Source organism: Hippopotamus amphibius, chromosome 8, assembly GCF_030028045.1.
Source record: "Hippopotamus amphibius kiboko isolate mHipAmp2 chromosome 8, mHipAmp2.hap2, whole genome shotgun sequence".
Classification (NCBI taxonomy): domain Eukaryota; kingdom Metazoa; phylum Chordata; class Mammalia; order Artiodactyla; family Hippopotamidae; genus Hippopotamus; species Hippopotamus amphibius.
The window spans coordinates 145,819,089-145,891,177 of record NC_080193.1 but is presented as its reverse complement, the minus strand read 5'-3'; the positions used below and the strand labels follow the sequence as shown (position 1 = coordinate 145,891,177).

Sequence of the window (72,089 nt, the reverse complement as noted above, 5' to 3'; positions counted from 1 at the left end):
TTCTCCCTGTGGCTCCTTTCAATAAATGCTTTCCACCCCCATGGGGATGCTCCTCAGCTGTGCCATTTCCACTCCTCACTCGAGTATCTAATCCTGTACTTTCTTGCCTTTTTAATTCATTCACTAATTTTGGAAATGATTATTGAGCCCCTCATGCCCGTCTGGTGTTTGGATGGTGCTGATTTTCTCTCCAGACAAGGCTGTAAGCAGAGCAGGTACCAGCTCCCACCAGACAAACTTCTGACAGTTTGTCCTGCAGACCCTGAGCCCCATCTCAGCATCGCTGTCTGGAGCCTGGACAACAGTGTCGTTCTGGAGCAGAGCACTGTGCATCCTTGAGTATCTCAGGGGGGGTCTCAGCCAATGTGCTGATATTGGAAAATACGGTGAAGGACAGACAAGCTCTGTGGTCTGAGAAGCAGCAGGACAAGGGACAAGGGACACATTCAGGATGTGGGCATATCCTCCCTCTGTCCTTACTTCCATGCCCCTGTGGGGTGATTGCTTTGAGCAAAGGGAGCCACCAGCACTGTCACCTCTGCCTCAATGTCTGGATCCTCCTGATGGATGCTGCTTCCTGTCCCTGTCACAGCCCAGACCACCCTTGTCTACCCTAAGCAGGGCTGACCACCACACTCACATGCAACATGGGACCAACTGTGTGATGGCCAAAGGAATGGTCAGGGAGATTTAGCCCAAAAAGTAAGGAGTGGGGGAAGAAGAGCACATAGCCAAAGTGCCACCCCAGAAGGTGAGGGAAATTAGTAAGAAGGTGTAAGCTTATTTCAGAGCAAATTCCACATTTTCTAGAGGTAAGATCTGAAGCATCATGGAGCTGGCTGCCATTTGAGGGACAGAGCTCCCTTGGAGTGGGGATGTGCAGGCAGAGCCTTGGTGGTCAGTGGTGCCTGTGGAGGAGTGATGACCCCACTTTCCCTCTCAGCCTGAAGTTCTCTTAGAAGGTGGTCTGTGAGGACCAGACTTTCCAACAATAGAGGGTGTAGGTGAAAGTGTTGGTTGTCCAGATTTCCTCTCCTGGGAAACTTGACTCCAGCCCTCTCATGACATCAGAGGGGGACAATCTGACCTGGGATGCCCAGGAATTGTCACCTCAAATTTAGAATTGGAGCTTGGCACTGAGGGTGGATGCAGGTGCTGCCCTACACACTTTGGCCACCAAACCCTGTGCACATAGCCCTGTCCTGCACAGACACATACCCTGTCTCTGTCCACCTAGGTCCTCACCTAAAAAATTGTGTCAAAGTGATCAGAGTGACCACCTTCACCCTATATCCCTAGGTTGGTTGTCCCTGCTCTTATATCCATTGGGGTTCCCAGGTTTATTTATTTGGCTGTTTCCCAGGAAATTTGTCCATCTCAGGGTCCTTATGTCATCACAACAGTGACCCATATGATGCCTGGGGGAGCACCTGAGGAGTGATTGTCATTTTCATCTGGGAAGCTAAGCTCCCAAATTTGTTTCGAAAAAACAAAGAAGCACATTTCTCCGGCTTGTTTAACCAAGTGGGTCTACTACAGCGGCTTCAGTAAACATGCCTCTGAGTTGAGCCTGAGAAATGCTTTCCCAGGTGAAGCAGAGAAATCCAGTGTTGTTTGTGAGTACCTGTTGAATATTTGTAGTGGCACTTTCCTGAGTCCCTTTGTTATAAACTCTCATTACTCAAGTGTGGTCTGAGTTCCTGCGGCACAAAATTTGCCTAGAGCTTATCAAGTTCAGGATCTCAGGACACTGAATCAAAACCCACATACATACACGACCCCCTTATTATTTCTACAATCATTAAAGTGCAGACCCGTTGCCCTCACTGATCCTGGCCCAATGCAGTTGGAACTGGGAGGGCGGGGAGTGGGAAGGACAGTGTTGGTCAGGCTCCAGACTCCCAGGACTCACCTGTCAGTGATGCTGATCCACCTCCTGCTGAGTGATGGCTGCACTGCTCCTGTGATGTCAGGAGGGGAATGACTCACCCAGAACCCTGTGCTCCCAGGTAGACAGGGCTCCTGTCCTAGGTCTGTGCTGATGGTAATCAGTCAACACCAAGGTCACCTGCCTTCTCTTCATGCACTTCTGGCTTCCTGTGCAGGGACACGACAGAGGGGAGGGGCAGAGGAGGGCACCAGGTTCTGACTGCAGGAACTCCTGGGTCTTGATGGAAGCAGAGGAGGGAATCGACTCAGTCACCTGATTCTCCACATTATCTATCATCTGGGCAGCATGTCAGGTGTCTGCACCTTAGGGTCAGGCTGGGAAGATGCTCTCTGTTTGCAGGTCTGAGACTTGAGGTCTCGAATGGCCAATTAGGTGAGACTTGGGCTCTGAGTGCAGTTGGTCTCTCAACTCCCTGGGTCCCAGGAAGATGCATCGTGTAGCCAAACTTACTTTGATACATCTCAGCCCAGTACAGGGGAGGCAGGAAGCCTGAAATCCATGAGGGAGCCTCAGGTGTGGTTTGGGCAACATAAGAGAAACAAAACAACTTATAGGGGCCCTCTGGCCATCCTTGGAAAGGTCTCCCTGGGCAGCAGGTGGGAACTCCAGGCCCACAGCCCTTTCTCTTCCTCTGCTCCATCCTCACCTGCTGGTGTGAGGAAGAGTGACATGTGGGGAATCTGTGCCCAGGGCACAGCCCAGCCCTTTCTATGACACCTATTATCATTATGATCCTTATTCATGCTGAAAATGTCCTGTCTTTTGGTTATTTGGACTCTCTTCATGGCATCCCTACACTCAATGAAGATATCTTAGCTTAAATATATTCATTAAAACAAAATATTTTAATCCTGATTGGAAAACCAAAACCAAAGTATAAATGTGATATGTTTAATATTAAAATATAGAAAATATGAAATGAAAATGCTGAAGAAATTTTTATCATAAACATTCAAAGAAAAAGAAGGCTGGTGTGGCTTAATAATTAATAGACAAAGTAGATTTCTGGGAAAAAAAGTTTATTTATAAAGGGGCATTTTATTATGAAATTGTTTTATCCAACTGGATGATATGAAAATTTAAATTTGTGTACAACTAATACAGATTTAAAATATATGAAATAAAAACTGACAGAATTAAAAAGAAATGCATACATCCAAATTATAGTTGATATTTTACCATACCTTTCTCAATAACTATAAGAGAAAAATTGTAGTCATATTAGAATTGATTCAAAATATCCTCCAAATGGACTCTACTTGACATAGATAGAGCAATACATTCAGCCACTGCAGAATACAATCCCTAGAAGCACATGGTACATGATTCTAATAAGCTACATAGTGTGCACCCCCTTCCCAACTGTATACCTGGAAATGCAGAATGTGACCTTACTTTGAAATAAGATCTTTCCAAATGAATAGTTAGGATGAGGTCATGCTGGATTAGTTGAGTTTCAATAAAATGACTGGTGTACTTCTAAGAAGAAGAAAGGACACAGAGACACAGAGAAAATAAGACACAAGGACAACAAGCATGTAAAGACTAGGCAGAGGTTGGAGTGATACAGGAACAGGGGAGGGAATGACAAGAATGCCAGCGGCCTCCAGGAAGAGGCAAGGAAATGTGTTTGTCTAGAGCTCTCAAGGGCAGCAGGCTCCATTGACAACTTGTTTTTGCACATCTATCCACCAGACCTGTGAGACAGTAAATTCCTGTGGCTGTAAGTCACCAGCTTTGTGTTAATTAGTGATGGTTGCCCTGGTAACTGACGCAGAGGGCGGTGAGGCAGTTTGCTTTCACCTGGCAAGGTCAGCAATATGCCTTCACTCTCCTATCTCAGGGATGTGTCACCTCTCCTGGTCTATCTCAAAATGCACTGTGCAAGGATCTTGATCATCTTTCCCAATGCTTCTGTAATCTAGTTTACTTATTTCAATTGTTTTAAACATGAAAACATACCCTAATTACTTGTAGACTCTTCTTTAGAGAGACATTTAGGTTACTTACTTTTTATTTGGTTTTTCAAATAATGAATATTATGTAATGGATATTTTTCTCTGTAAAGTGTATATCTAGAGGTGGATTCCTGAGTAGAAAGGCATATGTTTTCTCAACCTCATTAATTTTCATATTAATCTTACATTATGGACGCTCCTTTTCTTCCATCCTTGTTAATTTTTGCCTTCCAGGTATTTACTCAACTGTGAAACTAAAAGCCTTCCCTTTTCAGAGGTCCTGGTTATATGGGACTGAAGCAGCCTATAAGGTCCTTTAGCGACCACAGTATTGGCTAAAGGTGAGCACAGAGGATTATCCATGTCAGTCCCTCTCTTCTGTTGCAGTTTCTTCACCAAGTCTCTGTGGGTCTGGACTGTCTATATTCATAACTTCCGTGAGAAAAGAAGGGTGAATTGTTCTTGCTGTAAATTTTTCTGTCCTTTCGCTGTTCTCGGTGAACAACTGCATCACATAAAATTCTTCCTAATTTATCCACTTATCTGGCTAATTATCTCTCAAAATATTTTTACCAGTGAAACACACCCAGCATTGTAGGAGTCTTTGTTTTCACCATCCTTCCCTATGTTGATATGGTGTTAAATCTATGCCCTTTATTTTCATTTGTATTTCCCACCACTTCTAGTAAGTTTTAAAAGTATTTTCAGGCATCTGAGTTTTCTTATTTTTATTAGAAATTTAACAACACTATGATTTCAATTGCGATGGCACTAAAAGGAATTTAGATTTTTTTCAGGACATTTTCCTCCTGCTTTTTCTTCTTTTACTTGTGCCTTTTGTATATTCTTTAACACGGTGCATTTTATTTTTAATCCATTTGTCCATTGCATAGAAACTTTATCAAAAATGAATAGCATTCTTGAGGAAAACATAGGAAGAACACTCTTTGACATAAATAACAGCAAGATCTTTTTTGATCCACCCCCTAGAGTAATGGAAATAAAAACAAAAATAAATAAGTGGGACCTAATGAAACTTCAAAGCTTCTGCACAGCAAAGGAAACTATAAGCAAGACGAAAAGACAACCCTTAGAATGGGAGAAAATATTTGCAAATGTATCAGCAGACAAAGGACTAATCTCCAAAATACATAGACAGTTCATCCAGCTCAATATCAAAAAACAAACAAACAAACAAACAAACAAAAACAAGCAACCCAATCAAAAAATGGACAGAAGACCTAAACAGGCATTTCTCGAAAGGAGACATACAGATGGCCAAGAGGCACATGAAAAGCTGCTCAACACCACTAACTATTAGAGAAATGCAAATCAAAACTACAATGAGGTATCACCTCACACTGGTTAGAATGGGAATCATCAGAAAGTCTGCAAACAGTAAATGCTAGAGAGGATGTGGAGAAAAGGGAATGCTCTTGCACTGTTGGTGGGAATGTAAATTGATACAGCCACTATGGAGAACAGTATGAAGGTTCCTTTCAAAACTAAAAGTAGAGTTACCATATGACCCAGCAATCCCACTGCTGGGCATATACCCAGAGAACAGCATCATTCAAAAAGACACATGCACCCCAATGTTCATTGCAGCACTATTTACAATAACCAGGACATGGAAGCAACCTAAATGTCCATCAACGGATGAATGGATAAAAAAGTTGTGGTACATATATACAATGGAATATTACTCAGCTGTAGAGTAATTTGTAGAGACATGGATGGACCTAGAGACTGTCATACAGAGTGAAGTGAGTCAGAAAGAGAAAAACAAATACCGTATATTAACACATATATGTGGACTATACAGAAATGGTACAAATCAACCGGTTTGCAAGGCAAAAATAGACACAGATGTAGAGAACAAACATATGGACATCAAGTGGGGAAAGTGGGGAGGGTTGGGGGGGAATGAACTGGGAGATTGGGATACCAAATTGTATGCTCTGAATATATGTAGTTTATTGTATGTTAACTGTATCCCAAAAAGGTTCCAAAAAATAAAAAATAAAAAAAGAATGAATAGCATTGATTTATAGAGTTATGATAATGGTTAAATTTGGAGGACAAGACTTGGGAGTGGGAAAATATTACAGCAGCATTTAGGTAAATATCTTTCTCTAACCCGGATGTGGTGAATTCCATGAGTAGATATGATGTGATGATTTTTTTCTGTGCATACATAAATGTATAATATAAATATAAATACTTAATTTCTCCTCTCCTAGACCAGAGGGTTAATGCTGTGTGTGAAGTTCTCAGTCATCATCTCAAGGGGCAATGTCACTCATGCTTTTATAGTGATGGAGCAGGATACCAAGAAAGCTTCTGCTCCAAATGGAACCAAGATTTTGCCTCAGACTCCTGACCTCTCTCTTTTCCAAGAGGCATTGTTTGTCAGATCTGAGTCATTCAAGCTAAATGTATTCTTATTCACATCAAACTCACTATGGGGAACACCTTAGGCATGTATTGAAATTATTATTATAATATTTGTTGTTGTTGTTTAACAGTGAGTCATGAATATTTGGTTGGGTGAAGTAGAGAAGAAAAAGTTTCAAGATTTAATTTCCCTTTGGAATGATCACTCATCAGGGCACAAAGAGTATTTGTCTATCAATCACCTATTATGCACCAGCCATTACCTAAGGTATCTGATTTATGTACGTTTTCTCAGGTGAGCCTGACTATGTGAATATATTTTTTAATTGCAGTATAGTTGGTTTATAATACATTAGATTCTGCTATACTATATAGTAATTTGACATTTACATACATTATGAAGTGATCATCTCAATAAGTCTAGTAACCATCTGCCCCCTTACAAAGTTTTTACAACACTATTGACAACATTTCTTATGCTGTATATGACATCCCCTTGATTTATTTATTCTATAATGGAAAGATTATACCTTTATATTCCCTTTACCTATTTATCCCCTTCAACACCCTCCCTTCTGGCAAGCACCCATTTGTTCTTTTATCTATGAGTCTGTTTTGTTATGTGTTTTTTTTTTTATTTTGTTTTTAAAATTCCACTTATAAGTGAGGTCATATGGCATTTGCTTCCCCTAACAGACCTGTTTCACATAGGCTAAAACCCTCTAGATCCACCCATGTGTCACAGATAGTGGGATTTCATTATTTCATCATTGAGTAATATTCCACTGTGTGTCTATACAATTATATGTCACATCTTTATCCATTAATCTTTTGATGGCCACATGTTGCTTCCTTATCTTGATTACTGGAAACAATGTTGCAAAAAACATTCGTATGCATATATCATTTCACAATAGTGTTTTTGTTTTCCTCAGGTAAATAACAAGAAGTAAAATTGCTGGATCACATAGCAGTTCCATTTTCAATTTTTGGGGGTTGGGAAACTCCATACCATTCCTCATAGTGACCACAGCAAACTTCAATTGCAACAACAGTGTCTGAGGATTCCTTTTTCTTCACGTTCTTACCAATATTTGTTATTTCCTTTCTTTTTGATGATAATTATTGAACAGGTGTGCAGTCATGAATCAAAGTGGGGTAATTTGCATTTTCCTGGTGGTGAGTGATGTTGAGCACCTTTTCAAGTGCCTGTTGGCCTTCTGTATGTCTCCTCTGGAAAATGTCTGTTTAGGTACTCTGCCAACTTTTTAATTGGGTTTTTCACTTTTTTGTTTATGTTTGTTTGTCTTAAATTTTGTGGAAGTATAGTTGACTTATAATGTTGTACTAGTTTCTGAAGTACAACAATGTGATTTAGTTATATATATATATTCTTTTCAGATAGTTTTCTCACATAGATTAGTGCAGAATATTGAGTAGAGGTCCCTGTGCTATACAGAAGGTCCTTGTTGGTTATCTATCTTATATATGGTAGTGTGTGCATGCTAATTCCAAGCTCCTGATTTACCCCTTCCTCACCCTTCACACTTCCTATTTCAAAACCATGTTTGTTTTTTATATCTGTAAGTATATTTCTGTTTTGCAAGTATGTTCAATGGAATAACACTCAGCCATGAAAGAAAATGACAAAAGGCCATTTTAAGCAACATAGATGGATCTATAGATTATCATACTCAGTTAAGTAAGTCAGAGAGAGAAAGAAAAATATGATATTACACATAGGTGGAATCTAAGAAAATGGTAGTAGGAAGAAACATGTCAATAATTACTTAAATGTAAATGGATTAAATGCTCCAATCAAAGGCACAGACTGGCTAAATGTATACAAAACAAGACCCTTATATATGTGTCTACAAGAAACCCACTTCAGACCTAGGGACACATACAGACTGAAAGTAAGGGGATGGAAAAAGATATTCCAAGCAAATGGAAGTCAAAAGAAAGCTGGAGTAGCAATAGTCATATCAGACAAATTAGACCTTGAAGTAAGGCCTATTACAAGAGACAAGGAAGAACACTACATAATGATCAAGGGATCAATCCAAGAAGAAGCTATAACAATTGTAAATATCTATGTTCCCAACATAGGAGCACCTCAATACATGAGGCAAATGCTAACAGCCATAAAAGGGGAAATAGACAGTAACATAATAATAGTAGGAGACTTTAACACCCGACTTACACCAATGAACAGATCATCCAGACAGAAAATAAATAAGGAAATACAAACTTAAATGACACATTAGACCTTCTTGACTTAATTGATATTTATAGGACATTCCATCCAAAAACTACAGAATACACTTTCTTCTCAAGAGCACATGGAACATTTTCCAGGATAGATCACATCTTGGAGCATAAATCAAACCTCAATAAATTCAAGAAAATTGAAATCGTATCAAGCATCTTCTCTGACCACAACACCATGAGACTAGATATCAATTAGAGGAAAAAAACTGCAAAAAATAAAACAAACAAACAAACAAAAAACAAACACATGGAGGTGAAACAATATGCTATTAAACAACCAAGAAGTCATTGCAGAAATCAAGGAGGAACTCAAAAAACACCTAGAAACAAATGGTGATGAAAACACTACAACCCAAAACTTATGGGACCCAGCAAAAGCAGTTCTAAGAGGGACGTTTATAGCAATACAATCCTACCTCAAGAAACAAGAAAAATATCGAATAAACAACCTAACCTTACACCTAAAACAATTAGAGAAAAAAGAACAAAAAAATCCCAAAGTGAGCAAAAGCAAAGAAATCATAAAGATCAGATCAGAAATAAATGAAAAAGAAATGAAAGAAACAATAGCAAAGATCAATAAACCTAAAAGCTGATTCTTTGAGAAGATAAACAAAATTAATAAACCATTAGCCAGACTTATGAGGAAAAAAAAGGGAGAATATGCAAATCAACAGAATTAGAAATGAAAAAGAATTAACAACAAACACCGCAGAAATACAAAAGATCATGAGAGACACTACAAACAACTATATGTCAATAAATTGGATAACTGGGAAGAAATGGATAAATTCTTCAAAAAGTTCAATCTTCCAAGACTGAATCAGGAAGAAATAGAAAATATGAACAGACAAATCACAAGCACTGAAATTGAAATGATGATTAAAAATCTCCCAACAGGGACTTCCTAGGTGATGCTGTGGTTAAGAATCCACCTGCCAATTCAGGGGACATTGGTTCAATCCCTTCCCCAGGAAGATACCACATGTTGCAGAGCAACTAAGCCCATGCACCACAACTATTGAGCCTATTCTCTAGAGCCCATGTTCCACAACTACTGAAGTCCATGTGCCTAGAGCCCATACTCCATAACAAGAGGCCACCACAAGGAGCCCACGCACCACAATGAAGAGTAGCCCCTGCTTGCTGCAACTAGAGAAAGCCCACGTGCAGCAATAAAGACCCAACACAGCCAATAAAAGAAAAACAAAAGCAAAAACTCGCAACAAACAAAAGCCCAGGGCTGGATTTCTTCCCAGGAAAATTGTATCAAACATTAGAGTAGAAGTAACACCTATCTTTCTCAAACTCTTCCTAAATATAGCAGAAGGAGGAACACTCCCAAACTCATTCTATGAGGCCACCATCACCCTGATACCAAAACCAGTCAAAAATGTCACACAAAAACAGAAAATTAAAGGCCAATATCACTGATGAATATAGATGCAAAAATCCTCAGCAAAATACTAGCAAACAGAATCCAATAGCACATTAAAAAGATCATACACCATGATCAAGTGGGGTTTATCCCTGGAATGCAAGAATTCTTCAATATACACAAATCAATTAATGTGATACATCATATTAACAAATTGAAGGATAAAACCCATATGATCATCTCAATAGATGCAGAAAAAACTTTTGAAAAATTCAACATCCATTTATGATAAAAACTCTCCAGAAAGTGGGCATAGACGGAAGTTACCTCAATATAATAAAAGCCATATATGACAAACCCACAGCCAATATAATTCTAAATGGTGAAAAACTGAAAGAATTTCCTTTAAGAACAGAAACAAGGCAAGGGTGCCCACTCTCACCACTATTATTAAACATAGTTTTGGAAGTTTTAGCCACAGCAATCAGAGAAGGAAACAAAATAAAAGAATCCAAATTGGAAAAGAATTAAAATTGTCACTCTTTACAGATGACATGATATTATACATAGGAAACCCTAAGGAAGCTACCAGAAAACTGCTAGCACTAATCAATGAATTTAGTAAAGTAGCAGGGTACAAAATTAATGCACAGAAATCTCTTGCATTCCTATACACTAACAACAAAAGATCAGAAAGAAAAATTAAGGAAACACTCCCAATTGCCATCGCAGTAAAATATCTAGGGATAAATCTGCCTAAGGAGGCAAAAGACCTGCAGAAAACTATAAGACACTGATGAAAGACAATACAAAAAGATAGAGGGACATACCATGTTCTTTGATTGGGAGCATCAACATTGCGAAAATGACTAGACTACCGAAAGCAATTTACAGATTCAGTGCAATCCCGATCAAATTACCAATGGCATTTTTCACAGAACTAGAACAAGAAATTTTACGATTTGTATAGAAATGCAAAATACCCCGAATAGCCAAAGCAATCTTGAGAGGAATAGATGGAGCTGGAGGAGTCAGGCTCCCTGACTCCAGATTATACTACAAGGCTACAGTGGTCAAGACAGTATGATACTGGCACAAAAACAGAAATATAGATCAATGGAACAGAATAGAGAGCACAAAGGTAAAACCATGCATATATGGGCACCTGATCTTTAACAAAGGAGGCAATAATATACAATGGAGAAAAGATAGCCTCTTCAATAAGTGGAGCTGGGAAAAATTGGACAGCTACATATAAAAGAATGAAATTAGAACACTTCCTAACATCATACACAAAAATAAACTCAAAATGGATTAAAGAGCTAAATGTAAGGCCAGACACTATAAAATTCTTTTAGGAAAACATAGAACACTCTATGACATAAATCAAAGCAAGATCCTTTGACCCACCTCCTGGAATAATGGAAATAGAAACAAAAATAAACAAATGGGACTTAATGTAACAAAAGCTTTTACATGGCAAAAGAAACCATAAACTAGACAAGAAGACAACACTCAGAATAGGAGAAAATATTTGCTAATGAAGCAAACTGAAAAAGGATTAATCTCCAAAATATAGAAGCAACATATGCAGCTCAATATCAAAAAAGCAAATAATCCAATCCAAAAATGGGCGGAAGACCTAAATAGACATTTCTCCAAAGAAGACATGCAGATACCCAACAAACTCATGAAGAGGTGCTCAACATCATTAATCATTAGAGAAATGCAGATTAAAACCACAATGAAGTATCACCTCATACCTGTCAGAATGGCCATCATCAAAAAAAAAGTAAAAACAATAAATGCTGGAGAGGGTGTGAAGTAAAGGGAATCCTCCTGCACTGTTAGTGGGAATGTAAATTGGTACAGCCACTATGAAGAACAGTATGATGGTTCCCTAAAAAACTAAAAATAGAGCTACCATATGAGCCAGCTATCCCACTCTTGGGTATATAACCTGAGAAAAGCGTAATCCAAAAAGAAATATGTACCACAATGTTCATTGCAGCACTATTTACATTGGCCAGGACATGGAAGCAACCTAAATGCCCATCAGCAGATGAATGGATAAAGAAGATGTGGCACATATATACAATGGAATATTCCTCAGCCATAAAACGGAATGAAATTCAGTTATTTGTAGTGAGGTGGATAGACCTAGAGGCTGTCATACAGAGTGAAGTAAGCCAGAAAGAGAAAAACATATACTATATGCTAACTCATGTATATATATATATATATATGGAATCTAAAAAAATGGTACTGATGAACCCAGTGACAGGGCAAGAATAAAGATGCAGATGTAGAGAACGGACTTAAGGACATGGGGTGGAGGGTGAAGGGGAAGCTGGGAAGAAGTGAGAGAGTAGCACTGATGTATATACACTACCAAATATAAAATAAATAGCTAGTGGGAAGCTGCTGCATAACACAGGGAGATCAACTCGATGTTGGGTAATGACTTAGAGGTCTGGGATTGGAAGCATGGGAAGGCTTCGTGTGAGGGAGAGGATATGGGTATATATGTATAATTAGAGCTGATTCACTTTGGTGTACAGCAAAAACTGGCACCATAGTGTAAAACAATTAAATTCCAATGAAGAGTTTAAAAAATGATACAACTGGTTTGCTGTTTTGATTTTTAGTTGTACATTTTTTGTATGTTTTAAATATTAAACTCATAGCACATACTATTTGCAAATGTATTCTTCCATTCAGTAGGCTGCCTTTTAATTTTGTTGATGGTTTCATTTTTTGTGTAAAAGTTTATTAGTTGGATGTAACATCATTTGTTTATTTTGCTTTTGTTTCCCTTGCATGAAGAGACATCCAAAAAATATTGCTACTCTAATGTTGAAGAGTGTTCTGCCTAGGTTTTGTTTTAGGAGTTTAATGGTTTCAGGTCTTTCATTTACATATTTAATCCATTTTTGGTTTATTTTTTGTATGATGAATGAAAGTGGTCGAGGATTATTCCTTTAAATACACCTGTCCAATTTTTTGAACATCATTTATTGAGGCATTTATCTTTTTCCCCATCATATATTCTTGCAATTTATGTCATAGATTATTTGACCAATTAAGCATGAGTTTATTTCTGGGCTCTCTATTTTGTTCCATTGATAGGTGTCTGTTTTTGTGTCAGTAGCATACTGTTTTGATTACCTAGACTTTGTAGTATAGTTTGCAATCAGGAAGTTTTGATACCTACACCTTTGTTTTTCTTTCTCAAGATTTCTTTGGCAAAACAGATTCCTTTGGGGTTCCATACAAATTTTATCATTATTCCTTCTAGTTCTGTGGCAAATGCCATTGATATTTCATTGGTTTTATATGGTATAACTTTTTTTTTTTTCTGTGTTGCTTTCAATTTTTTTCATCAGTGTCTAACAGTTTTCAGAGCAAAAGTCTTTTACATCTTTGGTTAGATTTATTCCTAAGTATTTTATTTTATTTTATTTTATTTTTGATGTAATTGTAAATGATTTTGTTAATTTCCTTTTCTGAAAGATTGCTATTAGTGTATAAGTATGCAACAGACTTCTGTATATTGATTTTGTATCCAGCAACTTTCCTGAACTTATTTATTAGTCCTAAGAGTTTTTTGGTAACGTGTTTAGTATATTCTTTGTATAATAGCATGTCATCTGAAAACAGTGACAGTTTTACTTCTTTCCAATTAGGATCCCTTTTGTGTCTTTTTCTTGTTTGATTGCTGTAGCCAGGACTTCCAATACTATGTGGAATAAAAGTGGAAAGAGTTGAGACCCTTGTCTTGTTGAAAATCTTGGAGCATTTTTCCACTGAGTGTGACTTTGGCTGTGCATTTCTCTCATAAGTATGGTCTTTATTATGTTTAGGTATGCTCCCTCTATACCCACTTTGTTGAGAGTTTTATCTTAATCATAAATCAATATTGAGTTTTGGCAAACCTTTTTTTGTGCATCTATTGAGAGGATCACATGACTTTTATGCTTCAATTTTTTAATGTGCTGTATCTTTTTGATTGACTTGTGTACATTGAAACATTCTTGCATCCCAGGGATGAATCCCATTTGATGACAGTGTATAATTAATCATTTTAATTGCTGATGAATTCAGTTTTCAGTACTGTGTTGAGAAATTTTGCATCTATATTCATCAGAGATATGGGTCTCTAGTTTTCTTTTACTGTAGTGGCTTTGTTTTTCCTATCAGACTAATGCTGGCCTTGTAAAATGAGTTTCAGAGTGTTCCCTAGTTCAATATGTTAAAATAATTTGAGAACAATTGGCATTAATTATTTTTGGTTTTGTAGAATTCATTCTGAAGCCATCTGGTCCTAGGCTTTTCTTTATTGGGATACTTCGTTACTAATTCATTCTCATTACTTATTTTTGGACTTTCAGATTTTCTATATTTTCCTAATTTAGTTTTGGAGGGGTTGTACAATTTCTTCTAGGTTGTATGGTTTATTGGTGTATAAGAGTTTGTAGTAATCTTTTATAATCTTTTGTATATCTTTGGTATGGGTTGTGACTTCTCTTTCATATCTGAGTTTATTCATTTGGGCACTCTTTTTTCTTAATGAGTTTGGTTAAATCTTTGTCAATTGTGTTTATCTTTTCATTGATCTTTTCTATTGTTTCATTGACCTTTTATATTGTTTTTCAGGCTCTTTTATTCATTTCTGGCCTGATATTTATTATTTGATTTATTCTGGTAAATTTAATAACAAAAAAATAGTAGGCTATTGGAAAAAAAGAGAGAAAAGAAAAATACATATTTTGACTAAGAAGTGGAGAAACTGATGCATTCTTGCACTGTTGATGGGGATGTAAAATGGTTCTTCCACAAATCAAAATTTTTTTGGAAGTTCTCCCCAAATGTTGGTTTATATATTCCCCCAAATTTGAAAGCAGAATCTATGAGATATTTCCACACCCATAGCAGCATTCTTCACAACAGTCAAAAGGTGTAAGCAACCCTAGTGTTCATTGGTGGATAAAATGGTGGATAAAATGTTAAACAAAATGTAGCATATACATATGATGAAATATTATTCAACATTTCATTTCAAAAATGAAAATAATGTCATTTCCCCCAACATGGATGAACCTTGAGGACATTAAGCTAAGTGAAATGACCGGACACAAAAAGACAAATACCGTATACTTTATTATGTATCTGGAGCATCCAAAGTAGTCACATTCATAGAGACAGAAAGCAGAATGGTGGATGCAGGTGGTGGAGATAAGGGAAAATAGGGAGTTATTGCTTAGGGGTATAGAGTTCCAGGTTTGGAAGATGAAAAATTGTGGAGATCTGTTACACAACAATGTGAATATCTTAACACTGCTTACCTGTACACTCAAAATTAGCTACAACAAAAGATGTTATTCTATAAACACAATTAGAAATTGTTAGACTTTTTAAAAAGTAGCATAGAAACAGAATTAAACCTACAATATGTTTTTGAAATTTAAACTATTTATTCTACACTTACCACATTAACATGACTAGAACTACGTCAGTTGAATTTTCAAGTTCAAAGACTACACAACAGTAAACTCAAATTATAATCACCAGTAGGTATATACTGAGAACCTACTATGTGGTTGCAGCTTGCAAAGCCTTGTATGGGATGCACAAACCAAATAAGCCACTACTAACATTGCACAGTGTTCTTCACTAAAATCGGAAGTGTAGGTAACATAGACAAAAAGGTAATCTATAGGGATTTAAAAGATCATTTTCCTCCAGACTATTAAAGAATTTCTATTTTATCAAATATCTTAGCAGTTTTCCTGATTTATTCCAAAGTCAAAATTAATGCTCTTCTACTAAGAATCACTGATTCCTTATTGTTTGTATAATTAAACATTTTATATAATGGTGATAATTGTACCCGTGCTTAAAAAAAAGATTGTGCTGTTTTCTCCATTCCAAAGTTGGATTAAGATGGTAGAAGCGCAAGGATATATTGTGAAAAACTATAGAATGACAGAACATTAATGAGACACACACACATGCACGTGTACGTGCACACACACACAGAAGAATAAGAAGGAGGAGGAGGAGAAAGAGGAGGAAGACTGGGGGAGCACAAGGAAGAGAGCAATGGGAAATGAGGATGGGAGATAGAACAATATTACAGCATGATAAGATGAGAAGGCATGTCACTTGTGGAACAGAAAATTGGGGGAGCTCCTCAAAAATGCATTAAATCAGATAAATACACTAATATATGTCAGAAAGCTCAGAGATGAGACAAATGGGTACAAGAATACAGCAGGGACCTTGGAGTAGGTTTCAGTTGAGTAATTATGAGCGGCAGTCTGAAAACTTAGCTGTCAGCCCCTCCCAAAGTTCTCCTGAACAGGAAGAGCAGGGAGATGGAGAGCTGTGATCAGAGAGACAAGGAACATCCCTACTGACCATACAGGGTACAGACCACCCCTGTGACCAGAGGACAACGTCCCTCCTGGTAGTGGCCATGGGAATGGATGACCCTTCCATAGGGAGACATAATAAGAAGGTCATTGGACTCTGAGTCCAGGCTGTGTGTTGGGTCCATGGAGCATGAGGGTGGAGCTCTGAACTGGCAGATCAAGACTGAGGGTCCAGGCTTCCAGGGAGTGTGGGATAGAGGGCCAGGGAGCTATGCTCTCTGCCAAGAAAGTGCACCTCTCTCTCCATCCCCTTCTTCCTGCTGAGGCTACTAGGACCTTCATTCTTCTTCAGAGATGTCTTTTCTAACAAAGGATCATTTGTTAGGGTCATAAGTAGTGAGGTCAGTGCCACCGGTCAGGCTGGGTGTTGAAGTGCCAGTGAAACTCTGCATGACAGTCATCCCTGTGGACTACCTGGGGCTCCCAGCTGCTGTCTAAGGAGAGAAACCCAGGACAGGGTGCACTAGTAGCATCTGAAGCAGGAGCACAGGTGCACTCTGCTGCCTTGTTGGGAGTGGTAGCATCAGTGAAGAGAAGGGGGAGGTGGAGGAAGAGTCATGCTGCAGAATTGAGGGAAGGAACTGTATTCCTAAACCCCCACCCAATTAGCTGTGGTGACCCCAGGCTATGGCCAAGAATACAGCAAGGATGAAATTACTAATGCCCCCCTTCTAGGTGGTCCAGGGGCGATTGCTGAGTACACATGGACATGGATTTAGTGAAGAAGTGAAGGGAGTGGCCACAGATTTTGTTTAGCTCTGTACCTTAACTGGTATATGTTGAGCTAGTACATGTACCCTGCTTCAAAGCCTCTCTATTCATCACTCTGCCTACTGTTACTCAAATTTCAAAATAAGGTCTTGTCCCATCATGGACCATTAATTTTTTGATGAAAATGAACATTCCTATTCATCTTTGGATCTCATACTTGTAGCCTGTGGTCCATGATGTGCTTCCAGGAAGGACTGAATGAAATGCTGGATGAAAGAATGAATTAGATGAGTGAACAATGAATTTCTCAAACAAAACCCAGTGCCTCCCCCAAAGCCCTCCTCTCCAGCCCTGAGGAGACTCTGTCTCTCGGGTCTCCCTCCTTCACGTGGCTGTGAGCTTCTGCCCCTGTCTCCACAGGGCATCCTGAACATCCTTGTTTCTCAGACTGTAGATGAGGGAGTTGAGCATCAGGATGACCAGGGTGTAGAAGACAGAGACCACCTTGCCCTGCTCCATGGACTCCACAGCTCCTGCCTGGGTATACATGACAAAAAGGGTCCCATAAAAGAGGGACACGGCTGTCATGTGGGAGCTGCAGGTGGAGAAGAGCTTGTGTCTCTCTGCTCCTGAGCACATCCTCAGGATGGTCACTGCGATGTAGCCATACGAGATGAGGACTACGAGTGTGGTGCCCATGATGAAGAGGCCACAAAGGCCAGAAAAGACCATTTCATTGATTGCAGTGTCACCAGAGGCCAGCTTGAGCAGGGGAGGCACATCACAGAAGAAGTGGTCGATGTGGTTGGATCTGCAGAACAGGAGGCTGAATGTGAAGCTGGTCTGCATGATGGAGTTGAAGCAGCCTCCACAATAGGAGCCCAGCACCAGGCGTGCACATGCAGAGGGGCACATGGTGATGGGGTAGTGCAGGGACCTGCAGATGGCCAGGAAGCAGTCATAGGCCATCATGGCCAAGAGGAATCCTTCAGTTGTGACCAGTAGGAAGAAGAACTAGGAGTCACATCTTGCAAAGGTGATGACCTTGTAGGAGGAGAGGAAGTCTTCCAGGGCCTTGGGGTAGACAGTGGATGAGGAACACAAGTCCAGGAAGGAGAGGTTCTTGAGGAAGAAATACATTGAGGAGTACAGACGGGCATCCAGGGTGATGACCACAGTCATGGTTAATTTGCCCAGGATGGCCATCACATACAGGACAGGGAACAGAGCAAAGAGTAGGGCCTGGGTCTGTGGGCCACCCTTAAAGCCCTCCAGCACAAACTCTTGCAAAGGCATCACTGAGAGGTTTCTATTTCCATGTGGTGACATGACCCTGGGCTGGGCGACACCAGGCAGAGAGTAGGTCAGAGGCAGCGAGAGGGAGCAGGTCAAGTTTGCAAGGTCATCCTCTCTTGGAGCACGGGACCCTGCAGTGCCTTGCTGCCCACTGATGAAGAGACAAGCAGCTGCCCAGTTCTCCTTCCAGTTGAGCTCTTACTGACCTGCAAAGGGAACATTTCCTCTGATTTATTAATTCACAAATAGGCAATTTCACTCCCTTTGTGGGAAACTCTGAGCTGCTGTTATTGTGAGGGTGGGGGAAGGGGTACTAGGAGCATTGCAGACTGAGAACCTGCAGTGTAAGGAGTGTTGCAGCCCCTGTGCCTCCTCTCAATAAACACTTTCCACCCCATGGGGTTGCTCCTGAGCTGTGCCATTTCCACTCCTCACTCGAGTATCTAATCCTGCACTTTCAGTGCCTTTATTAACTTATTCACTAACTTTTGAAATGCCCCCTGTTGTTGGGATGGCAATGATTTTATCTCCAGAGTAGGAATCGACCAGGAAAAGTGAATGTTTTCTGTATGTGTGTCCTGCAGACCCTGAGTCCCATCTCAGCATCACTGTCTGGAGCCTGGACCACAGTGTCATTCTTTCATCAGAGCACTGTGCATCCTTGAGCATCTCAGCACTGCCTCAGCCAATATCCTGATCTTGGAAAATATGGGGAGGGACAGCCCAACCCCATGGTATGAGAAGCAGCAGGACAGGGGCTGTTACACATTCAGGACATGGACATGTCCTCCCCCATCCTTACTTCCATGCCCTTGGCTCCTCAGCACACCCTGTGGGGTGATTGCTTTGAGCAAAGGGAGCCACCAGCTCTGTCACCTCTGCCTCAATGTCTGGATCCTCCTGTTGGATGCTGCTTCCTGTCCCTGTCACAGCCCAGACCTCCGTTGTCTGCCCTGAGCAGGGCTGACAACCACACTCACATGCGACATGGAACCAACTGTGTGACAGCCAGAGGAATGGTCAGAGTAGATGCAGCCTAAAGAGTAAGGAGTGGGAAAGGAAGTTGGGAACAGAACGACAGTGCCTCCCTGGAAGGGGAGGAGGAATAGTGAGAAGGTGGAATTCAATTTCAGAGCAGATTCCACATTTTCTAGAGGTCAGATCTGCAGCATCTTTGAGCTTGCTGACTTTGGAGGGAGTGAGCTCCCTAGGAGTGGGGGTGTGCAGGCAGAGGCTGGGTGGTCAGTGGTGCCTGTGGAGGAATGATTACCTCCACTTTCCCTCTCAGCCTGAAGTTCTCTTAGAAGGTGGTCTATGACAGACAAGACTTTCCAACAATAGAGGGTGTGGGTGAAATGGTAGGTTGTCCAGCTTTCCTCTCCTGGGAAACTTGACTCAAACCCTCTCGTAACAGCAGAGGGGACAGTCTGATCTGGTTGCCCAAGCATGGTCCACTCAAATTCAGAGATGGACCTGGGCACTGAGGGTGGGGGAGATGCTGCCCTACATACCTCGACCACCAAACTCTGCACACACAGCCTTATCCTGTGCCCATGTCCACCCTGTCTCTGTCCACCCAGGTCCTCACGCACATAATAGTGTCAAAGTGACAAGAGTGCCACCTTCACTCACTAACCCCATGTTGGGTGACCCTTCTCTTGAGGTTCCCAGCTTTATTTATTTGGCTGTTTCCCAGAACAATTTGTCCATCTCAGGGGCCAAAGGTCATCACAACAGTGACCCTTAGGATGCCTGGGGGAGCACCTGAGGATTGATTGGCATTTTCATCTAGAAAGCCAACCTCCCAGTCTGGGTTTGAAAAACCAAACAAGCACATTCCTCTGGTTTGTTGAGGTGACGCAGTGGGGCTATTGCACTGGGTTCAGTAAACCTGCCTATGAGTTGAGCCTGAGAAGTACTCTTCTGGGTGAAACAAAAATTCCAGTATTGTTTGCGGGTATCAGTTTGTAGTGACTGTGTCCTGATTCCTTTTGTTGTAAACTCTCATTACTCAACTGTGGTCTGAGTTCCTGCAGCATCAGCCTTGAATGGAACTTGTCAGGTTCAGGATCTCAGACCACTGCATCAAAATCCACTTATATGAGGCCCCCTGATTATTTTTACTCTCATTAAACTTCAGACCCGTTGACCTCACTGACCCTGGCCCAGTGCAGTTGGAGTTGGAGGGGTGGGGGGGGAATTAGAAGGACAGTGTTGGTCAGGCTCCAGACTCCCAGGACTCACCTGTCAGTGATGCTGACCCACCTCCTGCTGAGTGATGGCTGCACTGCTCCTGTGATGTCAGGAGGGGCACGACTCACCCGGGGCCCTGTGCCCCTAGGTGAACAGGGCTCCTGACCCAGGTCTGTGCTGATGGTAATGAGTCAACACCAAAGACACCTACCTCTCCCCATTCACAACTGGCTTCCTGTGCAGGGATGTGACAGAGGGGAGGGGAAGAGGAGGGCATCAGGTTCTGACTGCAGGAACTCCTGGGTCTTGATGGAAGCAGAGGAGGAAATGGACTCAGTCACCTGACTCTCTACATTATCTGTCATCTGAGCAGCATGTGAGGTGCCTGGGCCTTAGGGTCACTCTGCTGTGAAGATGCTCTCTAATTACAGCTCTGGGACTTGAGGCCTGAGATGCCCATTTAGTTGGGACTTGGACTCTGAGTGCAGTGGTCTCTCAACTCCCTGGGTCCCAGGAAGATGCAGTCCTGTGGCCAAACTTCCTTTGATACATCTCAGCCCAGTACAGGGCATGCAGGAAGCCTGAAACCCATGAGGCAGCACTGGGTATGGGTGGGGGGAACAGGAGAGAAACACAGACAACTTAGAGGGACCCTATGGCCGTCCTGGAAAAGGTCTCCCTGGGCAGCAGGTGGGACCTCCTGGCCCACAGCCCTTTCTCTTCCTCTGCTCCATCCTTACCTGTTGGTGTGAGGAAGAGTGACATGTGGGGGACTGGTGCCCAGGGCACAGCCCAGCCCTTTCTATGACACCTATTATGATCTTCATTCATGCTGAAATTGTCCTGCCTTTGGTTATTTGGACTCTCTTCATGGCAGCCCTGCACTTAATGAAATTAGCTTAAATATATCCACTAAAGCAAAATCCTGGTTGGAAAATGAAACCAAAGTATAAACGTGACATATGTTTAATAGTAAAATATAGAAAATATGAAATGAAAATGCTGGAGAATGTTGTATCATAAGCATTCTAAGTAATGCAAGACTGACATGGCTCCATAATTATTAGACAGAGTAGATTTCAGGAAACATAATTTATTTATAAAGGGACATTTTATTGTGAAAATCCTTTATCCAACTGGATTGTAGGAAAATTTAAATTTGTATACAACTAATAAAGAAAAAAATATATAAATTGAAAACTGACACAATTAAAAAGAAATGCATACATCCAAATTATAGTTGATATTTTACCATACCTCTCTCAATAACTAATGACAAGGGAAAATTATAGTAATGTTAGTGTTGATTCTAAATATCCACCAAATGGAATCTACTTGACATATACAGAGCAATACATTCAGCAACTGCACAGTATAATCCCCAGAAGCACATGGTACATGACCTAATAGGCTGCATAGTGTGCCCCCCCTCCCCAAATGTATACCTGGAAATGCAGAAAGTGACCTTAGTTGGAAATAAGATCTTCCCAAATTCATCAGTTAGGATGAGGTCATGCTGGATTAGGATGGTCCTCAATCCAATGACTGGTGTCCTTCTCAGAAGAGGAAATGATGCAGAGACACAAGACACAAGGACAAAGGGCAGGTAAGTACTGAGCAGAGGTTGGGTTAATGCAGGAACAGGGCAGGGAGTGCCAAGGCTGCCTGAGGCTTCCAGAACCCAGGAATAAGCAAGAGATAATGTTGTCTGAAGCTCTCAAGGGCAGCAGGCCCTGCTGACAACTTGGTTTTGGAGTCTATCCTCTAGACCTTGGAGAGAGAAAATTCTGAGGCTGTAAGTCACCAGCTTTGTGTTAATTAGTGATGGTGGCCCTGGTGACTGACACAGGAGGGCGGTGAGGGTGTTTGCTTTTACCTGGCAAGGTCAGCAATACACCTTCACTCTCCTACCTCAGGGGTGTGTCACCTCTCCAGCTCTATCTCAAAATGTACTCTGCAGGGATCTTGATCACCTTTCCCAATCCTTCCATGTTCTAGTTCACTTATTTCAATTGTTTTAAACATGAAAACATACCCCAATCACTTGTGGAATCTTCTTTAGAGAGACATTTAGATTATTTTTTATATTCTTTATTCAATAGTTAATATTATGCAATGGACATTTTTTTTCTAAAGTGTATATCTAGAGGTGGATTCCTGAGTAAAAAGACACATTTTTTCTCAGCCTCATTAATTTTCACATTAATCTTACATTATGGAGTCTCCTTCTCTTCCATCCTTGCTAAATTTTGCCATCCAGTTACTCTGCTCAACTGTAAAGCTAAAAGCCTTCCCTTTTCAGAGGTCTTGGTTATATGGGACTGAAGCCGTCTGTAAGATGCTCCAGTGACTGCAGTATTGGCTAAAGGTCAGCACAGAGAGGTTATCCGTGCCAGTCCCTCATTTATTTATTTATTTATTTATTTATTTATTTATTTATTTATTTATATTTTTTGCGGGGGTACACCAAGTTCAATCATCTTTTTTTATACACATATCCCCGTATTCCCTCCCTCCCTTGACTCCCCCCCCCGAGTCCCCCCACCCTCCCCGTCCCAGTCCTCTAAGGCATCTTCCATCCTCGAGTTGAACTCCCTTTGTTATACAACAACTTCCCACTGGCTATATACTTTACAGTTGGTAGTATATATATGTCTGTGCTACTTTCTCGCTTCATCTCAGCTTCCCCTTCATCCCCCGCCCCCTCCCAAAACTCGAGTTCTTCAGTCCATTCCCTGCACCTGCGTCCTTGTTCTTGTCACTGAGTTCATCAGTACCATTTTTAGATTCCGTATATGTGACTTAGCTTACAATATTTGTCTCTCTCTTTCTGCCTTACTTCACTCTATATGACAGACTCTAGGTTTATCCACCTCATTACATATAGCTCCATCTCATCCCTTTTTATAGCTGAGTAATATCCCATTGTATATATATGCCACATCTTCTTTATCCATTAATTTGTTGATGGGCATTTCAGTTACTTCCATGTCCTGGCTATTGTAAATAGTGCTGCAATAAACATTATGGTTCATGTTTCTTTTATCACTATGATTTTCTTTGGGTGTATGCCCAGAAGTGAGATTACTGGATCATATGGTAGTTCTATTTTTAGTTTTTCAAGGAACCTCCAAACTATTTTCCATAGTGGCTGTACCAGCTTACATTCCCACCAACAGTGCAGGAGAGTTCCCTTTTCTCCACACCCTCTCCAACATTTGTTGTTTCCAGATTTTGGGATGATGGCCATTCTGATTGGTGTGAGGTGATACCTCATTGTGGCTTTGACTTGCATTTCTCTGATGATGAGTGATGTTGAGCATCTTTTCATGTGTTTGTTGGCTATCTGTATGTCTTCTTTGGAGAAATGTCTATTTAGGTCTTCCACCCATTTGTGGATTGGGTTATTTGCTTTTTTGGTATTAAGCTGCATGAGCTGCTTGTATATTTTGGAGGTTAATCCTTTGTCCGTTGTTTCATAGGCAACTCTTTTTTCCCATTCTGAGGGTTGCCTTCTAGTCTTGTTTATGGTTTCTTTTGCTGTGCAAGAGCTTTTAAGTTTCATGAGGTCCCATTTGCTTATTCTTGATTTTATTTCCATGATTCTAGGAGGTGGGTCCAAAAGGATCTTGCTTTGATGGATGTCATAGAGTGTTCTGCCTATGTTTTCCTCTAGGAGTTTGATAGTGTCTGGCCTTACATGTAGGTCTTTAATCCACTTGGAGTTTATGTTTGTGTGTGGTGTTAGGAAGTGTTCTAATTTCATTCTTTGACATGTAGCTGTCCAATTTTCCCAGCACCACTTATTGAAGAGGCTGCTTGTTTTCCATTGTATATTCGTGCCTCCTTTGTCAAAGATAAGGTGCCCATATGTGTTTGGGCTTACTTCTGAGTTCTCTATTCTACTCCATTGATCTTCCTTTCTATTTTTGTGCCAGTACCATAGTGTCTTGATCACTATGGCCTTGTAGTATAGTTTGAAGTCAGGAAGCTTGATTCCACCAACTCCATTTTTCCTTCTCAAGATCAGTCCCTCCTTTCTGTTGCAGTTTCTTCACCACGTCTCTGTGGGTCTGGACTGTCTACATTCATAAGTTCCATGAGAGCAGGAAGGTGAATTGTCCTTGCTGTAAATCATTCTGTCCTTTTGCTGTTCTTAGTGGGCAACAGTGGGCACATAAAATTCTTCCTAATTTATCCACTTATCTGGCTAATTTTCTCTGAAAATGATTGTACCAATGAAACACATCCAGCAGTGTAGTAGCCTTCATTTTCCCATCCTCCCTTATTTTGAAAGGAAGTTAAATCTATGCCCTGTATTTTCATTTGTATTTCCTACTGCCAATGAGTTCTAGTAAGTTTTCAAAGTATTTGCAGGTGTTTGAGTTTCCTTATTTTTATATTATGTATTTAACAATACTACAGTTTCAACTGTGATAGCACTAAAAGGAAAATATTTTTGGGGGGGTCATTTTCCTCCTGCGTCGTCTTCTTTTTCTCAAGTCCTTTGGATATTCTTTGACATGGTGCATTCTATTTTTTAATCAATTTGTTCATTGTGTATAAACTCTATCAAAAATGAATAGCATTATACTCTGGTTTCTCTTCAGATCGAATAAATCTTTCGCCTTTTACTAAAAAAAAAAAAGAATGAATAGCATTGATTTATAAGGTGATATTAACGGTTAATATTGGAGGACAAAACTTGGGAGTGGGCAGAAATTACAGTGGCATTTAGGTAAATATCTTTCTCTAACCTGACTGGTAGCGAACCCATGAGTGAATATGCTGTGGTGATTTTTTTTCTGTAAATATATAAATATGGGGGTGGGGTGGGAGCAAAGGTGAAGCTGGGACAAAGTAAGAGAGTAGCATTGACATATATACACTACCAAATGTAAAATAGATAGCTAGTGGGAAGTTGCTGTATAACAAAGGGAGATCAACTCGATGATGGGTGATGCCTTAGAGGGCCAGGACAGGGAGGGTGGCAGGGAGTCTTGGGAGGGAGGGCATTTGGGGATATGTGTATAAATACAGCTGATTCACTTTGGTGTACCTCAAAAATTGGCACAACAGTGTAAAACAATTATATTCCAACAAAGAGATTTAAAAATGTATAGTATAAATATAAATATTAATATAACTTCTTTTATGCTGTCCAGACCAGAAAGGTGAATGCTGTGTGTGAAATTCTTGGTCATCATTTCAGGTGCAAGGTCATCCATGCCCTTGGGGTGATGGAGCAGGAGCCCAAGAGAGCTTCTGTCCCAAATGGAACCAAGATTTTGCTTCAGACCCCTGACCTCTCTCCTCTATGAGAGGCACTGTTTGTCAGAGCTGAGTTACTCAAGCCAAAATCATTCCTACTGACATGAAACTCACGATGGGGCACACTTTGGCCATATATTTACACTATTATTATAGTTGTTTTTGCTGTTATTTATCATGGGGTCATGAATATTTGGTTGGGTGAAGTATGAAAGAAAAAGTTTCAAGATTTAATTTCCCTTTGGAATGATCACTCATCAGGGCAAAATGAATATCTATCCAACAATCATCAATTATGTACCAGCCATTGCCTAAAGTATTTTAATTATGTACATTATCTCAGGTGAGCCTGGCCATGTGAATACTGTTTAAAATGGCACTATAGTTGATTATAATACTGTATTAGTTTCTAGTGCAGTGCATAATGATTTAACACATGTTGTCACACATTGTATTTCACATATACATTGTGAAATGATCACATCAATAAGTCTAGTAACCATCCTGCCCCCTACAAAGTTTTTATTTATTTATTTATTTATTTTATTTTTTGGGGGGGGTACACCAGGTTCAATCATCCGTTTTTATACACATATCCCCATCTTCCCTCCCTTCCTTGACGCCCCCCCCAAGCCCCCCCCCCACCCTCCCCGCCCCAGTCCTCAAAGGCATCTTCCATCCTCGAGTTGGACTCCCTTTGTTATCCTACAAAGTTTTTATAACACTGTCGACCATATGCTGTATATGACATCCCCATGATTTATTTTATAACAGGAAGTTTACACCTGTATAATCCCTTCACCTATTTAGCCCCTCAACACCCTCCCTTCTGGCAACCAGCACTTGTTCTCTGAATCTATGAGTATTTCCTGTTTTGTTATGTTTTTTGGCTTGGTTTTTTAAATTTCACATGTAGTGAGATCATATAGTATTTGCTTTCCCTAACAGACTTACTTCACATAGGACAAAACCCTCTAGATCCATCCATGTGTCACAGATAGCAGGATTTCATTTTTTTATCATTGAGTAATATTCCACTCTGTGTGTGTCTATACAATTATATGTCACATCTTTATCCTCTCATCTTTGATGGACACATGTTGCTTCCTTATCTTGATGACTGTAGAGAATGCCATAAAAAAATCAGTATGCATATATCATTTCAAATTAGTGTTTTTGTTTTCTTCAGGTGAATACCCAGGAGTGAAATTTCTGGATCACATAACAGTTCCATTTTCAGTTTTGGGGGGTTGGGGAACTCCGTACTGTTCTCCATAGTGGCCACAGCAAATTTCAATTCTAACAACAGTGCCTGAGGGTTCCTTTCTCCCACATTCTTACTAATACTTGTTATTTCTTCTCTTTTTGATGATAATCATTTGAATAGGTGGGAGTGATAACTCAACTTGGTTTTAATTTGTATTTTCCTGATGGCGAGTGATGTTGAGCATTTTTTCAAGTGTCTGTTGCCCATCTATATGTCTCCTTTGGAAAACATCTGTTTAGGTACTCTGTCAGTTTTTTAATTGGGTGTTTTGCTTTTTTCCCTTAATTTTGTTCAAATATAGTTGATTTATAGCATTGTGTTTCAGGAGTACAACAAAGTGATTCATTTGTACATACACATATATTCATTCTTTTTTGGATTGTTTTCTCATATACGTTATCAGAATATTGAGTAGAGTTCCCTGTGCTATACAGAAGGTCCTTGTTGGTTTTCTATTTTATATAAGGTAGTGTGTGTATGTTAATCTCAAGCTACAGATTTATTTCTTTCCCACCCCTCATGTTTCCTGTTTGGTAACCATAATTTGGTTTTTGATACCTGCGAGTCTATTTCTGTTTTGCAAATAAGTTCAATGGAATATTACTCAGTTGTGAAAGAGAACAAAATAATGCCATTTGCAGCAACATGGTTGGACCTAGAGATTATCATGCTAAGTGAAGTATGTTAAACAGAGAAAGAGAAATATGATATCACTCACATGTGGAATCTAATTTAAAAACTGATACAGTTGGTTTGCTCTTTTGATTTTGTTGTTAATTTTTTTGTATGTTTTAGATAATAACGTCTTATAAGAGATATCATTTGCAAATGTATTCTCCCATTCAGTAGGCTGCCTTTGCATTTTGTTGATGGTTTCCTTTGCTGTGCAAGAGAATTTTGGTTTGATGTAACACCACGTATTTATTTTGCTTTTGTTTCCCTTGCCTGAGGAGACATAGCCAAAAAATATTGCTACTCTGATGTCAAAGAGTGTGTTGCCTATGTTTTCTTCTAGGAGTTTAATGTTTTCAGGTCTTTCATTACATACATAATCCATCTTGTGTTTATTTTTTATATGATGAATTAAAGTTGTCCAGAATTATTTTTTACATGTATCTGTCCAGTTTTCTCAACATCATTTATTGAAGCAGCTGTCTTTTCCCCCATTGTATATTCTTGCGTCCTTTGTCAGAGATTATTTGACCATTTAGGTGTGAATTTATATCTGGGATTTCTATTTTGTTCCATTTATATGTGTTCTTTTTTTGTGCCTACACTATACTATTTTCATTACTGTGGCTTTGTAGTATAGTTTGAAATTAGGGAGTATGATAACTCCACCTGTTTTTCTTCTCAAGTTTGCTTTGGCTATACAGGTTCCTTTGGAGTTCCATACAAATTTTATCATTACTTCTTCTAGTTCTGTGGTAAATGCCATTGGTATTTCATAGGGTTTGCACACTATAACTTTTCATGTTTGTGTGTGTTGCTTTCAATTTCTTTCATCAATATCTTACAGTTTTCAGAGTACAAGTCTTTTACCTCTTTGTTTAGATGTATTCCTAGGTATTTTATTCTTTTTGATGTAATTGTAAATGGGACTTTCTTATTAAATTATCTTTCTGATAGACTGCTATTAGTGTATAGGTATACAACAGATTTCTGTATATCAATATTTTATCCAGCAAACTGAATACAAAACTCATTTACTGAACTCATTTCTTTATCCTAAGGGTTTTTTGGGAGTGTGTTTAATATATTCTTTATATAGTATCATGTCATCTGAAAAGAGTGACAGTTTTACTTCTTTCTTTCCAGTTACAATTCCTCCCCTGTCTTTTTCCTGTTTCATTGCTATAGTTACATCTTCAATACTATGTCGAATAAAAGTGGCAAGAGTTGTGACCCTTGTCTTGTTGAAAAGCTTGGAGCTTTTCATCACTGAGTGGGATGTTTGCTGTGGGTTTCTTACATACGTGTGATCTTTACTATCTTGAGGTATACTCCTTCTATATCCACTTTTTTGAGAGTTTTTTTAATTATAAATCAATATAGAGTTTTGGCAAAAGTGTTTTCCACATCTATTGAGATGATCATATGATTTTTCTTCTTCAATTTGTTAGTGTGTTGTATCTTTTTGATTGACTTGAGTGTGTTGAAATATTCTTGCATCCCTGGGATAAATCACACTTGATGATGGTGTATAATTAAACATTTTAATTGCTATTGAATCATTTTCTAGTGCTGTGTTGAAAAATTTTGCATCTATATGCCTCAGAGATATTGGTCTCTAGTTTTCTTTTACTATAGTGGCCTAATCTGGTTTTAGTATCAGACTAATGCTGGCCTTGTAAAGTGAGTTTTGGAGTGTTCCCTCTTATTTAATATGTTGAAATAATTTGAGAACTATTGGCATTAATTACTTTTGGTTTGGTAGAATTTATCCTGAAGTCATCCGTCCTGGGCTTTTCTTTATTGGGTGAGTTTTCATTACTGATTCAATCTCAGTATTTACTTTTGTACTTCAGATTTTCTATAATTTCCTAATTTAGTCTTGGGGGGTTGCACATTTTTAGATATTTATCCTTTTCTTCTAGGATACATACTTTATTGGTGTATAATAGTTTGTAGTAATCTCTTACAATCTTTTGTATTTCTCTGTTGTGGGTTATGACTTCTCCTATTTCATATCTGAGTTTATTTGTGCTCTCACTCTCTCGTTTTTCTTCATGAGTTTGGCCAAATGTTTATCAATTCTGTTTATCTTTTTTAAGAAGAAACTCTTAGGTTCATTGGTTTTTTCTATTGTTTTTAGTCTCTTTTATTTATTTCTAGTATGATCTCAATTATTTCATTCCTTCTGGTAAATTTATAAAACAATAATAGTAGTCTATTCTAAAAAGAAAAGAAAAATATGTATTTTGACTAGGAAGTGGAGAAATTGATTCATTCTTACACTGTTGATGGGAATGTAAAATGGTATATCCACTATGAAAAATTTTTTGGAAGTTCCCCCCAAATGTTTGTGTATATATCCCTCCAATTTTGAAAGCAATAACTGTAAGAGATATTTACACACCCTTAACAACATTCTTTACAACAGTCAAAAGTGGAAGCAACCCAAGTGTTCACTGGTGAAAAAATGGTGAACAAAATGTGGCATATACATATGAGGGAATATTATGCAACATTTAAAAAGATGAGAATACTGTCATTTACTACAACATGGATGAACCTTGAGGACATTATGCAAAGTGAAATAACCAGACACAAAAAGACAAACATTATATATTTTACTTATTGGAGATATCTAAAGTAGTCACATTTATAGAGACAGGAGTAAAATGTTGGGTACCAGTGGTGGAGGTAAGGGGGAAATAGGAAATTATTGTTTAGGGGTATAGTGTTCCAGGTTTGCAAGATGAAAAAGTTCTGGAGATATTTTACACAACAATGTGAATATGCTAAACTCTATTGAACCATACACTCAAAATTAGCTACAAGAGAAAATGTTATTCTTTAAACACAATTAAAATTTTTAGACTTTAAAATAGTAGCATAGAATCAGAATTAAACCTACAATATGGCTTTGAAATGTAAAGTGTTTATTCTACACTTATCACAATAACATGATTAGAGCTATGTCAGCTGAATTTTTGAGGTCAATGACTACGTAACAGTAAACCCAAATTGTAATCACCAGTAGGTATGTACTGAGAACCTACTATGTAGTGGCAGCTTGCAAAGCATTGTATGGGATGAACAAACCAAATAAGACACTGTTAACTTTGTACAGTGTTCTTCACTAAAGTCTGAAGTGTAGGTAACATAGAAATAAAGGTAATCTGTAGGGTTTTAAAACATCATTTTCTTCCATACCATTGAAGACTTTCTAGTCTATCAAATATCTGAGCAGTTCTCCTGATTTATTCCAAAGTCAGAATTAAAGCTTTTCTACTAAAAACCATTGATTCCTTACTTTTTGTATAACTAAAAATTTTACAAAATGGTGATAATTTTACACTTGTGTATAAAACAGACCATTCCAAATTTGGATTAACATGGTAGAAGTCCAAGCATATATTGTGAAAATCCATAGAATGACAGAAGATTAAATAGAGAGAGAAGAAGAAGAAGAAGAAGAAGAAGAAGAAGAAGAAGAAGAAGAAGAAGAAGAAGAAGAAGAAGAAGAAGAAGAAGAAGGAGGAGGAGGAGGAGGAGGAGGAGGAGGAGGAGGAGGAGGAGGAGGAGGAGGAGGAGGAGGAGGAGGGTGAACATGAGGGCTAGGAAGAGGGCAAGGGGAAATGAGGGTGGGAGATAGAACAATATTATAGCATGATAAGATGAGAAGGCAAGCCACTCGTGGAGAATGAAATTGGGGGGAACTCCTCCAAGAAAAGAGGCATTATATCAGGGGAATACAATAAACTATGGCAGAGGTAGAAATAATTTTAGAGCCCAAAGATGAGAAGGAATGGGTACAAACACAGAGAAGACCTTAGATTGTATCCTAATTGAGTACTGTGAGCAACAGTCTGATGATTTGGCTATTAGCCCTTCCCCACAGTCCCTTGAGCAAAGAATGGAAAAAATTGAGAGCTGTGATCAGAGAGACAGAGCTCGTCCCTACTGGTCCTATAAAGAACAGACCATTCCCATGTCCAGAGGACAACCTCCTGATAGTGACCACTGGTGTAATGACTCTAAAGGGAGACAAGTTAAGGAGACCTACAGATTCTGAGTCCAGGCTGTGTGTTGGGTCCACTGACCATGAAGATAGTGCTCTGAGTGGGCAGGTCAAGACTGAGGGACCAGGCTCCCAGGGAGTGTGGAACAGAGGGCCAGGGAGCTGTGCTCTCTGCCAAGAAAGTGCACATTCTCTCTCCATCTACTCTCTGCTGAAGCCACCTGGAACTTCATCCTTATTCAGAGATGTCTGTGCTGAAAAAGCACCTTTCACTAGGGTCACAAGTAGTCAGGACAGTGTCACCTGCCAGGCTGGGTGGTGAAGGGTCAGTGGAACTTTGGGTGTTGGGCATCTATGTTGACTATCTGGGGCTCCCACCTGCTGTCTAAGGGGAGAAACCCAGGACAGGGTGCACTAGGAGCATCTGAAACAGGAGCACAGGTGCACTCTGCTGTCTTGTTGGGGGTGGTAGCATCAGTGACCAGAAGGGGGAGGTGGAGGAACAACCATGCTGCAGAAATGAGGTGAAGCATGGTCTTCCTAACTTCCCCCAATTGGCCATGGTGACCCCAGGCTCTCACCAAGGAAGGGGAAAGGCTATGTCCTAAGGCTTCACTGCTAGGTGCTTCAGGGGAGATTGCTAAGTACATATTTACATTACATATGTACATTCAGAGGTGAAGTGACAGGGGAGGCCTCAAAATATGTCTAGTCTACATACTTTCATTGGTAGATGTTGAACTTGGAGCATACATGTTGTTCAAAGATTCTCTTCTCATGACTCAGCCTGCTGTGTTACCCAAATTTTCAACATTAGATTTTTGCTCCCTCTTTGTACCATTAGTTTTCTGCTGGCAAAAACATGCCTTATTCACCTTTGCATTTCACACTTGCCATGTGTGGTCCATGATGTGCTCTGAAGAAGGCTGAATGAGGTTTTTGATGAAAAAATGAATTGGATAAAAGAATTCCTCAAACAAAACCGAGTACCGCCCCTGAAGCTCTCTTGTCCTGCCCTCAGGACAGTCTGTCTCTCTGGCCACCCTCCTTCACGTGGCTGTGTGCTTCTGGCCCAGTCTCCACAGGGCATCCTTCACATCCTTGTTTCTCAGACTGTAGATGAGGGGGTTGAGCATCGGGATGACCAGGGTGTAGAAGACAGAGACCACCCTGCCCTGCTCCATGGACTCCACAGCTCCTGGCTGGGCATACATGACAAAAAGTGTCCCATAAAAGAGGGACACGGCTGTCATGTGGGAGCCACAGTTGGAGAAGAGCTTGTGTCTCCCTGCTCCAGAGCGCATCCTCAGGATGGTTACTGTGATGTAGCCATAGAATATGAGGACCATGATTGTGGTGGCCACAATCATGAGGCCAGAGATGGAAAACATGAACAGCCTATTGATGGATGTGTCTGCACAGGCAAGCTTGAGCAGGGGGGGCATACCACAGTAGAAGTGGTCGGCATGGTTGGACCTGCAGAACGGGAGGCTGAATGTGAGAATCGGCTGCATAGTGGTGTTGAAGCAGCCTCCAGAGTAGCAGCCCAGCACGAAGCCAGCACATGCAGAGGGACACAGGGTGATGGGGTAGTGCAGGGGCCTGCAGACAGCTATGAAGCGGTCATAGGTCACGACTCCCAAGAGGAATCCCTCAGTGGTGACCAGCAGGGAGAAGGAAAAAAACTGGGTGGCACATCCTGCAAAGGTGATGACCTTGGAGGAGGACAGTAAGTCTGCCAGGGCCTTGGGGTAGATGTCAGACAAGTAGCACAAGTCCAGGAAGGGGAGGTTCTTGAGGAAGAAGTACATTGAGGTGTGCAGACAGGCATCCAGGGTGATGACCACAGTCATGGTGATGTTCCCCAGGACGGCCACCACGTACAGGGCCAGGAACAGCGCAAAGAGCAAGGCCTGGGTCTGCAGGCCACAATCAAATCCATCCAAGGCAAACTCCTTGAAAGGCATCACTGAGAGTTTTCCATTTCTGTGGGGTGATGAGGCCCTGAGCTGGGGAACATGGGCTAGAGAGCAGGTGGGAGGTGGCGAGAGGGAGCAGGTCTAGGTCAGAAGGTAATATTTTCTTGGAGAACAGGGACCTTGAAGTGCCTCACTGCCCACTAACCAAGAGGCCACCACTGCCCAGTTCTGCTTCCAGATGAGCTCAGACTGACCTGGAAAAGGAACCTTCCCTCTGATTCATTAACTCATAAATATGCAAGTTCAATCTCTTGTGGGAGACTCTGAGCTGCAGTTATTGTGGGGGTGGGGGTGGGTGCCAGCAGCATTGCAGACTGAGAACCTACAATGTGAGGAGTGTTGCAGCCCCTGTGCCTCTTCTCAACAAATGCTTTCCACCCCCATGGGGATGCTCCTGAGCTATGCCATTTCCACTCCTCTCCTAAGTATCTACTCCTGCACTTTCTTGCCTTATTAATTTTGGAAATGTTTTTTAATCACTTCCTTCCCACCAGGTGTTGGGCTGGAGATGATTTTAACTCCAAGCTAGGAGCAGAGCAGGAACCAGCCCCCACCAGGCAAATTTGGCTGTTTTCTGCTGTTTCTCCTACAGACCCTGAGCCCCATCTCAGCATCACTGTTTGCAGCATGGACCACAGTGTCATTCTGTGAGCAGAACACTGCACCCATGAGCATCTCAGGAGGCCACCAACAATGTCCCAATGTTGGATAAATATGTGGAGGGCACATCCCAGCTCCATGGTCTAAGAACCTGCAGGACAGGGGAACAGAGTCCACATTTTCTAGAAGTCAGGTCTGCAGCCTCAGGGAGATGGCTGACTTTGGAGGAAGAGAGCGCCCTGGGAGTGGGGTTGTGCCAGCAGAGGCTGTGTGGTCAGTGGTGCTTGTGGAGGAGTGATGACTCCACATTCCCTTTCAGCCTGATGTTCTCTTAGAAGGTCGTCTAGGAGAGTCCATACTTCCCAACAAAAGAGTAGGTGGATGACACTGTAGGTTGCCCAGCTTTCCTCTCCTGGTCTATCTGCCTCCACCCTCTCATGACAGCAGAGGAGGACAGTCTGACCTGAATGCCCACACTAGTTCCCCTCAGATTCGGGGTTGGTGATATGCTAAGGGTGGAATTGAGGATCTGCCCTACATACGTTGGCTGCCCTCTCTGAGCACCCAGCCAAGTCCTGTGCCTACACACTCACACCTGAGGTGACCAACCCATTGCTGTCTGTATCTGCCAACCCACATCCTTACCTACATAATGGTATCAAATGTGACCAGAGTGACCATCTCCCACCCACCATTCTCAGGTTGGCTGACCTTGCTCCTATGTCCCCTGGGGTTCCCAAATTCATGTTTGTGACTGTTTTCCAGGACAATCTGTCCACCTTAGGGGCCTTAGGTCATCACAACAGTGACGCCTAGGATGCCTGGGGGAGCACCTGAGAAGTGACTGGCATTTTCATCTGGGAAGCCAAGCTCCTGATTTGATTTTTGAAAGAGAAATGGGCACATTCCTCTGGCTTTTGGGGATGACCAGTGGGGCTGAGGTGGTGGCTTCAGTAAACCTGCCTTTCATTTGAGTTTGAGAAATACCTTCCTGGGTGAAGCAGAAGAATCCAGTGTTGTCTGTGAGCCTCTATGTGTAATGACTGCATTCTGGGTCCTTTGATTGTAAATCAAGTTACTCAAGTGGGATCTGAGGTCCTGCAGCACCAGCAGAGCCTGGAGCTTTTCAGAAAAGCAGAGCCTCAGGCACTGAGTGTAAACCCACATTTATACAAGACCCCCTGATTATTTCTACTTTCATTAAAGTTCAGACCCGCTGCCTGAACCGACACTGCCCTGTGCAGTGGGGAGGTGGGGACAGTGTTTCTCAGGCTCCAGGCTCCCAGGATTTACCTGTCAGTGATGCTGACCCCCGCCCTGCTGAGTGATGTCTGCACTGCTCCTGTGATGTCAGAAAGGGCATGACTCACACAGGAGTCTGTGCTCCCAGGATGGACAAGGCTCCTGATTCTGATCGATACTGATGATAATGAGGTGACACTGAGGACCCCATCCCTGGTCATCTCTGGCTTCCTGTGCAGTGAAGTGAGAGTGGGGAGGCAGCAGAGGAGGGCACCTGAGGTTCCAGTAAGAGTCTGTCCAGGTGTCCACGTTCTTGCTACAGGAAGCTCCTGGGTCTTGGAACAAGTAGGAGATGGGATGCACTCAGCTCAGTCCCTCTATGTCCTGTCCTGTCAGCTGGGTAGTATTTCAACGCACCTGCATATTAATATCTTTTGCTGGGGGAAATCTCTCCACCTGGCACAGTTGGGACTTGAGGCCTCAAATGACCAATTAGTTGAGACTTGGGATCTGAGTGCACTGGGACTCCCAACTCCCTGTGTCCCATGAAGCTGCCCTCCAGTGGCTAGTCTTGCTCTGATTCTCCTCAACCCAAGAAAGGATGGTCAGGAAGAGCGAAATCCCACAGGAAGCACTGGGGGCCAACAAGAGAGGAGGAAGACAACTTAGAGGGGAGGGACCCAGTGGCACACCTTGGAAAGGCCTCCCCAATGTAGGAGGTGTGGCCTCCTGGACCACAGCACTTCGTCTTCCTCTTTTCTAGCCTTGCCTGTCCTTGTGAGGAAGAGAGATGTGCAAGAAATCTGTGCCCAGGTTCACAGCAAGCCCTTTCTATGCATCTATTACCATTATGATCCTTATTCATGCCAAAATAGACCCATCTTCAATGTGGCCCTAAACTCAATGAAGTAGCCTAAATATATCTGTTAAAGCAAACTATTTTAACCCAGGATGGAAACACAAAATCGAAGTACAAAGGAGAAATATGATTATTACAAAAATACAGAAAGTATGAAAGTAAAAATCTGGAATAAATTGTCATGAACAGCCTAAGAAAAACAAGGCAGGTGTTAATAATTATCAAAATAACTAAAAACTATTAAAGTAGATTTCAGGAGAAAAAAATTATTTATAAAGGGTCCTTTCATAATGGAAATGTTTTATCCAATGGGATGATGTGAAAATTTTAAATGTGTATACAACACAAAAAAGATTTAAAATATAAGAAGTAAAAGCAGACAATTAAAATGAAATGCATACATCCAAATCATAGTTGACGTTTTACAGCACCTCTCTCAGTATTTGATAAGACGAAGGGAAAATTGTAGTCATATGTTAAATTGATTTAAAATATTAGCTAAATGGGCCTACTTGGCATAGATAGAACACTACACTCAGCAACTGCAGAATATAAATTCCTTTGAAGCACACAGAACATAACTGTACTAAGGTGAATAATGTCTCCCTCCAAAAATTGTCTTCCCAGAAACTCAAAATGTGAACTTATTTGGAAATAGGTTCTTTCCAAATGAATGTGTTAGGATGAGGTCATGCTGGACTAGGTGGGCCTTAAATCCAATGACCAGTGTCCTTATAAGAAGAGGAAATGATACAGAGACACAAAGACACAAGGATGAAGGGCACGTAAAGACTGGGCACAGTTGGAGCAATGCAGCAACAGGAGAGGGAGTGCCAAGGATGCCAGGAGCCTCCATAAGCCAGGAAGAGTCAAGGAAGGATGTCTTCCTAGAGCTTTCAAGGGCATCAGGTCCTGCTGACAACTTGATTTCGGACGTCTATCCTCTAGACCTCAGAGACAGTAAATTCCTGTTGGTATAAGTCATCAACATTATGTTAGTTATGATGACCCTGGTGACTGACACAGGAGAGAGGTGAGGGAGATTGCTTTCATCTGGTAAGGTCAGCAATACACCTTCACTCTCCTATCTCAGGGGTGTGTCACCTCTCCAGCTCTATGTCCAAATGTACTCTGCAGGGATCTTGGTCACCTTTCCCAATCCTTCCATATTCTAGTTCACTTATTTCAATTGTTTTAAACATGAAAATATACTCCAATTTAATTGTGGAATCTTCTTCATGGAGACCTTTAGGTTTTTCTTTTCTTTTTTTTCAATAATGAATATTATGTAATGAACATTTTTCCTCTCTATAAATGGATTCCTGACTAGAAAGACACTTTTTCCCCCTCACATCATTATTTTTCATATTGATCCTATATCATGGAAGCTCCTTTTCTGCTATCTTTCTTCATTTTTTACATCCAACTAGTCTACTCAATTCTAAAGCTAAAAGTCTTCAGAAGAAGTCTATAAGCTGCTCCAGTGACCACGGTGTTGGATAACTGTGGGCACAGAGGATTATCCATGCTAGTCCCTCTCTTCTGTTGCAGTTTCTTCACCAGGTCTCTGTGGGTCTGGACTGTCTACATTCATAACTTCCATGAGAACAGGAGGGTGAATTGTTCTTTCTGTAAATCATTCTGTTTTTTTTTTTTTTTTTTTATAGTTTTTGGTGAGCAACTGCATCACATAAAATTCTTTCTTATTTATCCACTTATCTGACTAATTTTCTCTCAAAATGATTGTACCAATGAAACAAAACCAGCAGTAGGAGTCTTTGTGTTCCCCACCCTTCCCTATCTTGATAGGGTGTTAAATCCATGCCTTTTAGTTTCCACTTGTATTTCCAGCTGGCAATGAGTTCTAGTAAGTTTTCAAAATATTTTCATGCATTCGAGTATCCTTATTTTTCTATTAAATATTAGCAATACTACAGTTTCATTTGGGATAGCGCTTAAATGAAACGATTTTTTTCATGACATTTTCCTCATGGGTTTTCTTTTTCTCAAGTTCTTTGCATATTCTGTGACATGGTGCATTCTATTTTTAATCAATTTGTTCATTGTGTGTAAACTATCAAGAATGAAAGCATTGATTTATAGAGTCATGGCAATGATTAACTTTGGAGGACAAGATTTGGGAATGTGCAGAAATTACAGCAGCACTTAAGTAAATAGCTTTCTCTAACACGGATTGAGGTGAATTCTATGAGTAGATATGATGTGATGATTTTTTCTGTAAATGTATAAGCATATAATATAAATATAAATACTTCATTTCTCCTATCCAGACCAGAAAGGTGAATGCTGTTTCTGGAGTTCTGAGTCATTATCTCTATTGTCAATGTCATCCAAGTCTGTGGGGTGGTGGAGCAGGAAGCCCAAGAGAGCTTCTGCCCCAAATGGAACCAAGATTTTGCCTCAGACCCCTGACCTCTCTCCTCTCTGAGAGGCACTGTTTGTCAGATCTGAGTCACTAAAGCCAAAATCATCCCTACGGACATCAAGCTCACTATGGGGAACAACTTGGCCATGTATTATTATTATTATTATTGTTTAAAACTAGGCCTTGAATATTGACAATATTGGTTAGGGTGAGGTATGAAAGAGAAAAGGTTAAAGATTTAATTTCTCTTTGGAGTGATCACCCCAAGGGTACAATTAAGAGTTGTCCATCGATTATCTCTTCCGTACCAGTCATTGCCTAAGGTATTTTGTTTATATACATTATCTCAGGTGAGCCTGGCCATGTGAATATTTTTTTTAATTGAAGTTCATTTGATGTATAATATTATGTTAGTTTTTGGTGTACTACATAGTAATTTGACATTTACATACATTACGAAATGATCACCTCAGTAAGTCTAGTAACCATCTGTTCCCTTAGAAAAAATTTTACAGCACTATTGACCACATTCGTTATGCTGTATATGACATCCCCATGATTTATTTATTTTATAATGAGAAGTTTATACCTCCATATTCCTTTCATCTATTTATCCTCTTCAATGCCCTCCCTCTGGCAACCACCCATTTGTTCTCTGTATCTGTGAGTGTGTTTCTCTTTTGTTATGTTTGTTTTGCTTTTTTAAAATCCACATATAGGTGAAGTCACATGACATTTACTTTCCCTGTCTGACTTGTTTTACTTAGGTTAATATACTCTAGTTCCATCCATGTTGTCACAAATAGCAGGATTTCATTATTTTAGGGTTGAGTAATATTCCACTGTGTGTGTGTGTGTGTGTGTGTGTGTGTGTGTGTGTGTGTGTGTGTGTATCCATGTATATGTCACACCTTTATTCATTCATTTATTCATGGAGGTTGCTTCCTTATCCTGACTATTGTAAAAGAATGCTGCAAAAGTCATTGATATGCATATATCTTTTCAAATTAATATTTTTGTTTTCTTCAGGTAAATACCAAGAAGTGAAATTGCTGGATCACATAGTAGTTCTATTTTCAATTTTTGAGGAAAGTCCATAGTGTTCTCCATAGTGGCCTCAACAAATTTCAATCCAACCAACAGTGCCTAAGGGTTCCTTTTTCTCCACATTCTTACCAATACTTGTTGTTTGTTTGTTTGTTTTTTTTATGATAATCATTTGAACAGGTATGAAGTGATACCTCAGTTTGGTTTTGATTTGCATTTCCCTAATGATGAGTGATGTTGAGCATCTTTTCAAGTGCCTGTTGGCCATCTGTAGGTCTTCTTTGGAAAATGTCTATTCAGTTCCTCTGCCCATTTTAATTGGGCTGTTCAGGCTTTTTAATTTTTAGTTGCTGTAGATTTCTTTGTGTGTTATGGATATTGACCCCTTATCAGATATACCATTTGCAAATATCTTCTCCTATTCAATAGACTGCCTTTTCATTTTTGTTGATAGTCTCCTTTTCTATTCAACATTTTTTGGTTTGCTGTAATACCATTAGTTATTTTTTGTTTTTGTTTCCTTTGCCTGAGGAGAAATATCAAAAAAATATTGCTAACTCTGATGTCAAATAGTGTACTGCTATAGTTTCTTCTAGGAGTTTAATGGTTTCAGGTCTTTAATTTACATATTTAATCCATTTTGTATTTAGTTTTTACATGATATATGAAAGTGGTCCAGAATTATTCTTTTACACGTACCTGTCCAGTTTTCTCAACATCATTTATTGAAGCAGCTGTCTCTTCTCCCATTGTATATTCTTGTGTCCTTAGTCATAGATTACTTTACCATTTAAGCATGAATTTACATCTGGGCTTTCTATTTTGTTCCATTAATATATATCTGTTTTTGTACAAGTTCCATACTGTTTTCATTACTGTGGCTACGTAGTATAGTTTGAAACCAGGGAGTGTGATATTTTCAGCTTTGTTTTACTTTCTCAAGATTGCTTAGGCTATCTAAGGTCTTTTGAGGTTCCATGTAATTTTTATCATTATTTTTTCTAGTTCTCTGGAAAATGTCATTGCTATTTTGTTATGGATGGCACAGTATATCTTTCCATTTGTGTTCTTTTCAATTTCTTTCATCAGTATCTTATAATATCTTATAGTTTTCAGAGTACAAGTCTTTTACCTCTTTGTTTGGATGTATTCTTAGGTATTTTATTCTTTTTAAAGTAATTTCTCTTTCTGATAGATTGCTATTACTGTATAGGCATACAACACATTTCTATATATTAATTTTTTATCCAACAGCTTTACTGAACTCCTTTATTAGTCCTAAGAGTTTTTGGTAGTGTGTTTAGTATATTCTTTATCCAGTATCATGTCATCTGCAAACAGTGACAGTTTTTTACTTCTTCCTTTCCAATTAGGATTCCTTATGTGTCTTTTACTTGTTTGATTGCTGTAGCCAGGACTTCCAGTGCTATGTGGAATAAAAGTGACAAGAGTTGGCACCTTTGTCTTGTTGAAAAGCTTGGAGATTTTCAGCTTTGAGTGTGATGCTGGTTCTGGGTTTCTTACATATGTATTGTCTTTATTATTTTGAGGTATGCTCCCTTTCTACTCAATTTTTGAGGGTTTTTTATCATAAACTGATACTGAGTTTTGGCAAAAGTGTTTTCTGCTTCTAATGAGACAATCACATGATTTTTATTCTTCAATTTCTTAATGTGTTGTATTACTTTGATCAATTTGTGTATGTTGAAACATTCTTGGATCCCAGGGATAAATCCCACTTGATGATAGAGTATGATTGATCATTTTAATAGCTATCGAACTCAATATTTTAGTACTCTGTTGAGGACTTTTGCATCAATATTCATCAAAGATATTGGTCTCTAGTTTACTTTTACTGTAGTAGCCTTATCTGGTTTTTTAAATCAGGCTGAAGCTAGACTTTTGAATTAATTTGGAAGTGTTCCACCCTGTTCAATATGCTGAAATAATTTGAGAACTATTGGCATTAATTATTTTTAATGTATGGTAGAATTCATCCTGAAGTCATCTTGTCCTGGGATTTTCTTTACTTGGAGATTTTTCTTTTTTAAAATTTTTATTATAGTTGATTTACAATATTGTGTTAGTTTTAGGTGTACAGCAAAGTGAATCAGTTATACATATACATATATCTAATTTTTTTAAAGATTGCTTTTCCCATTTAGACCATTAGAGAATATGGAGTAGAGTCCCCTGTGCTATACAGCAGGTTATTGTTAGCATCTATTTTATATATAGTAGTGTGTATATGTCACTCCCAATCTCCCAATTTATCCTTCCCCTCCACTTTATCCCCTGTTAACCATGTTTGTTTTCTACATCCATGACTCTACTTCTGTTTTGTAAATAAGTTCATATACCCCCACTAAGAGAATGAAGGATAAACCCCCCACATGATCATCTCAACTGATACAGGGAAAACATCTGACAAAATTCAATACCCTACATTAAAAACAAAACAAAACAAAACAAAACCACTCAACCAAATAGGAATAGAAGGAAAATACCTCAACATAATAAAGGCCATGTATGAAAAGTCCACAGCTAACTTCATATCCAATTATGAAAAGAAGAAATATTTCCCTCTAAGATCAGAAACAAGACAGGATGCCTGCTCTCACTACTTCTATTCAACATAGTACTGGAAATCCTAGCCAGTGCAATTAGGCAAGAATAAGAAATAAAAGATATCCAAATAGGAAAAGGAGAGTAAAGTAATATGTACTGGTTAGCAGATGACATGAGTGTGTGTGTGTGTGTGTGTGTGTGTGACACTAAAGATTCCACAAAAAATCTTTTAGAACTAACAAACACATTTAGCTAAGTTTCAGGATACAAAACCAACACACAAAAATCAGTGACATTTGTAACTCTATTTCTGCTACAAATGAACTTATCTACAAAGCAGATATAGAGTTACAGATATAGAAAATAAACTTATGGTTATGGGGGAGGGTAAAGGAGGGGAGGGATAAATTGGAAGATTGGGACTGACACATATGCACTACTATATACAAAATACATAACTAATAAGGACCTACTGTATAGCATAGGGAACTCTACTAAACACTCTGTAATGACCTATATGGGAAAAGAATCTAAAAAAGAGTGGATATATGTATCAGGTGGGCCAAAAAGCGCCTTCAGGCTTTAAATAAAAATAAAAGATATATCTTTCATTTTCACCAAGAACTTTATGGAACAAGGTATTCACTTTTTTGTTCTGCTAACTTCTGCCATTTTTCAGGCAACTTCATAATTCCATCTTCCCCAAATTTTTATCTTTTTGAGCAAAGAACTGTTCCAGGTACCTTTGACAGTCTTCCAGGGAATCAAGATTTTTTTCCATTAAGAAAATTTTGAAAGGCCAAAATAAATGGAAATCAGAAGGTGCAATGTCTGGTGAGTACAGTGGATGAATTAGAAATTTCCAGCCAAGCTGTAACAGTTTTTGCCTGGTCATTAAAGAAACATGCAGTCTTGAGTTATCCTGATGGAAGATTATGGTGTTTTCTGTTGACCAAATCTGGACCTTTTTTGTTGACTGCCACTTTCAGTCAGTCTAATTTGGAGCAGTACTTGTTGGAATCAATCATCTGGTATTCCAGAAGGAGCTCATAATAGAGGACTCCCTTCCAATCCCACTGTATACACAACATCACCTTCTTTGGATGAAGACCAGCCTTGGGTATGGTTGGTTGGTCGTTAATTTTGCTTGCCCTATGATCTCTTCTGTTCCACATTGTAGTACAGTATCCACTTTTCATCACCCATCACAATTTGTTTTAAAAATAGAACATTTTCATTATGTTTCATAGAGAATCACATGAGGAAATATGGTAAAGAAGGTTTTATTCACTTAACTTATGTGGAACCCAAACATCAAAGAGATTCATAAACCCAAGCAGCTAAAAGTGATTTTCAACTCTTGACTTGGATATTTTGAATATGTTGGCTGTCTCCTACAGGTATAAATTTGATTGTTCTCAATTACTGTTTAAATTTGATTGCTATCAACTTCAACTGGTCTACCCGACCATGGAGCATCATCCAGTGAGAAATCTCCAGCACAAAACTTCACAAACCATTTTTGACACTTTTGATCAGCCACAGCACCTTCTCCATATATGCACAAATCTTTTTTCTTTCTTTCTTTCTTTCTTTCTTTCTTTCTTTCTTTCTTTCTTTCTTTCTTTCTTTCTTTCTTTCTTCCTTCCTTCCTTCCTTCCTTCCTTCCTTCCTTCCTTTCTTTCTTTCTTTCTTTCTTTCTTTCTTTCTTTCTTTCTTTCTTTTTTGCATTTCAGTTGTGTTTTTACCTCGCTTGAGATAATAAAGCATAATATGCTGAAAATGTAACTTTTTTTTTCCATCTTCAATACTAAAATGGCTACACAAAAATTCACCAGTTTCGATAATTCTTTTTTTAAATGCATGCTGATATGACAGCTGTCACATACAATCTAACAAAACTGTTTCAAATGAAGTTAAAGACAACTAAGTGCTACTAGAGCCATCTTAGGGGTAAAAAAATGAATGAACCTTTTGGCCAACTCAGTATATGTATAACAGATTCACTTTGCTATACAGCTGAAACTAACACAACATTGTAAATCAACTACACCCCAATAAAAATTTTACAAAAAGTCAATGGCAATACAAAATAATTAAGAAATCTATTCCATTTACATTTATGTCAAAAGATGAAAAATTTTGGAATAAACATAACCAAGGAGATAAAAACTTGTACACTGAAAACATTGCTGAAAGAAATTAAACATAATCTACCTAAATAGGAAGATCTCCTTCCATTGAATCTTCCTGTGTTCAAGAACTAGAAGACTTAATAGTCTTAAGACTTAAGATGTCAATACTACCCAAAGCAATCTATAGACTCAGTGCAATCCTGATCAAAATCCTAAAGTTATATTTTTTAAAAAATAGAAAAGTGCATCTTAAAATTTATATGGAATCTCATGAGACCCCAATTAGCCAAAACAACCTTGAGAAAAAGATCAAATATGGAGATCTCACACTTCCTGATTCCATCAGAAAGCACATTGCAAAGCTACTGTAATCAAAACAGTTTGGGACTTCCCTCATGGTGCAGTGGTTAAGAATCTGCCTGCCAATGCAGGGAACATTGGTTTGATCCCTGGTCCAGGAAGACCCCACATGCTGTGGAGCAAATAAGTGTGTGTGCCACAACTAGTGAGCCTGCAATCTAGAGCTCATGAGCCACAACTGTTGAGCCTGCATGCCACAACTACTGAAGCCCACGTGCCTAGAACCCATGTTCCACAACAAGAGAAGCCACTGCAATGAGAAGGCCTCACACCATAACTAGAGAAAGCCCACATACAGCAACAAAGACCCAATGCAGACAATAAATAAATAAATAAATTTTAAAAAGTGTGGAATTGGCTTAAAAACAGACATATAGACAAATGTTATAGAATCGAGAGCCCCAAAATAAACCCTCATGAACGGTACCAAGAACACTCAGTGGGGAAAAGACAATGCCTTCAGAAGATCATATTGGGAAAACTGAATATCCACATGAAAAGTATTAAAGTTGGATACTTATCTAGCATCATGTGCAAAAAGTAACTCAGAATGATTTCAAACCTAAATGTAGTATCTAAATCTCTTAAATTCCTAGAAGAAAACATATAAAAAAAGCTTCATGACCTTGTATTTGGCAATGATTTCTTGATAATGGCACCCAAAGCACAGGAAACAAAAGTGAAAATAGATGCATGGGACTACATGAAAATTAAAAACCTGTGCATTGAAGACTTAACAGTGTAAAAAGGCAACATGTGGAATGGGAGAAAATGTTTGCAACTGTTATCTCTGATATGGGGTAAAGGAATATATAAAGAATTCCTACAACTAAAAACAAAAACAAAACAAATAACCATTAAAAATGAGCAAATGATTTGAATATTTAAATGTACAAATGGGCAACAAACATATGAGAAGATACTCAACATCACTAAATCCTGGGGAAACACATATTGAAACAACAAGGAGATACCACTTACATCCAATAGGATGGCTAGTATTAAAAATAAAAATCAAAAACACAGCAAGAAAACCCAGAAAATAACATGTTGGAAGGGATGTGGCTAATTGAAACCCTTATGCACTGTTTGTAGAGAGTACAATGATGCAACCATTTTGGGAAACAGGATGGAGTTTCCTCAAAAATTGAAAAAGAATTGCAATATGATCCACTTTTGAGTATGTATCTAAATAATTAAAGAGATATTTGTCGAGATAAGATTGAGATGGCAGAGTAGGAGGATGTGCGCTCACTCCCTCTTGCAAGAGCACCAGAATTACAACTGAATGCTGAACAATGGAAAGACGCTGGAACTCACCAAAAAAGACACCCCACATTCAGAGACAAAGGGGAAGCCGAAATGAGATGGTAGGAGGGGCACAATCACATTAAAATCAAATCCCATAAATGCTGGGTGGGTGACTCACAAACTGCAGAACAGTTATACTGCAGAAGTCCACCCACTCAAGTGAGGGTTCTGAGTCCCACTTTAGGCTTCCCAACCTGGGAGTCCAGCAATGGGAGGAGGAATCCCCAGAGAATCAGACTTTGAAATCCAGCAAGATTTGATTGCAGGACCTCCACAGGACTGGGGGAAACAGAGACTCCATTCTTGGAGGGCACACAAAAAAGTGTGCTCACCAGGACCCAGGGGGAAAGGAGCAGTGATCCCATAGGAGACTGAACCAGACCTACCTGTTGGTGTTGAAGGGTTGCCTGCAGAGGTGGGGGGCAGCTGTGGCTTACTGAGGAGACACGGGCACTGGCAGCAGAGGTTCTGGGAAGTACTCATTGGCGTGAACCCTCCCAGAGTCCACCATAAGCCCCACCAAAGAGCCTGTAAGCTCCAGTGATAAGCAGTCTCAGGCCAAACAATCAACGTGGTGTGAACACAGCCCCACCCATTAGCACAAAAGCAGATTAAAGTTTTACTGAGCTCTGCCCACCAAATCGGATTAAAGTCTTACTGAGTTCCACCCACCCAGCCCTACCCACCATCAGTCCCTCCCATCAGGAAGCATGCAGGAGCCTCCTAGATAGCTTCCTCCACAAAAGGGCAGACAGCAGTATCAAGCAGTATCAGCAGTATTTCATCTTGTAGAACTGAAAACCACAGCCACAGAAAGACAGAGAAAATGAAAAGGCAGAGGACTTTGTACCAGATGAAGGGACAGGATAAAAACCCAGAAAAACAACTAAATGAAGAGGAGATAGGCACCCTTACAGAAAAAGAATTCAGAATATTGATGGTGAAGATGATCCAGGACTTTGAAAAAAGACTGGATGCAAAGATCGAAAAGTTTACCAAAGACCTGGAAGAAATAAAGAGCAAACAAACAGAGATCTGCAACACAATAACTGAAATGAAAAATACACTAGAAGGAACCAACAGCAGATTAACTGAGGCAGAAGGGAGACCTGGAAGTGACCTGGAAGACAGAATGGTGAAAATCACTGATGTGGAAAAGAATAAGGTAAAAAGAATGAAAAGAACTGAAGACAGCCTAAGAGACCTCTGGGACAATGTTAAATGTACCAACATTCACATTATAGGGGTCCCAGAAGGAGAAGAGAGAGAGAAAGGACCTGAGAAAATATTGGAAGAGATTATAGTTGAAAACTTCCCTAACATGGGAAAGGAAATAGCTACCCAAGTACAGGAAGCACAGAGAGTCTCAGGCAGGATAAACCCAAGGAGAAACATGCCAAGACATATAGTAGTCAAACTGACAAAAATTAAAGACGAAGAAAAGTTATTAAAAGCAACAAGGGAAAAACGACAAATAACATACAAGGGACCTCCCATCAGGGTAACAGCTGATTTCTCAGCAGAATCTCTGTAAGCCAGAAGGGAGTGGCACGATATATTTAAAGTGATGACAGGGAAGAACGTACAACCAAGAATACTCTACCCAACAAGGATCTTATTCAGATTCAATGGAGAAATCAAAAGCTTTACAGACAAGCAACAGCTAAGAGAATTCAGCAGCACTAAACCAGCCCTACAACAAATGCTAAAGGAACTTCTCTAAGCGGGAAACATAAGAGAAGAAAAGGACCTATGAAAACAAAAACAAAACAATTAAGAAAATGGTAATAGGAACATACATATTGAGAATTACCTTGAATGTAAATGGACTAAATGCACCAATCAAAAGACACAGACTGGCTGAATGGATACAAAAACAGGATCCATATATATGCTGTCTCCAAGATACCCACTTCAGACCTAGGCACACATACAGACTGAAAGTGAGGGGATGGAAAAAGATATTCCATGCAAACGGAAATCAAAAGAAAGCTGGAGTAGCAATAGTCATATCAGATAAAATAGACTTTAAAATAAAAAAAAATGTTACAAGAGATAAGAAAGGACATTACATAAAGATCAAAGGCTCCATCCAAGAAGAGGAGATAACAATTATAAGTATATATGCACCCAATATAGGAGCACCTCAATACATAAGGCAAAGGCTAACAACTATGAAAGAGGAAATGCAAGGCAGAAATAGAGGCACAGAATTAGAGAACAAACACATGGACACCAAGTGGGGAAAGAGGGGAGGGTTGGAGGGGGGATGAATTGGGAGATTGGGATACTAAATTGTATACTCTAAATATGTGCTGTTTATTGTCTGTTAACTGTATCTCAATAAAAGTTCTTAAAAATGTATAAACATGTAAAGCCATCAAAAAATAAATAAATAAATAGATGTTTGCACACCCAAGTATGTAACTGCATTCTTGATGATGCTCCAAAAGTGGAAGCAACCTCAAGTGTTCACTGTGGATGAAATAAAATGATGACATACACAGTATGGGTTAGCATTCAGCCTTAAAAGGAATGGAAATCCTGCCACAGCTGAAACACAGGTGACATTTAGGACATTATGCCAGTGACATAAGCCAGACACCAAAAGACAAATACTGTGTGATTCTACTAATATGACATATCTAAAGTAGTCACATTCATAGAGACAGAAAGTGGAATGGTGGTTGGGAGGAGTGGAGATAAAGGGGAAATAGTGAGTTGTTTTTTAAGGGGTATGGAGTTTCAGATTTGCAAGATGAAAAGTTCTGGAGATCTGTTACACAACAATGTGGATATACTAAATACTACTAAACTTTAAATTACATATAATATTTAATTTTACATCGTGTATTTTTAAATCATGATTATTTTTTATTATTAATTTAATTTTTTCTATTCCAAATTTGGATTAAGATGGTAGAAGTCCAAGAATATGCTTTGGAAAACCCAGGGAATGACAGAAGAACAAATGAGAGATGGAGAGAGAAAGAAGGAGGAGGAGGAAGAGAAAGGGGGGGGGAGGAGGAGGAGCAGGAAGAGGATGGAATAAAGAGGCTGAGGGATAGAACAATATTATAGCATGATAAGAAAAGAAGGCATACCACTTGTGAAACACAAAAATTGGGGAGCTCTTTAAAAATTCCATTCTCAGATAAATACAGTAAAATATGACAGAGATAGAATTAATTTTGGATCCCAAAGTTGAGACCAATGGGCGCAAGGATCCAACTGAGAACTTGGAGTATGTTTCATAATGAGTGGTGGTGAGCAGCAGTCTCATGGCTGCTTGATACAGTCCCATCCACAGTTCTCCTGAGCAGGGAGAGCAGGGGGGTGGAGAGCTGTGATCAGAGAGACAGGGCACATCCCTACTGATCCTACAGGGTACATATCACCCTCTTGTCCAGAGGACAACCTTCTGGTAGTGACCATGGGAGTGGATGACTCTACCAAAGGGAGACATGATAAGGAGACCACTGAGCTCTGAGTTCAGACTGTGTGTTGGGTCCATGGAGGATGAGGATGGAGATATGAACAGGCGGGTTAAGACTGAGGGTCCAGGCTCCCAGGGATCGTGGGACAGAGGGCCTGGGAGCTGTGCTCTCTGCAAGGAAAATGCACATTCTCTCTCCATCACCTGCTCTCTGCTGCAGCCACTGAGAACTTCATCCTTACTCAGAGATGTTTGTGTTGACAAAGCACCATTTACTGTGTTTACAAGTAATCAAGACAGTGTCACCTGCCAGGCTGGGAGGTGAAAAGTCTGTAGAATTTTGGGTATCAGGCATCCATGTTGACTACCTGGGCTCCCAGCTGCTGTCTAAGGTGAGAAACTCAGGACAGGGTGCACTAGGAACATCTGAAGTAGAAGCACATGTGCACTCTGATGCCTTGTTGGGGGTGGCAGCATCAGTGACCAGAAGGGGGAGGTGGAGGAACAGCCATGCTGCAGAATTGAGAGGAAGCATAATTTTCTAACTCCCATCAATTGGTTGTAGTGACCCTAGGCTATCACCAAGGAAGGGGCAAGGCTGAGTGTCCTAAGGTCCCCCTCTATGTGCTCCAGTGGAGATTCTGAGCACACATTTACATAGATTCAGAAATGAAGTTAAGAGAGTGGCCTCAGAGTTTGTCTAGTTTCATGCCTTCACTGGAAGATGTTGAACTTGGGACATATATGTTGTTTCAAGGACTCTTTGCTCATCACTGTGCCTACTATGTCACCCATATTTCAATATTAACATCTTACCCCATTATGGACTGATATTTTTCTAGTGGCAAGGAAGATGCTTGTCCATCTCTGCATCTCACACTTGCATGCATGGTCCATGATGTGCTTCCACAAAGGGTTGAATGAAATGGATGAAAGGATGAATTGTATAAATGAAGAATGAATTTTTGAAGCTAAATCCAGTGCCTCCCCCAAAGCCCTCCTGGCCAGCCCTCAGGACACTCTGTCTCTCTGGCCTCCCTCCTTCACGTGGCTGTGTGCTTCTGACCTAGTCTCCACAGGGCATCCTTCACATCCTTGTTTCTCATACTGTAGATGAAGGGGTTGAGCATTGGGATGACCAGGGAGTAGAAGACAGAGACCACCTTGCCCTGCTCCATGGACTCCACAGGTCCCGGCTGGGCATACATGACAAAAAGGGTCCCATAAAAGAGGGACATGGCTGTCATGTGGGGGACATGGGTGGAGAAGAGCTTGTGTCTCCCTGCTCCTAAGCGCATCCTCAGGATGGTCACTGAGATGTATCCATAGGAGATGAGGACCACGAGTGTGGTGCCCACGATGATGAGGCCAGAGATTCCAAACAAGAGAAGTTCATTGAGGTCTGTGTCAGCACAGACAAGCTTGAGCAGGGGGGGCACATCACAGAAGAAGTGGTCGATGTGGTTGGAGCTGCAGAACGGTAGGCTGAATGTGAAGCTGGTCTGCACGATGGAGTTGAAGCAGCCTGCACAGTAGGAGCCCAGCACCAGGTGGGCACATGCAGAGGGGCATATGGTGATGGGGTAGTGCAGGGGGCTGCAGACAGCCATGAAGTGGTCATAGGCCATCACAGCCAAGAGGAAAGCCTCAGTGGTAGCCAATAGGGAGAAGAAGGACAGCTGTGTGGCACAGTCTGCAATGGTGATGACCTTGGGTGAGGACATGAAGTTGGCCAGGGCCTTGGGGTAGATGACAGATGAGTAACACAAGTCCAGGAAGGAGAGGTTCTTGAGGAAGAAGTACATTGGTGAGTGCAGACGGGCATCCAGGGTGATGACCATGATCATGATGAGGTTCCCCAGGACGGCCACCACATACAGGGCCAGGAACAGAGCAAAGAGTAGGGCCTGGGTCTGCAGGCTACCCCCAAATCCCTCCAGGATAAACTCCTGCAAAGTTATTGCTGAGAGGTTTCCATTTCTGTGGGGTGACATCACCCTAAGCTGTAGGACATGAGGTGTGGCAGAGAGCAGGTGGGAGGCAGTGAGAGGAAGCAGGTCAAGGTCACAATATCATCCTTCCTTGGAGCACAGGATCCCTTCAGCACCTCACTGCACACTGACCAAGAGCCCAGCAGCTGCCTAGTTCTCCTTTCAGATAAGCTCAGGCTGACCTGAAATGGCAAACATTTCCTCTGATTCACACCTTCATAAGCATGCTTGGAGCACTCCCACTGTGACAGACTCTGAGCTGTTGCTGAGGATCTGAGGGGGCTATCAGCAGGTGTCTTTGTGAGCTGAGAGCCTTCAGTGTAAGATCAGCAATACAGCCCTGTTTCACTCCTTTCAAGGAAAGGTTCCTTCCCCATGAGGATGCTCCCGAGCTCTTCCATTTTCACACCTTGCTCAAGTATGTAATCCTGTATTCTCTGCACCTTATTTTACTAATTCATTAAATTCAGAAATATTATTAAGCACTTTCTGTTTCGGGACTGACCTAGTAATGGTTCTACCTCTAGGCTAAGCTGGCAGCCAAGCAGGGACCAGTCTTCCCCAGGCTAACATGAGTGTTTTCTCTCTGTCTTCCCTGTGGATGCTCAGCCCCATTTCAGAATCTTTGTTTCTGAGCCTGGACCAGCCCTTTGCATCACTGAGGACCTCAGGGTGCTTCCTGACAATGTCCAGACATGGGACAACTCATAGAGAAGGGACATTCCAGCTCTGGTGACACAATCAGGATGTGAGCATGTCCTCCCCATGTCCTTACTTCCATGCCTCTGGCTCCTCAGCACACGCTGTGGGGTGATTGCTTTGAGCAATGGGAGCCATCAACACTGTCACATCTGCCTCAATGTCTGGATCCTCCTGTTGGGTGCTACTTCCTGTCCCTGTTGCAGCCAAGACCTCACTCATCTGTCCTGAGCAGGACTGACCACCAAGCTCATTTGGAACATGGGGATCAGCTTTGTGATGACCAGGGGAAAGATCAGGGGAGATGCAGCCTAAAAAAGGGAAAAGTGGGGAAGGAAGGTGGGCACAGAAAACCACAGTGCTTCCCAAGAAGAAGAGGAAGATTTGTAGGAAGGTCTAAGCTTATTTCAGAGCAGATTCCATATTTTATAGAGGGTTTATCTGTAGCCTAACCAGCTGGCTGTGTTTAGAGCAAGTGAGCTCCCTGGGCGTGGGGATGAGTCTGGGTGGTCAGTGGTGCCTGTGAAGGAGTGACGATCCCCACATTCCCTCTCAGCCTGAAGTTCTCTTAGAAGGTGGTCTATGAGAGCCCAGACTTTCCAACAATAGAGGGTGTGGGTGAAAGGGTTGGTTGCCCAGCTTTCTTCTCCTGGGAAACTTGACTTAAACACTCTTATGACAGCAGAGAGGGACAATGGGACCTGGGATGCCCAGGCAAGATCCCCTCAAATTTGATGTTGGAGCTGGTGCTAAGAGTGGAATTGAAGGTCTGCCCTACACACTCACACCTGAGATGGCCACATCCTTGCTGTCTGTCTCTGCCCACCCACACTCTCATTCACATAATGGTGTCAAATGACACTCTGGTGTCAGAGTGACCATCTCCTACCCAGCAGCCCAGCTTGGCTGACCTTGCTCCCATGTTCCCCAAAGTTCCCAGCTTCATGCTCCTGTTCTGTTTCCTAGGGCAATTCGTCCACCTCAGGGGCCTTGGGTCATCACAACAGTGACCTCTAGGATGCTTGGGGAAACACGTGAGGAGTGATTGGCATTTTCATCTTGGAAGCCAAGCTCCCAGTCTGGTCTATAAAAAACAAACTCACACATTCTTCTGGCTTGTTGAGATTACCAGTGGGGCTACTGCAGTGGGTTCAGTAAACTGCCTTCGAGTTAAACCTGAGAAATATCTTCTTGGGTGAAGCAAAAAGTCCAGTGTTGTCTGCAAGCCTCTAGTTGTATTAGCTATGCCTGAGACTTTCATTGTAAACTCTCATACTCAAGTATGGTCTGAGTTCCTGCAGCACCAGCAGAGCCTGGAGCTTTTCAGAAATGCAGTGTCTCAGGCCCTGAATTAAAACCCACATTTATACAAGACCTCCTGATTATTTCTCCTCTCATTAAAGTTCAGGCCCACTACCCTACCTGACCCTGCCCAGTGCAGTGGGGAGGTGGGGACAGTGTTGGTCAGGCTCCAGGCTCCCAGGACTCACCCATCAGTGATGCTGACCCCCGCACTGCTGAGTGATGACTGCACTGATCCTGTGATGACAGGAGGGGCATGGCTCATCCAGGACCCTGTGCTCCCAGGCGAACAGGGCTCCTGACCCAGGTCTGTGCTGATGGTAATGAGTCGACACTAAGGTCACCTGCCCTCTCCCTATTCACCTCTGGCTTCCTGTGCAGGGATGTGACAGAGGGGAGGGGCAGAGGAGGGCATCAGGTTCTGACTGCAGGAACTCCTAGGTCTTGATAGAAGCAGAGGAGGGGATGGACTCAGCTCAGCTGGCCCTCCACATTATGTGTTGGCTGGGCAGCATGTCAGGTACCTGCACCTTGGGGTTACTCTGCTGGGAAGATTTCTCCACTGACACGACAGGTCTTGGGGCCTCAAGGGGCCAATTAGGTGAGATTGTTCATGTTCTGGCCTCCGAAGTGCACTGAGACTTCTGTTTCTACCGTGTCCCCTGTGCCCACCCTTTTTCTGACACCCCCCCCCCTTCTTACATACAGGGCTGGGTACCAAAGCCCAGAAATTCCTCTGAACCCAAGAGTGATGAACAGGAGATAACCACAGAATCTAACAACAGACCCCATGGCCTTTAGGGGATGGTCCCTCCAGGGGCAGCAGGTGTGAGCCCCTGGGCTCAGATCCCCTCCTCCTAACTAAGCCCTTCTGCTACATTTCTACTATTTTGGTTGAGAAGAAATGACCTAGTGCAAAATATTCCTGCCTTGGAGAACTTGGTCCCTCCCTTCAAGTGCTGGTTCTCGTCTCTCAAGGCCCATGACCTTGGGCAAGTCACTCTCTCTGTGTGATATATTAGGTAGTTAATTAAGAGCATCTCCAAATTCCTTTTCACATTTCTTATTGCTAACAAACATATTTAAAATTCTCTATTTTTACAAAATTCAAAATGAGCATCTGCTTGTAGAAATCCAAGCAATAAAGAAGTGACAAAGGAAAAAGAGGGACTTTAACCCTCTTAAAAATCTCAGCCCTATTTAGAACTTGGTCGACTCCCTGCAGATGTGTATGCGGGCTGGTGGGTTCTATTTTATTGATTTCACTTTTTCTAACATCTCCATCACAACATTCCCATTAATTCTACAAGTTGATGTTTTCACTTAACTCCACACCACGGACATCTAAGTCAGTTTTTCTGCCTTTAATGGGTGTATTACTAAATTTATTTATCCATCATATTAATGAACCATGAGGCTATTTGTTTCTAGTATAAACAATACACCAAGAATGTTCATGATGTCCTCCTGGTTGCATCACTGTGGACTAGCAATTGATCTTTATACCAGTTCCCTATTGCACTCCAAATAACTGGTGCAGTGCCTTCCCCTGCCATTGGAACATGAAAATGCATGTTCATCTCCCCTCACTGGTGCTTAATATCATTACTCTTCATATTTGTACATATAATATTGTGTGATGGTCAGTTGTGTCAGTTTGACTGGGCCATGGGGTGTCCAGATATTTGGTCAAACATGATTTTGGGTGTTTGGGGGAGGGTGTTTTTGGATGAGTTTTAAATGGATAGACTGAGCAAAGCAGATTGCCCTCCCTAATGTGGGAGGGCCTCATCCAATCAGTTGAAAGAACAAAAAACCTTGACCCACCCCCAAATAAGAGAGAATTCCTCCTGCCAGACTGCCTTCAAGCTGGAACATCAGGGTTTTCCTGCCCTGGGACTTGAACTGACACCCCAGCTCTCCCTTGAGCCTGCCAACTGCAGATCTGGGGACTTGGTATCCATAATGTTGTGGGGTGACTCCCTACAGTGACTCTCTTTCCATACATGTCTATACATGTCCTATAGATTTTGTGTCTCTGGAGAACCCTGACTGATCCACTAATATTAGTATTTCATTTTAATGAGCATAACTCTTCTTTGTGGATGAACATCTTTTCATATATTTTTTTGTCCAATTGCGTTTCTAAGTCCATAATTTGCTCCTTTACAAGCACATTACAGTGAAGCCATCCTGCCTGGGCACTGTGACCCAAATTAGACAGGCAGGGGAGGCTGAGCCCAGACTCCAGGGCCAACCCTGTCCCTGCAGACCACAGACCTAAGCCCAGGAACCCTGGCTTGATAGCCCCATATCACTGGGGTCAGTAACCTCATAGACTTGCTTTCCTAATGTGGGCAGAGCTGTTCCCATTTATTTTAAATTTTTGTTTTAAAAGTCCTACCCAACTCATCCTGACTATATCCTAGATTAAACTCTGGACCACTTCCCCATTGGGAAGAAAACTTTCAACAAAGCACTGAATCGTTGCTCTCTCAGTCTCTACTTTCTCTTTTACAATAATATTTCATTTTTTCCATTGGATTCTGAGCTTTTTAATATTGACTTTTATGAGCTCTTCATATTACAGACCCTGTATATCTTATATATGTTGCAAGCAGCTTTTCCAAATTTCTGCTGACCTTTGACTTGTCTCCAGGGCTCTCAGATGACTTTCCCTAGGCATACCCCCAACTCTCCTCAGCCTCTTCTTGAGGAAATTAGGGTTTCTTGAGGGCTGACCACCCTCCTGACCACACATCAAGCTAACATGTACACCCTCAACAAAAACCTCTGCTGCATGCCCTTCTCATAATCTTAGAGTTTTCACTTTTTTCAACAATCACATTGTTAATACATCCAGAATTTATATTTGTTTGTTCTGTGAGGCTGATGTTAATTTTTTCCCAAGCAGAAAGTAAAGTTTACTGAATATTTTGACCTCTCCATAATTACTTTCATTTCTAATTATAGCTTCTTAATTCAGAAAATCAGAATGATAAGAAAAGTCATGACAGATTATCTATTAACTTTAAATAACAATAATAAATGAAAAAGGCAACAAATTTCAGTAGCACTGAAAGTATAAAATGGAGAGTAAAGGTCTCTCTGTAACCCACCTTCCAAGGTTTAATTATCAGGCCCTCAAGTTTCTGAACGACTGTGGGCAGGTTACACATCCTCTTTGGCTCACTTTTTTGGTACTATTAATAATGGCATTGGTATTTTTATCATCATATCTCTTCTCTAATTCTCCCTCCACCAACCCCCATATGGTCTCCCCAAAACAAGTCACTGATTGAAGTTTCTAGTGCACCCTCTCAGAAAGGAAAGGAAAAGTAATTTCTAAATCAGCTTGTATTAATGTTTGATTATGTGAATGTAGAACCATTTTCATTTGAACAAGAGGTCACACTCTGTTTTCCTTTTTCCCTTCCTTGCTCTGTACCTCATTTTCCTTCTTAGAACTTTTCCCCACGTGCTATATTCCCATTTTTTTGTCTGTTGGTTTGTTCCCTGTCTCCTTCACTGACATGTATCTCTGGTGAGAATAGGTTTTTATTCTGTGTTCACACATTGCTATATTCCCAGCACAGGACTGGCACCTGGCATCAAGTTCATGTTCAACAAATTATTTAAATTTAAAAAACAAATGACACTGTCCCATCAGTGTGTCACTTCCACATCATGGTCAGTTTTTAAAGAAATTAATATAGTTTATTATTTAGAGGAATAATTAGATTTATTTTTAGGTTTATAGAAAAATTGAGCAGAAACTACAGCTTTCATATACCCCTCCCCCTCCACAGTTTTCTCTATTATTAATATCTTGCATGGGTGTAGTGCTTTTTTCTCATTGATGAGCCAATATTGATACATTATTAATGAAGGTTGAAGGTTTATATTAGGCTCACTCTTGGTGGTCTACATTCTATGGGTTTTGACAAGTGTATGATGACATGCATCCACCATTACAGTATCACACAGAATAGCCTCATTGCTTTAATGCATCATGTTTGTGATATGAAGCAGTCACCAGAAAGGATATGCCAAAATTCAAACTATTTGACCTTCTTGAGTGACATATGTTGGTTCCAGTGTTATTATTCACAACAACACTGTGGTGAATATATTTGGGCCTATATTTTTTACATTGTTTTATGAGTATATCTATCAGGTAAATGCTTACAAGTGGATTTATTAGTGAGAATGTAAGGACTGTTAACATTTGACATATTGCCAAAATACCTTCAATAATATTTCACCCTCCAATTTACACTTTTCTCAAAATATGTAGACTGCCTCTATCCTCCACACTCTGACAGTTAAAATTACAAAACTTATGATTTTTTTAGTCTGATAGGTGAAAATCATATATTATTTTCATTTGCATTTTAAGATTTGGAGTAAGCTTAAATACCATCACATGTGTTAGTCATCTCTGTTTCTTTTTAATGGAACTGAATGGGAAATTTTAAACTTAATACATAATTATATCTTACAATAGCATCATTATTTTATTCACATTAATAACAAAACCCTGTTAAAATTTTTACTACATTTAAAAAACTTACTGAAATATAGTTGATTTGCAATGTTGCAGTAGTTTCAGGTGTACAGTAAAGTGATTCAGTCATACATATATATAAATACATATATACATGTTTTACATTTTTACATTCTCTTCCATTATATGTCATTACAAGATATTGAGTAGAGTTCCCTGGGCTATACAGTAGGTTCCTGTTGGTTATCTATTTTATATACAGTGGTGTGCATATGTTAAACCCAAATTCCTAATTCATCCCTCTCCACCACATCCCTTTGGTAACCGTGAGTTTGTTTTCTTCATCTGTGAGTCTATTTCTGTTTTGTAAATAAATTCATTTGTATCCTTTTTTTAGATTCCATATATAAGTGATATCACATGATATTTGTCTTTCTCTTTCTGACTTACTTCACTTAGTATGATAATCTCTATATCCAAGCATGTTGCTATAAATTGCATTGTTTCATTCTTTTTTGGCTGAATACATATATATATATATATGTTTATAAAACATAATATATATACAACACTTTATGTAACGTATAATATATACATATATATATATATAATCTCACATCTTCCACTTAGGTTGTTTCCATGTCTTTGCTATTCTAAATAATGCTGCTATGAACATTGGGATGCATGTATCTTTTTGAATTATGTTTTTCTCCAGATATATGCCCAGGAGTGGGATTGCAGGATTGTAAGTTTATAATGAGGAAAAATTTACTACATTTTTTGTTGTTCGTTAAGTTTTTCATCACAATAGCTTTTCTTATTATAGTTCTACTGTAATTTGTTTCCTAATGTCTCCTAAGCTCTTTTTTCTCCATAGATAGTCTTTCTTTGGAGAGTAAACACCTAGAGGGGGAAGCATCACACAAAGGCTGTAATCGTTCCCCACTCCAGCCAACGGCTTCTGGTTTTAAAACAGGTCCTGTGTTGCTATATTTTCTGATTTTCAAATGAAATGGAAGTTCAGATTATATGTGTGATCTCCCATTATTTTTATTGTTGGAAACCAACACGAAAAGGAATTTTAAAAGATATCTGCAGCTCATCTGTACCATACAGAAAAATAACATGAACATACAGATAAATTTGCTAAGCATGTTCAGAGCTGTGGAAACACAAAATTAGAACATCAGTTTTCATAAGACAGGAGCTGAAAATGTTTTTAAAGTAAGAGGATTTTACATAACTGACAAGGAAATTTCTGGCATAGAAGAAAGTCTTTAGGCCACCATGATAAGTATAGAGAAAAAAATAAATTTATTAAAGAGAAGTCATAAGTGTAAAGGACAGATACATAAAATTCAGTATAAAATTAACTTTTATAGAGAAAAGCCAACAATGGAAGAGAAAATGTCCTCAAAAACAGAATAGCAGAGAGTTTTAGAGCATCGAAGAAGGAATCACATTGGTAACTGTCGAGTTTTTTTGGGGGGTGGGGTGGAGATGATGCAGAACAACCAACTCTGTGACGTATACTGAATAAGCACCATGATGATGATGAGGAGGAGGAGGATGGGAAATTTTACATATACATGAAGAAGAGCACATAGTAAATTGAACCCAAGTTACCCTTCCCCCAGCGTTAATAGCCATCAACCCTTGCCCAGTCTTGTATCTTCTATTCATCCCCTACCCTAGTCCTATAGCTCCTGTATTATTTTGAAGCACTAGACCATGGGATTTCATTTATAAATATTTCAGCATGCACCTCTGAAAGAAAATAACCATATCCTCAAAAAAATCCACAATATCTAAAGAAACATAATTGTTTAATATCATCAAGTGTCAATCAGTGTGCAAATGTCTATCTCATAAATGTAATAAAGGCTTTTAAGTGGAGTATATTTCAATCAGTATCAAAAAAGATTCATACTGTGATTGGTAAATATGTCTCATGCCCCATCTAATAGAGCTGACTCTCTTCTCTCTGCATCTCTTCCTCTCTCTCTGTGTCTCTCTCTCTGTCCCTCCCTTCCCTCCCCCTTTCTCTTCCTCCTCCCTCTCTTTCTTCTTCCACTTCTCCTTCTTCCCCTTCCCCTTCTGCTCCTCCTTGTCCTCTCTCTCTCTGTCTCTCTATCTCTCTGTATCTCTCCTCTCTGGCTCTCTCCCTTGCTCTGTATGTCTTAAAGAAGCTGGAATTTTTGTCCCGTAGTATTCCCCACAGCTTAAGTTTGCTGATTGCTTTCATCATGGTCCTCATTGAGTGTGCTGCTTCCTGTAAACTGGTGGTTGGATTGGGAGTTTTGATCAGATTCAGGTTGATATTGTGGTTACTATTATTAGCCAGACTATGTCATGGGCGGTGCGGTGGTGAGGTACTCTTTAGTTCTCTCTTGGTGTGATGTTATCAGTAATTATGCTTATTGCCTATTTCTATTGTCACTATGGGCTGTATTTCTTTTTTTAAAGAGAAAAGTAAAAAAAGTTTATTGGAAAATCAAAGTACATACAGAAAGACTAACGGGCCAGCTGAGGGAGAGAGTCCCCAGAGTCTTGCCTTTGGGGAGTTTAAATTCTTTATAAAGGGGTAGTCTTCTGGTCTTTGTCTTTTTTTTCCTTTGTAAAAGCTCTTTATTGGAATATAATTGCTTTACTCTGTTGTGCCAATTTTTGAGATACATCAAAGTGAATCAGCTCTATTTATGATGCTTGCATATTTTGGAGACTAATCCTATGTCCGTTGCTTCATTGGCAAATATTTTCTCCCATTCTGAGCATTGTCTTCTTGTCTTGTTTATGGTTTCTTTCTCTGTACAAAACCTTTTAAGTTTCATTAGGTACCACTGTTTATTCTTGATTTTATTTCCATGATTCTAGGAGGTGGGTCAAAAAGGATCTTACTTTGATGTATGTCATAGAGTGTTCTGCCTATGTTTTCCTCTAGGAGTTTTATAGTGTCTGGCCTTATATTTAGCCCTTTAATCCATTTTGAGTTTATTTTTGTGTGTGGAGTTAGGAAGGGTTCTAATTTCATTCTTTGACATGTAGCTGTCCAATTTTCCCAGTACCACTTACTGACGAGGCTGTCTTTTCTCCGTTGTATATTCTTGCCTCCTTTGTCAAAGATAAGGTGTCCATATGTGTGTGGATTTATCTCTGGGCTCCCTATTCTGTTCCATTGATCTATATATCTGTTTTTGTGCCAGTAGCATACTGTCTTGATCACTGTAGCCTTGTAGTATAGTTTGAAGTCAGGAAGCCTGATTACACCAAATCCATCTTTCCTTCTCAAGATTGCTTTGGCTATTCAGGGTCTTTTGCATTTCCATACAAACTGTAAGATTTCTTGTTCTAGTTCTGTGAAAAATGCCATTGATAATTTGATAGGGATTGCATTGAATCTGTAAATTGCTTTGGGTAGCATAGTCATTTTCATAATGTTGATGCTTCTAATCCAAGAACATGGTATGTCTCTCCATCTGTTTGTATCACCTTTGATTTCTTTCATCAGTGTCTTATAGTTTTCTGGGTACAGGTCTTTTACCTCCTTAGGCAGGTTTATTCCTAGGTATTTTACTCTTTTGGTTACAATGGTAAATGTGAGTGTTTCCTTAATTTCTCTTTCTGCTCTTTCGTTGTTAGTGTATAGGAATGCAAGAGATTTCTGTGCATTAATTTTGTATCCTGCTATTTTACTAAATTCATTGATTAGAGCTAGGAGTTTTCTCGTAGCATCTTTAGGATTTTCTACGTATAATATCATGTCATCTGCAAAAAGTGACAACTTTACTTCTTCTTTTACAGTTTGGATTCCTTTTATTTCTTTTTCTTCTCTGATTGCTGTGGCTAAAACTTTCAAAACTCTGTTGAATAATAACAGTGAGAGTGGGCACTCTTGTCTTGTTCCTGTCCTTAGAGGGAATGCTTTCAGTTTTTCCCCATTTAAAACGATGTTGGCTGTTGGTTTGTCATATATGGCTTTTAGTGTTTTGAGGTGACTTCCTTCTATGCTCACTTTCTGGAGAGTTTTTATCATAAATGGATGTTGAATTTTGTCAAAAGCTTTTCCTGCATCTATTGAGTTGATCAGGTGGTTTTTATCCTTCAATGTGCTAATATGATGTACCACATTGATTGATTTGTGTATATTGAAGAATCTTTGCATTCCAGGGATAAACCCCACTTGATCATGGTGTGTGATCTTTTTAATGTGCTGTTGGATTCTGTTAGTATTTTGTTGAGGATTTTTGCATCTATATTCATCAGTGAAATTGGCCTGTAATGTTCTTTTTTTTCGGACATCCTTGCCTAGTTTTGGTATCAGGGTGATGGTGGCCTCATAGAATGAATTTGGAAGTGTTCCTCCTTCTGCTGTATATTGGAAGAGTTTGAGAAGGATAGGTGTTAGCTCTTCTCTAAATGTTAGATAGAATTCACCTTTGAAGCCAACTGGCCCTGAGCTTTTGTTTGTTGGAAGATTTTTAATCACAGTCTCAATTTCAGTGCTTGTGATTGGTCTGTTCATATTTTCTATTTCTTCTTGGTTCAGTTTTGGAAGATTGTAATTTTCTAAGAATGTATTCATTTCTTCCAGGTTATCCACTTTATTGGCATATAGTTGCTTGCAGCAGTCTCTCGTGATCTTTTGTATTTCTGCAGTGTTGGTTGTTACTTCTCCTTTTTCATTTCTAATTCTGTTGATTTGGGCCTTCTTCCTTTTTTTCCTGATGAGTCTGGCTAATGGTTTATCAATTTTATTTATCTTCTCAAAGAACAAGATTTTAGTTTTATTGATCTTTGCTATTGTTTCTTTCATTTCTTTTTCATTTATTTCTGACCTGATCTTTATGATTTATTTCCTTCTGCTAACTTTGGGGTTTTTTTGTTCTTCTTTCTCTGATTGTTTTAGGTGTAAGGTTAGGTTATTTGAAATTTTTTTTGTTTCTTGAGGTAGGATTGTATTGTTATAAACTTCCCTCTTAGAACTGCTTTTGGTGCATCCCATAGGTTTTGGGTCATTGTTTTTTCATTGTCATTTTTTTCTAGGAAATTTTTTATTTCCTCTTTGATTTCTGCAGGGACTTCTTGGTTGTTTAATAATGTATTTTTTAGCCTCCATGTGTTTGTATTTTGTATAGTTTTTTTCCTGTAATTGATATCTAGCCTCATGGCATTGTGGTCAGAGTAGATTCTTGATACAATTTCAATTTTCTTAAATTTACTGAGGCTTGATTTATGCCCCAAGATGTAATCTATCCTGGAAAATGTTCTGTGTGCACTTGAAAGTGTATTCTGTCGTTTTTTGATGGAATGTCCTATAAATACCAATTAGTCATGATATTCTAATGTCTTATTTAGAGCTTGTGTGTCCTTATTTATTTTCTGTTTGGATGATCTGTCCATTGGTGTAAGTGTGGTGTTAAAGTCTCCTACTATAATTGTGTTACTATCGATTTCCCCTTTTCTGGCTGTCAGCATTTGCCTTATGTATTGAGGTGATCCTATGTTGGGTGCAGAGATATTGACAATTGTTATATGTTCTTCCTGGATTGATCCCTTGATCATTATGTAGTGTCCTTCCTTGTTTCTTGTAATAGTCTTTACCTTAAAGTCTAATTTGTCTGATATGAGTACTGGTACTCCAGCTTTCTTTTGACCTCCATTTGCATGGAATATCTTTTTCCACCCCTTTATTTTCAGTCTGTATGTGTCCCTAGGTCTGAAGAGGGTTTCTTGTAGGCAGCACATACAAGGGTACTGTTTTTGTATCCATTTCACCAGTCTGTGTCTTTTGGTTGGAGCATTTAATCCATTTACATTTAAGGTAGTTATTGACATGTATGTTCCTATTACCATTTTCTTAATTGTTTTGGCTGTATTTTTGTAGGTGTTTTCCTTGTCTTGTGTTACTGCCTTGAGGAGTTCCTTTAGCAGTTGTTGTAAGTCTGGTTTGGTGGTGCTGAATTCTCTTAACTTTTGCTTGTCTGTAAAGCTTTTGATTTTTCTCTCAAATCTGAATGAGATTCTTTCTGGGTAGAGTTTTCTTGGCTGTAGGTTTTTCTCTTTCAAGACTTTAATTACCCCCGCCACTCCCTTCTGGTCTGCAGAGTTTCTTCAGAGAGATCAGCTGTTATCTTTATGAGTTTTCCCTCATATATTATTTGTTGCTTTTCTCTTGCTGCTTTTTTTTTTTTTATTTTTTGGGGGGCACACCAAGTTCAATCATCTGTTTTTATACACATATCCCCGTATTCCCTCCCTTCCTTGACTCCCCCGCTCCTCGATTCCCCCCCACCCTACCCGCCCCAGTCCTCTAAGGCATCTTCCATCCTCAATTTGGAACAAAGGGAGTCTTGCTGCTTTTAATATTTTTTCTTTGTGCTTAATTGTCATTAATTTGATTAATATGTGCCTTGGTGTGTTTCTCCCTGGGTTTATTCTGTATGTAAATTTCTGCACTTCTTGGACTTGGGTTACTACTTCCTTTCCCATGTGGGGGAAGTTTTCCACCATAATCTCCTCAAATATTTTCTCAGACCCTTTCTTTTTTTATTCTTCTGGGACACCTGTGATTCAAATGTTCGTATACTTAACATTACCCTTAAGGTCTCTGAGACTGTCTTCCATTCTTTTTATTCTTTCTTTCTTTTTCCTGCTCTGTAGCAGTTATTTCCCCCATTCTGTCTTCCAACTCACTTACTCATTCTTCTGCCTCAGTTATTCTTCTGTTTATACCATCTAGAGTATTTTTAATTTCACTTATTGTGTTGTTCATTACTGTTTGTTTGCTGTTTCATTCCTCTAGGTCCTTATTAAATGTTTCTTGTATTTTCTCTATTTTGTTTTTGAGATTTTGGATCATCTTTACTATCATTACTCTGAATTCTTTTTCAGGCAATTTTCCAGTTTCTTCTTCATTTATTTGGTCTTGTGGATTTTTCTCTTGTCCTTTATTTGCAAGGTGTTTCTTTGTTTTCTCATTTTGTCTAGTTTATAATATTTGCTGTCTCCTTTCCCTATGCTGCCTAATAGAAATTCCTTTTATATCTGTTCTGTTTGGCTTGAGGTGTCAAGTATTGGAGCTTGCTGGCCTTTGGCTGGATTTGGAGCTTGGTGTTGAGAATGAGAACTCTGGGGGAACACTTGATGATTAATATTCCATGGAGTCAGCAGTCCTCTGCTGGTCCAATGTCTTGGACTCCACTCTTCTGTCTCAGATGTCCAGATTTGACCTCTGGCCAGGGCACCAAGACCCTGGAAGCTGCACAGCATGGAGAAAAAGGAGGTAGAATGAGAGCAAAGAAAAAGAAGCAATAAAAAGGGAACAAAGGAAAAGGACAGACTGAGCCCTAAGATTGGTGGTAAAAGCAACTCTAATCAGTCAGAATCACACAAGGTGATGTGCACACTTGCACTTTCAGATAAAGAAGAGGAAAAGAAATCAATGAGAAGGGTAAAGGAGAGAGCAAAGAAAAGAAGAGAGTACTCATACCAATTACAAGCAAATCCACATACACATATATACAGTAAAAATTTAACTAACAAATACCTAAAACTGGAAACAAGATAAACATACAAAAAGTCCTCCAATACTTCTAGGTATGGTCCTGCCTTTGCTGTGGAGAGGACCGTGGAGGGCTCAGACTGTGATCTGGTATTAGTCTTGTGTGTATTTGTCCCCACACTCCCCAGTTGTCCCCTATGGCTACAGTCTCTATTGTAGAAACACTCATCTATTCAGGTGATCCACAGATGCAGTTTCTTTCAAGTCTATTGTGTGCATTAAATCTGCTTCTTTTGTGGTTGTTTCTCTTTCTCTTCTTTGGTCCTGCAGACCTTGGTGATCAGTTTTGGTTTTGGTCCCTACTTTGCATATGGGTTGCTCTCAGGAGTCGGTTCCCTACCCAGGCAAGAGGGGGTGAAAGAGGGTGATGGGGGCTCACTTGCCACTTCAGGTCAGGGGTATGGGGGCAAATTGCAGTCTAACTGAAATCTGTGGGATTGCTTGCAACAGCAGAGGTCAGTGTGAGCCTGAGTTGTGCTGTGGGTTCTCCCCGTGAAGCTTGTCCTGATCGCCAGATCCTTGGTATTGGTGGGCTTCCTCTGCTGCCGGGATGGTGTGGCCAATAACTTGCCTTACACACAGGACCCTTGGTGGCTGTGGGTGGGTGGGCTGCAGGCTGGCATTGCAGCAGCAGTAGCGGGGAAGCAGGTGGCAGGCAAGTGAGCAGGCATTCAACGGGCCCCAGTGGCATGTGGGGTGGTCAGGGAATGGGGCAGGTGGGCAGGTATTCAGAGGGGCCCAGCGGCACACATGGTGGGCAGGGTTATGGCATGGAGGGCTTTTTGATCCAGCAGCTGTAAGTCACATGGCTTTGCAGTCTGTGAGTTCATGGAGAGGGAATTTCCTCCCAAGCACTCTGAAACAAAGGTCCCTGCCTCTCCTTCTGGCCCAGGATTTTCCCCAAGCTCCCTATCTTGTTGGTGCACCTACCCCCCAGGTTGTTCTCATGCAGCCAGCCCCAGCTCTCTCCCTGGTGTCCATTCTCCAAAACTTGAGCTTCGGTGCCCAGCCCCCACTGTCACCACAGGTAAGCAGATTGGCTTCTCTGGCTGGGGAGTGCTGCCTGACTCCTCCGTGTGGGGATCTTTCTGCTCTGCCCTCAGTAGACCTACCTTTACTTTCTTCTGGGGGCTCCAAGGCTCCCCCTGTCATTCCCTGCCAGTGAGGGGTCTCCCCCGTGTGTGGGAGCCTTCCCCCCTCACAGCTCCCTCCCACAGGGTCTGGTCTCCTCAGAATTCTTTGTCTCTTTTTCCCTTCCTTCCTTTGCGCTACCCAATTATGTGGAATTTCTCTTGCCTTTTTGGCGGTCTGAGGTCTCCTGCTGGCATTCAGAAGGTGTTCTCCAGGAGCCACTCCCCAAGTGGTTGTGTTTTTGATGTATTTGTGTGGAGGAAGTCGATTGCTATGTCCTACTCCTCCGCCATCTTTTTCCAGTCTCCTCACTATGGGCTGTAAACAGTGAAAAGCTAATTCTATAATTCCTTCCTCAGCTGCAGTACCTCCTCCTCAGCTGCAATGCTTCCATGGAAATGAACTTCCTCATCTACTCTCTGGTTCCTCAGGGCTACGGCTTATATAGGAGAAGCAGCATGTTTCATTCTTTCTCTTTCAGTAGCATTTTAAAAACATCAAATTCATTCATTAGCATTCTCCAATGGTGACTAAGTTTTTTGTATTATTATGAACTCCTAGATTCAACATATTTGGTATATTTGAATGTATTGTAGTTATTATTCTTAATAATGTTGTGGGATGAATTGGGAGATTGGGATTGCCATATATACATTACTAATAAGAAAAAATATCAAATTGTGCACTTTAAATACATGCAGTTTATTGTATGTCAATTATATCTCCATAAAAGTTCTTAAAAAATAATAGTAATGTTAAATTGTCCAATTTTTGGCCAGTGGGAAGCTCTTCAAGTTGGTCCAAATCCTTTTGACGAGACCTACTAGTCTTTGATAACTGTTTTGTTTCTGGAATGGCATGCTGTTCTGACTTGGGAGCTTCTCTAAGTATCCAAGTAGCAGTTGGTGGGGTATGAGTCCTTTGAAACTTCACTCCCGTGGCTGATTGAGCTGTTTAACTTAACTCATCAGCTGTTCCCTCTCAGATTGCTCTTCCTGACTTCTGATTGTGGCAGTGCCCAGGACCTAGTGGTCCACTTTCCCTCTTTGCTGTCATTGGCTGGATGGCATCACCTAGCTTCATAGCCTTATCATCTAATTTTACATTTCCACTGCCAAGTATATACCTTCAGAGAGGACCTCTTCCCTAAACTCCAGACTCATACATATCCAACTGCCTACCCGACGTCTCCTCTTGGATGTACAGGGTTAGCATGTCCAAACTGAACTCATAATTTTCCCAACTACTGCCAACAACCCTCCCCAAACCTGCTCTTCCCATCACATTTAATGATAATCCCATCCTTCCAGATGTTCTGTCATATCCTTGGAGTCATCTTTGACTCCTCTTTTGTCCTTTACCCCACATCCATTCTGTCAACAAACCCTTATCTTAAAAATATCCCCAGACTTCATTTTCTTTTGCTATCACCCCAGTTCAAGCATTGTTATCATTCAGTCAGATTCCTGCAATGGTATCCCAATTGGCATCAATTAATAAACCTGTTACCCTGAAGTCAAAGTCCCTTCTCTGTTCAAAACTATCATAAGGCTTAACATCTCACTCCAAGCAGAGGTTAGGGAGGGGTATGGGGAGGACAGTTCACACCGTGCCCTGGAGGCCACCCCAACTCCATAACCTGTCTTACCCTGTTCTCTACAGCTCCCCCATTGCTCACTCTGTCACAGGCACATTGGCCTCTTTAATGTTCCTCAAACGTGCCAGCCACACTTCCTTTAGGATCAAATAGCACCTGGTACTTTGTCTTCCTGGGACATCTGCTTGGCTACTTCTCTGACCTTCCCAGTGAGGACCACTCAACATCTGTGCATGATGAGGATGCTCAGAGCTGCAGTGACAATGAGAGGTGGTTCCAGTAAAGCGCAGAAGTTGGCCAGAGTCTAGCACTGGACGTTCTTAATGGGTTTCTGGTGTCTTTTATGTGACATGAAGTACTGTGTCCTTGTTGTCTCAGCCATGGTTAGGTATTTTACTTGTAGCCAAATGCCACCTGTTCATGTATCCTACATTTCCATATGTGCCCAGATTCGTTGCCAGATTCTCTAGATTTAGGTCACTTTTTAAAAGTTTAGGCTTTTCATTTCTGAATATAGGTAGGTTTTAATTTCTTTATATACACACAAATATGTAATTTCATTACATGAATGAATATTTTTATACACATTAGATTTTTTCAGCTGTTTTTATCATTGTTGGTGGTGTTCCTCTGAAGCCATTTTCCGCTTTCCTTTAAAAAAAATTGGATCAGTTTCCCCCAACATCAGACAATATGTAACCTTAGATAACCTATATTAGTAATCCAGTTTACATGATTGCATATAATGTCTGTACACAATTACACAATCATTTTAAAAAATTATATTTATAAACTATGTTATATGACTGTAAGTTACCCAAGAGTATGGTTGTAGTTTTGTCAGTCTTTTCAGTTGTTGTTAGGATGGAGTAGCAATTTCCAGGCTCCTTACACGTGGAACCAGAAATCAGATGTGCCCTTTGCCCTTCTTTTAATTGAGATATTTGTTGTCTTCTTATTGTGCTTTAAGAGTTCTTAATATAGTCTAGATATGTCTTTTATGAAATATATTGCAAAATTTATTTTTTGCAATATATTTAAATATATTTAAAAGGTCCATGTCTGGAACTTTTCTTTTCTTAATGCACATTTTGTAAACTAAATGTTTTTAATTTCTATAAAGTTCAAATCATCATATGGTTCCCTCTGTAGCTTGTGCATCTTGTGTCCTATAAAAGAAATCCTTAGCTAAGAATAAAAAATGGTCTCTTGTATTTTCTTCTATGTGTTTTAAAGTTTTACATTTTATATTTAGGAACATTATCCATTTTGAGTTAATTATTGTAAGGATTGTGGTTTATATTTTGGCATATGGATGTTCAATTGTTTCAGCACAACTTGTTGAATACACTCTCCCCTCCCCACTGAGTTACCCTAACAGGTATGCCAAAAATAAATGGACTCTACATGTGTAAGTCTAGTCTGTGTTCTTGATTCTGTTTCAGTATGCCTAAATTACATTGTTGTGATTCCTCTGGTTTTTATAGTAAATCATGAAATCAGGTAGTTTAAGTCCTCCAACATATTTATTTCTATTAAAATTAATTTTGGCTATGCTATCCTTTGTATTTTCACATAAATTACAAAATCAACTTGTTGATTTCTAAAAAAGATACCAGATATTATTTTGATTCAAATTGCAGTTAATCTGTAGGTAATTTGGGAGGAAATTGACATTTTAACATTATTGAGTCTTTTTCTCATTGAACACAAAATACATCTAAATTTACTTAGGCAGTCTTCAATTTCTCTCAGCAGTATTTTCAAGTTTTGAATGCACAGATCTTGCACATATTTTGTTAAATCTATCCATGTTACTTCAATGCTATTGCAAATGGCATTTCTGATTTGTTTTTATATACTAGTTCATTACTAGTATATAAAAATAAAATCAATGTGATATACTTAAATTTGTATCCTGTGACATTATTAATACTACTGTACTAATTATAATCAATTTTTCTGTAAGTTCCTTAGGATTTCCTAGTAGTTAATCATGTCATCTGCAAATAAGAACAGTTTTGCCTCTTCTCTCCAAACCAAATACATTTACTTCTTTTTCTTGTCTTATTGAGCTGGCTAGAACAGCTAATACAATGGTCATCAGAAACATGCTATAGATAAGACATCATTGCCTTATTTCCGATATTGGCGGAAATATTCAGTCATCCACCATTAAATATGATATTAGCAGGAGGTTTAAATAATGTCCCTTAGTTTGAGGAAATTCCCTAGTATTTATAGTTTCTTGAGAGTGTGAATCAAAAAGCATTGTGAATTTTATGAAATGCATTTTTTTTTTGCATCTTTTGAGATTATCATAAGGTTTTCTTCTTAAATCTTGTAAAATACAGTCTATTGCATTAATTGTTAAACCAATCTTGTATTCCTAGGATAATCCCTACCTCATCGTGGTATGTTACCATTTTGATACATTGCTGTGTATAATTTGCTAAAGTTATGTTAAGATATTTTAATCTATGTAACCGAGGGATATTGCTCTGTAGTTTTAGTTTTTTAAAAAAGCCGTTCTGGTTTTACTCTCAGGGTAATGCTGACATCAAAAATGATTTGTAGTGCTCCTCTTTGATTCCTTCCTCTTCAATTTTCTGCAAGAGTATATGTGGATCTGGTATTCTTTCCTCTTAGATGTTTGGTAAAATTGACAAAAGAATTCATCTGAGCCTAAAGTTTCCTTCCAATGGGAAGGATTTTGACTATGAATTCAATTTACTTTATAAATATGACTATTCACCATACTTATTTTTTTCTCCAGTAAGTGTTATTTGAAAATGTTGGTTGGTCCTTTGTATGTCTTCATTGGGAAAAAAGTCTACTCCATTCCTCTGCTCAATTGTAAATCAGATTGCTTGCTTTTGCTATTGAGTTTATGAGTTCTTCATATTTTGGATATTAATTGCTTATCAGATACATGATTTTCAAATATTTTCTCCCATTCTATAGGTTGCCTTTTCATTTTGTGGATGGCTTCTCATTTGATATTTATTGAATTTCCTTTTTTTGTTTTTTTTTTTTTTTCATGTGAGAAGGAGAACTTGTGATTTTTTTTTCTTGGGGGTACACCAGGTTCAATCATCTGTTTTTATACACATATCCCCGTATTCCCTCCCTTCCTTGACTCCCCCCCTCGAGTCCCCCCCACCCTCCCCACCCCAGTCCTCTAAGATATCTTCCATCTTCGAGTTGGACTCCCTTTGTTATACAACAACTTCCCACTGACTATTTTAAAATTGGTAGTATATATATGTCTGTGCTACTCTCTCGCTTCGTCTCAGCTTCCCCTTCACTCCCCGCCCCCTCTCATACCTCGAGTTCTCCAGTCCATTCTCTGTATCTGCGTCCTTGTTCTTGTCACTGAGTTCATCAGTACCATTTTTAGATTCCGTATATGTGAGTTAGCATACAATATTTGTCCTTCTCTTTCTGACTTACTTCACTCTGTATGACAGATTGTAGGTCTATCCACCTCATTACATATAGCTCCATCATCCCTTTTTATAGCTGAGTAATATTCCATTGTATATATATGCCACATCTTCTTTA

At 39.9% G+C, this 72,089-nt stretch overlaps 2 protein-coding genes and 1 pseudogene across 2 annotated transcripts; all 3 read right to left on the bottom strand.

Moving 5' to 3' along the window:
* Window positions 1-17,484: 17,484 nt before the first annotated feature.
* LOC130859629 (olfactory receptor 12-like) lies at window positions 17,485-18,429 on the bottom strand (annotated as a pseudogene).
* A 14,434-nt stretch (window positions 18,430-32,863) lies between these two features.
* LOC130859264 (olfactory receptor 12-like) lies at window positions 32,864-40,677 on the bottom strand. Its single transcript, XM_057746522.1, has 2 exons — window positions 40,627-40,677; window positions 32,864-33,874 (listed from the first exon to the last, which is right to left on the bottom strand). The coding sequence occupies exons 1-2, from the start codon at window positions 40,675-40,677 to the stop codon at window positions 32,864-32,866; spliced, it is 1,062 nt and encodes a 353-aa protein (XP_057602505.1).
* Window positions 40,678-50,780: 10,103 nt separating this feature from the next.
* LOC130859626 (olfactory receptor 12-like) lies at window positions 50,781-51,731 on the bottom strand. Its single transcript, XM_057747208.1, has one exon. It carries the CDS (start codon window positions 51,729-51,731, stop codon window positions 50,781-50,783), a length of 951 nt encoding a protein of 316 aa, XP_057603191.1.
* Window positions 51,732-72,089: the final 20,358 nt, after the last annotated feature.

Coding starts and splice junctions, on each gene's coding strand:
- LOC130859264 (XM_057746522.1), bottom strand. CDS start 40,677: ATGGGAGAAGAGACAGCTGCTTCAATAAATGATGTTGAGAAAACTGGA. Junction 33,875..40,626: donor ATGTTGAGAAAACTGGACAG/GTACGTGTAAAA, acceptor CTTCTGACCTAG/ACCTGCTCCCTCTCGCCACC.
- LOC130859626 (XM_057747208.1), bottom strand. CDS start 51,731: ATGTCACCCCACAGAAATGGAAACCTCTCAGCAATAACTTTGCAGGAG.